The sequence below is a fragment of the Erithacus rubecula genome (assembly GCF_903797595.1).
Source record: "Erithacus rubecula genome assembly, chromosome: 5".
Classification (NCBI taxonomy): Eukaryota; Metazoa; Chordata; class Aves; order Passeriformes; family Muscicapidae; genus Erithacus; species Erithacus rubecula.
In genome coordinates, this window is record NC_136687.1 from 40,836,180 (window position 1) to 40,906,862 (window position 70,683).

At 41.1% G+C, this 70,683-nt stretch overlaps 2 protein-coding genes across 3 annotated transcripts; one reads left to right on the forward strand and one right to left on the reverse strand.

Moving 5' to 3' along the window:
* Positions 1–14,141: 14,141 nt before the first annotated feature.
* Positions 14,142–47,474, reverse strand: LOC306801917 (uncharacterized protein). 2 transcript variants are annotated; one of them, XR_013774219.1, is made up of 2 exons: positions 47,332–47,474; positions 14,142–14,203 (listed from the first exon to the last, which is right to left on the reverse strand). XR_013774219.1 is itself a non-coding variant. In XM_079305481.1 (2 exons), exons 1-2 carry the CDS (start codon positions 47,410–47,412, stop codon positions 45,084–45,086), a joined length of 423 nt encoding a protein of 140 aa, XP_079161607.1. In that variant the 5' UTR covers positions 47,413–47,474; the 3' UTR covers positions 42,251–45,083. The 2 variants fall into 2 exon arrangements, 1 of the variants encoding a protein (XP_079161607.1); XM_079305481.1 differs by lacking the exon at positions 14,142–14,203 and adding an exon at positions 42,251–45,425.
* Positions 47,475–47,570: 96 nt separating this feature from the next.
* SFRP2 (secreted frizzled related protein 2) lies at positions 47,571–51,238 on the forward strand. The gene is made up of 3 exons (XM_079305475.1): positions 47,571–48,245; positions 48,889–48,969; positions 50,361–51,238. The coding sequence occupies exons 1-3, from the start codon at positions 47,753–47,755 to the stop codon at positions 50,663–50,665; spliced, it is 879 nt and encodes a 292-aa protein (XP_079161601.1). The 5' UTR covers positions 47,571–47,752; the 3' UTR covers positions 50,666–51,238.
* The last annotated feature ends 19,445 nt before the right edge of the window (positions 51,239–70,683 follow it).

Genomic DNA, 70,683 nt, shown 5'->3' on the forward strand with positions numbered 1-70,683 from the left:
TCACAAGGTGCAGTACGGCAAAGGGTTACCACTAATTCATGGTGTATTAGTGTTCTAGCTCAGAAGAAAACAAAATCAACATTTGGTTTCAAAAACACCACAATTATTTTGAGTTGCTCATAGATTTCTAATATCAGCATGTTCAGAAAAGAGCTAGAGCCAATCATTACTTCAACCATGTTGTCATTATGTCCATAGTAGGACCAAATAAATTAATATTTTGAAATCTCTTCCAGCATGATATTTCTGTAATTTAATACCATAAAATATGTGCTGCCATTTTTTTAATCAAGCTCCAATGTGCCCAGACTGTCCCTTCCAGATTCTGTCTTATCTCGTGTTGAAAGACCTCAGTGTCAGCAATTCTGCTACTTCCTAACAAGTCTGTTCCAAAATCTAAGCCTTTTGGATATGTCTACAGAGCATCTCTGTTTTTCCATATACATGCTTTGTATCTTTGTTATTTCTTTATAGTTCTTAGCAATTTTCATTACTGACATTTATGGACAACATTTTACAAAAACCTTTCTCATTCATATGCTAATTTCTGTTTATTCATGGAATATGAAACCTTAGTCTCGAAACTGGATTTATTTTTTCTTTTTCCTCTGCTAGGAGCTTACAAGACAGGTGTAGAGATGCTGAGCACTAAAGTACAGATGGATCTGGACGTAAGTGCCCCTAGCTGAAGTGGTTCATCTACATGTAAGTCTGTTTCAGAAGAGAATACTGCTTGAAATGAAAGAAGATAATTCTAAGACAAGTCATGCTCAGAGAAGCTTTTCGTGGCTAAAATAGCACATCAATTTGCAGTTAGCTATTAGAGAAGTAAAATTAGATGCACCCTCCTCACTATCAACAATGTAATTTAATGTCGGGCTGCTTGCTGCCATTCATTTTTCTACCAGGTTATGATCTTACATAACTCAGTAACATTTGCCCACTTAGCAGAGACTTCATTTCCACTGTACAGCAGAGTCTTCAAACAGATGAATATTGCTATACAACATTGATAATGACCAAAGTCAAAGCATTTTTTGTTTCTTTTTTTTTTTTTTCTCCACATCCAAAGCACCATTCGTTTCTTTTCCATGGTCTAATACTGACATCAAAAAATTATCATGTACTCTTATGTTGAACATTGGTAATTTATCAATTGGGGGGCAGGGGAGGGACAGAGATTTATCAAGCAGATAGTGACTCCAAAGTACTGTGACAATTAAAAAGGAGCATTCTGAATTTTCAAGAACTTTTTTGATTAATCCATGGAGAAATCAGTAGCATGCACACGTTATACTAGAACCTTTCACAACACAACAGCCTAAAGGCAATAAGAAGATTTTCATACTGCTGAGGGTAAGGGCTCTATGAATCCTACAATAAAATATTCAGTGTCAGGAAAATTTCCTTGATCTTTGCCCTCTGCATGATTAATATTCTTTCAAGTTAACACTGAAAACAAAACATATGAAAATGCAAGTACGATGAGTGACTAGCTGTAAACACAGAACCGTCTGGTCTACAACAGAGGTAATTTTTATTCCCTTCATTTACTTTTTACTCCCTTCATTTACTTTATACATGACTCCTGTATGCAATGTTACCATGGAGAATTAAATACCCATCACATTTCTGGATAAGTTTTCAAGCTAAATTCAGTTTATTAAGTATTCAAATCAATATGCAATGAACATGGGACCCACCCTAAAACTCTCCTGAAAAACTATCTTTTAATCTTCACAGAATCACAGAGTCAACTAGGCTGGAAAAGACCTTTGAGATTATCGAGTCCAACCTATGACCTAAAACCACCTTGTCTTAATTTTTAACTCTCAGAAATGAAAAGTTAACCAGAAGAAAGATTTCTATTGATTTTACAAACTACAATGCTTTTTTTTAACATATCTTTGCAGATTTCCCATGAAGATTTCCCCCGGCACAATCATGTAGGCAAAATCTTCTCAATCAAGAGCACAGGCACTGTAAATACCTGGTTGCACATTTATAAAGAACATCATAGAAGAAAAGTGCTATGTTGCTTCAACACCCTAAGAAAGTCACTCTCTTTTGGAAACATTAACACTTTCTTCCAAAGACTGATCAGTCCAAACCAAAATATAACTCCATATACAGGTAAAGTTTCAGACTAAGCTGGTGTATGTTGATGTGAAAACACAAGAAAAGGTAAACAATAAGTCTGGCCCTCTCTATACCAAGTCTCTTTTATGTTAGTTTGGCATTTTTAAAAAAGCCTTTTCTGATGTACATTTTATATTTTCAACCATACAAAGATTTTTACCTTGCCAAGAGAGTACAAAGAAGGCCTGGTACATGAAAACCAGCTCAGCATCAATATATGAAGTATTAGTGTCTCCTCCCTTCTCACTCAATGGGATTAGTTTACTATAATGAGCATTTTCACAAGAAGCCCACACACACCCTTGTCATTACAGAATTGTTTACATTTCTCTTACTATGTCATATACAGAGGTAGGACTCAATATGCCACGTACAAACACCAACTTTTCGTCTTCAGTTACTGGAAATGTGTGTTACAAAACAGGCCAAGGTTTGGTATTACCCCTGAATCTCTGTGATCCGTACATTAGATCTGCACTCCTGGTCTTATGTGTCATCACTCTAAAATACTTCACAGCATATAGTCCTGCAGCAACCAAAACTAATTTGCATGCACCAAAGATCCTATCTACAGTGTGTGAAAATGCTCAGTTTTGTTTAAATTTCACAAGCATTTTCTTAGTCTTCTGAAAGACCTGTTAACTCCTTATTGGAGTTCAGAAAATGGAGAGTGCCTTGGGTCAGGATGTATACCCAGCAAAATGCACTGTCCTCCCCAGTGGAGGTTCACTGCACATAGATCTGGACTGCTCCATCCACACCGGGGCTGCTCACAGGGCTGCCTTCTGCTACACAGGCACAGGCACAGTGAGGTGGAAAAGCTTTGCAAATGTCTAGTAAGTCAACATTACAATGGGAAAAATTCACCCAATGCCAAATGCTCCAGCATAACCACATAACACTTCATTTGTGCACTAAAAACTCAACAGGGATTTAAATGAATTAGATCCTTGTGCACAAGAGAAAGTTAACCCTTACTGAATAAACCTTTTTTTATTAGTGCATCAGAATTCAAAAGAATACATTACTTTAAAAATAGTTTAATTTGAATGCAAATTAAACGACTGACATACTATGTCTTCAGATATTCCTGTTTCATAATTGTTTCTTCTTTTTTGTTGTTGTTTTATGAGTGCAATGTTCCACCAGGATCTTCTTTTGCCTGTGTGCAACAAAACAAAAATATCTTCTAAGAACAGATTAAATAAATCAGAACTCTCAAAGTCACGGCTCTCACTCTAGTTTGACTTAAAACAGAAAAGAACACATTACAAAGTACACCAAAAGTTTTCCAAGTCTCTTTAGTGACCCAGAAACTGATCATGATGTTTTGAATTTTGCAAGTTACTGAATCTGCCCACATATACAACACCAAAACAAAATGCTGGGACTCTGTCACCAACAGGATTTTCTGTTCAAAATTAGATAGATGTAGTAATGTAGTGACTTCCAAGGAAATCCCTTGAGATTAACCCTTCCCACCAGTTAACCTTGGTGGCTATTTGGATTAAACCAGCATAGAATTCTCTGAAGATATCAGCAGATGCACTTTCAGTGGAAAATTTCTATCATTTGTGCCACAGAGTCGTCCATGGTAACCTCTGACCCTCAAAAAGCCTTGGCTGAGACTGGAAGGCTAAAGTCAAATCTTCATCCCACTGGCTGTGCCTGCCTCCTCTTACCTGTGCACTCCTGCCAGTGTGTGAAAACAACCGTCCTGTTCCCAGCTCCTTTAGGGAGCAATGTAGGACAAAGACTAAACTTTGCATTCAGAAGTATCATTCCTTTTTTCATTAGCACAAGGTCCTGACCCAAAGCCATCTTGAGCTGGTTGCTGTCTGTTCATTTGCTCCCCTGCAATTTTGACCAGCACAGGTTGCAGGGTGGTACAATGCTGGGCACAACCTTTTTCACACACAAATACAATGACAAGCGGTCACTGTGGCTGTGCCTATCAAAGCCAAGGGGTCCTAAATGTAAGAAGTGACTGAATTTAATGTCCAGAAGGACAAGACTGGAAAATTAAATCAAATGTGCTACAGAAAAATCTGTCTTTGTTTCCCAAGCTGTTCTTGCTTTCATATTCAAGTTTTTTGTATTTCCCTCACCAGTAAGCACCACCACTTGGGAATGGTTTTGTCCTTGGGTGGACACAAGATTCATGGCATTGTTGCTGCAAGTTCTGTGTGTCTTCCTGGAAAAATTTTGTCTTAATGGTAATTTTTTTCTTAGAGAAATGTAATTTAAGTCAAACCTGGTTTGCAAATATCTCACCAAGTCAAATGAAGTCAAGTGGGCAAAAGGAAGTTTTATTTTCTTGCTACAAATTTTTCAATCACACCTATTTTTATGTTACCACGGGAAACCTCCATGATTTACTAACTTCAAGTCCTTTAACAAACATGAATTCAAACAAGCACTTGTAGAGAACAAAAACAAATGCTTCATTCTGAAAGGTGTTTTCCTTTTAAACACTTCTTCCATTAGAATAGAAACATAAATTCAACTGATTTTCACTTCTATTTTTTGACAAAAACCTACTCGCCCCCACCTCCCATCCCAGATGGCTAGATGTTGACTCAGTGCAAAGAACTTGGGAGGCTAAGCAAACATGAGCCTAGTTTGACAATCCATTATAACTTGGCTAATGCTCCTCTGTCACCAATAATCAAGGCTCCACTAACACTTTCATTTCTTTCACTTTTTTACTGAGTACACTGCACTCTGCTCAGCTGAATCACCAGGATTTCTTTTCTGTCAAGAGGGCCCTTTCTTTTAAAGCTTCTTAAGGGAAAAATACTTCTTTCTTCAATGAAACCCTTGAAGTGGTTTGCTTCTTACAGGTGAATTAGCAGAAATGTTGGTTTGCAGAATAGTTTCAGGCATGGTCTCTCTGCTCCCACCCCTTTTCCAATGCAGCACGGTGCAGAGCAACACTTAACCCTCGATTGTCTGCCCTGCCCCAGCACTATTTGATAGAAAATCCAAATCTGAGGCTTGATTTCATAGAAATCCTGACTCTGCTCCTTACAAAGTTCCTCAATCCAAACAAAATTGTCCCACTACTTCAGACTTCTTTATCAACTTCTTCATGTGGGCCTGAAACACTAGTTTTAAAGGCATATTGGGCTACAGTGCTAGCTTGTGGGTATAGCCAAAATCAGATTCTCCCAGGAGAAGTCTGGGTGCATTGAACCAACAGTTCAGCCATGGGCACGCAAACTTGTGTGGATCCTGATCTCTGTGGAGAAAATATGACTGCACCTTGGCTTGTTGGTACAGGCGTTTCTAAAGAGGCTTTGGCATGGCCACAGGCTCTGCTCTTGCCCAGTTCCCATGAAGGAAGGAGCAGTGGCTGTACCAGCACCTGTCTCAGCAAAGGAGCCTGAGGGAGCCCTGGCCTGGCACACAAATAATAAAAGTAGTGCAGGAGTGTGTCCTGCTTCTGCCAGGCAATACATCTCTCCTGGCCAATCTCCAAAGTGTGTCAGACTTGTGCATCTCTTAGTGAGGTGAACCACATGCTGGGCTGAGGTAAGCAAAGCTTGGCAAGTTTGCATTTCCCTGCAGAGCATCATTGCTGCAGGCAGGGGCACCTCTGGACTGGACAAAACATAACAAATGGGGATCTCCAAATTCTCTCAGTTAGGGTCTCTTGGATGAAGCAAAGCAGGAGCAAAAAATAAACTAATTTTACCGGTCTCTGTAGGAATATAAGTATTTAAGATGATTTTGTAATCTGAAGTTTAATATAGAAACAAGAGTATCATGTTGAAAACATCGTAAGGCAATAAAACTTAATTTAAAATAGCAGTAACTTATGAGCTCTGAAAATTACTCCTGCCAATGCCCTCAGACCTGAGGTTTTAAATCACTTTGGTGCTCTCAAATATTGGGAATTTCAGCATTTAGAAGTGATGTCTATGACCTTCATCCAGACAGCAAGCTTTAAAACTGTCATATTTGCAAAGGCTTTGAAATCTCATTCCTGCCTCCTTTATGGGAAAAACACCCCCTTCCCCTCCCCCACCAAAGGAGTAAGTTTAAGGAAGAAATGTCTCTAAAGCACAATCACTTAAGTGAAGCCTTTTCCCATGTCTTTTCTCATTGCCACCAAGAGAAGGCACAGCCCTGTAGGGGACAGAACAACATGAGGTTGTTCTGAGCAGGGAGCGATAGCACTGGAGTGGAGTCCCTGGGATGGGTGGTCCCCTCCTGGAGAGCAGTGGCACTGGCACGCACATGGCAGGCAGAAGGCTGGGGGCCATGCTCTATGGGACTGTCAGCAGTACAGGATGATCCACTGTGGCCCCACATTCCGCAGCATGCCCCTACCTACTGGGATGAGCATGGGGCCAGAGAGCACATCTCCCACCACAAACTGACAGAGAAAAGACATACCTGCCGAGGCAAGGCTAGCATGCCTGCCCCACTTCTAATGTTGGTGAGAAGAGGGGAGAAGAATCCAGCTTTCAATGCCAGGAGCATCCTAAAGCACTTGCAGAGCCAAACAGTTGGTGAGCCAGAAGATGTGGAGAGAGCCATGGGAGAGTGCAGCACCCAATCAGCATCCCCTCTCCCTCCACCATGTTCAGACAGCAATCACTTGTTTTCTGTGCCATGGGAGGGATTACAGCCCTGTGGCATCTTTCTGCAGTCTTTAAAATCTTCTCTCCTCTCTGGGGAAGAATCTGTTTCTGAAGTTAATGTGGTGCTACATATTTTTAAAGTGTTCTGATCCTGCCTGCTGTCACCACAATGTGGTGATAAATTAAGAGTTTAATTTCAGTTTAATTTGCACATGCAGATTAAGAAACACAGGGGACAGGGCATGGAAGGCCAAGAACAATGCCAATATCTCTGCCTCACTTGTGCATTTCTGGTGACTGTAATCTGCTTCATCTTAGTGTTGATGAAGAAAAAGCAAAAAACTTGAAGATTTAAAATATTCAATATTATTTTTACTCAGATATTATGGAAGGTGAGAATTTAAGAAAAACTCCTTGGCAACAGAGTTAACACAAATCCTTCTCACTTGCCTTAAGTTTATCTTCCTCTTTCTTAGTACTGCAAGAAGGCAGTAGCATGCTATAACATGCTGAAGAATGCCCTTAACCCCTTAACTGAGCTGAAGAGGTTTGGATAAATGATTATTCCAGCGTAGGGATTACTCAATCCAGAGAGATGGATGGAAGCAGAAATGCGGGCTCTCCATCAAAGGCACAAATCCATCAAAGGCACCTGGAAGGAGACTCGTCCCTACTGAAGGCGTGATGGTCTTCAGCCCAACCAGCCATGATGGAGTCATTCAGGATGAAGGACATCCAGCCAGGCCATGCTCACCCTTGCTATATGGACAGCTGGCCTTACCAACCCTTGCAAAGGCACTGAGTCACTAAGGGGACTCTGCACCTCTCAGGCATCTGATTTCTCTGACCCTTTGAGGAAAGAGACAAGGTCAGAAAATGTTATAAAGAAAAATGTTGGAGCAGAGACTGCTCAGATCTTGGCAAGACTGTTTAAATTTATTAAAGTGATAAAAATGGAATGCCCGCATTTTGACTGTAACATATAGAAATTGTTCTAGGCATCAGGAACTTCTCAAAGAGTGCTAATTTATAGATGCTTTTCTAAGGAGAACAAATGAGTATATTGCTTTTCCTTTAACGTGCAGCTGCAACAGCAAACCACACATACTGTAGATTTTATAACCTTGCTAATTTTCCTTAAGTCTTGGGACGTATTGGTGGTAAGTATAAAGGTATTTTGTTTCAACCTGAGAAGAAAAAGAAAACTGAAAACAAAAGTATTGGTTACATGCTGTAGAGTTAACAGCTAAACTGAAGAAATATCAACTCTTGTCCTTACAGAACAGCCAGTGATGTTAGGGAGAATGGTTTGTACCTCTTACTCTCAATTCAAATAAAAAAAAATGGGGGGGCGTTATTGTTATTCCTGTGGATGTTAATGAGAAAAATTGACATCCTAAGCATGAAGGAACAAAATGGCAACCTAAAGAAAATGCTGTATGAACCAGTAACCCTATTGGCTGTGTGCAGAAGAGTTGGAGCTATGAGAAGAGAGACCCTGGGAGCATTGCACTGGATGAGGTTCGTGCATGAAGAGGAATCCAGCTCTGCAACATATTTTCCCACATTCCCATTCCCATTTCTAAAATAGATAGCTATAAAACCAGTTCTTTAGGGTGTGCAAGAGGTTCAGATACTGAAGAAAGGAGGAGTATGTAAGAGCTGAGACTGAAAGCCTCATCCTCTGCATCACCAGATGAAGCACAGACCAGCCATTTTATTTTATGCCAGCTCTTAAAGCTTTGATTGTTGCTTTTGTCTCATAGGAGAAGAAAACGATTTTCACAGCGTCATGTCAGAATCACTCAGTAGTGGGGTACCAGCCTACACTGAGTTAACCCTTCCATTTCAAAAATTTTAGGGGAAAGCTTTTGATCCAAGTCCAAGAGTCCAAGACCCAAGAAAGAAGAGAGCTTTCACTGCAGGTTTGCCTGACTGCCTATGCTGATGGTGTGGAAGTAACATTCTCTATGACTAAAACATTTTCTGGGGACACAAAATTAAGATCTTCTGCCCAAATTCTAATCACAGTCCAAATTTGTAAATAAAACATTTCAGTCATGCCTCAATGTGGGGGAAATAGTCTGCACAAAAAGTTTATTTGCCTACAACAGACCAAAATGGAACTGGAGAACTGTCTCCCCATTCTATGGACTTCTGTCTTGCTCGTAGCTCCATGAGAAAAGTTCACATTTGAATCCTCAGAGATGTCCACAATGCTTCTCACTTACCAAAATCACTGGGACAGTTCACATAATAGAATATTTGCTGAAAAGTCACTAAGGCATATTAAGTACAGAGAGGCAACCTTAAGTCTCACTTTCCACAATTTCATGAACCTGAGTCAAAATTGCAATGGTTTTGGAACTATTTATGGACTTAACTTATGGCATTTCTTCACCCATCCAACACCTTTTTATTTACTCCCATATTTTATCTCATATTATCTCATTAGTTAGGTTATTTTAGCTGCACTTAGCATGAAGGTGATATTCCAGTTTGCTACCTAGTCATAAAACTATGTATCCTTTTATTGTCATTGTGGTTTTCCATAATATGCACTAATTCTACCATCACAAGATATATTACACCAGCTGAAGACTACATTATTAAGCATTTTACTACTGTAATAGAAATGAAAATGTACAAACAGAAGAATCACAGATTTTTTTGCACTCCATTCTCATTATTCTAATTTTCATTTGCTTCTGATCCTATATATACCCTGTTTAACAAATCTACATGAGAAACTTAAAACTAAATGGTCTGGAAATAGGACAGAAGTTAAGTAATTCACAATGGCACTCAGAGATCAGCCAAAATAATTTTAAACTTTTCCCCACCAAGCTATTAAAGTACAAGGGTAGTGACACTCACCAGCACAAAAGCAATTATATCATCAGCTTGCTAATCTATCTTCCATTTTAAGACCACCATCAGTCAAGCAGAAGACCCAGCCTGTTGGGTTCATTCCGTAAATAGTTATTACCCAGACCACCAAGCAGAGTCAAGAATGTTAATTTCCAGGAATGAGTTTGTGTTGCAAGGAAGGAGCACCAATAGAAATTAAACCTGCTTTGTCCTTGAACTGAGAGATCATCCTCTGGCTCACAGGGAAAACCCAACTGACTCTCTCTCTCTCTCTTTCCCTTTTGCCTTAGTGGTCTGAGGCCAAGACTTTTCGGTGACTTTGGTATAAAATACAGCATTCTAAATTTATATACTCATTTACTAAATTCAAGGGAAAACAGTTTATCCCTTAAACTTTTACATTTGAAAATTGTATATTTTGAAGTTAGCACTGCCCACATTGATGGGGTCTACTTCCTTTCTTAGATCAAACATGAAAACTTCCTGAACTATATATTTCCCTCCTTCTGAATTAATTGCTGCTGCTGTATCACTTATGAAATAGGTTTCCTTTGATGCTAGTTGATGAAGTGCCATGAATTTTCTCAATTATTTCAGAGAGAACAAGAATTTCTGGGTGTCTCTGCTGTACTTTCAATCACATTTAATTATTTAATTAAACAGGTGAAATAATAGGCAAAAGTAAACCACATCAGTTCTTTTGATTCATTATAGGCTGTACTAAAAAAATCACATTTTGACACAGATCTGTGAAAAGTGACACTGAGACTAAGTTGTAATGTCTGAACACACCAAAGATCAAAGTAAGAAACAAGTAGCTTGCAGTGTTAGAGTTTGAAGTGTGGGGTTTTTAAAAATAATCTGCAAAGATAGGTAAAATGCTACTGGTTTTAACTCAGCAGCAGATAGGACAGGATCTTCAACCTCACAACAGTCAACTTGAGCTTATTTCAGCTCTAATGAACCTTTCCAAGTACATGCTATGCACTGGAGCATGTATCAGCAAAATCATCCACAGCTCTACATGGCACTCCTACTTACAAAAAAGGAAATAAAAAGAACAACCAGCAGGACTTATCTTCTCCTTTAACCAGAGATACATACCTTACAATTAGCATGCCATGGTTCACTGATGGGAAAAAGCGACAAAACACAACAAACATAATTTTTCTCCTAAAAGAGTGCTGCTCCAACAGCAGCACCAGGCTGCAGTAGATCAAAACTTCATTCCTCTCATTGAGGCACAGTTTTGTGAAACCATGCATGCCAAAGATGAAGAAATATTGTGCAAAAGTCAAACTGCATGTTTTCTGAGGAAGAGTTACTGGCACACAGTGTATTAACACATAGCAGTAACACAGAAACCTATGCATACGCCCTTTATAGGGAAACAAAATCAGTACAGATGTTTGCCATCAGTGCAAACCTGTACCCTTTTATGTACATCTTCTTCAGCCATGCACAAAAAGTTCAACAACTATCCTTGAGTGAGGAAAAACATACGGTTCACATGTATCCCTTAAATCAATGAGAAACAATGCTCTGCAGGAGTTAATGCTCTAAGGACTCAGCTGCATCAAAATCTGTATTTGACTTTCCTATAGAATCACAGTCTTGACTACCCAATTTCTCAAAAGAGAGGCTACGCATGCAACTATACCTAGAAATCCTTACAGAGCTCAAGAGTTCAAGCTATCTGTGTGGAAATAAAATCATAAATACTATTAATTCCATAACTTTAACCACACAAATACATTAACACTGACTTTCATTAACTCAGCATGGAATTATATTTAGTGTGAGAGTGTCATAGTCTCACAAGAACCCTAAACTACTCATAACTTGTAAGTCAAGCCAAATGAGAAGAATGTGTTGGTGATGCCCTCTAAATGATAAATCTTCAATACTTTTTACTAGGACTAATATTTGACATCACCTCCCAGTTGTTTCAGAGTGGTATTTCTCAAAATGAAACCTAGACAGTACAAGTCTGGTCAGGTCAAAGTTGTTGGTGCAAATTATATTGTCTGTCAGAGAATTATCTATTGCATCTTGCAAGTTTTCAATCACATATTTAACTCTCTACTACTCATTCAATGATTCAGCAAAAATTAAGATATTGAACAGTATTTTAGTGTCAGCTGCCACATTAATTATGACTGCTCTCCTTCACAGACACAAACAATGCAAATCGGAATGTTTCTTCAAGACAAGATCAGCTAAACAAGCAACTCCTCTAGCAGGAAAGTGGATAGTGTTCTCTTTCATCTGCTTCTGAAACTCCCATCCACCTTCTAGTTTGCCTAGTATGAGAAAATACATCTGAGAAAGGTTGCTGCAATATAAGAAATGAACACCAGGAGTCTTGGAATTGTTTAACAGTGAAATAAAATGTAGATATCAACTCCTCAAAGCCACAGGCTTCCACTTAGGGCTGGTCAAAATCCCACTAAAATTAATAGGAATTTAGTTATTCGCTTTAATATCTGCCTTTCATAACCATTCTTCATGTAATAAGAGCAAAACTACATTTTGAATTATGTGGGATATACCCCATTTCTCTTACCAGTTCCAGGAAAGTATAAGAGATATTAATAATGGATATGATGCATTTAGCTGTGTGATTTTATTGTGCCTCCATTTCTGCTGCCCAGTGGAATGTGCACAGAAGCTGGTTCCAGTGATAAGGAAAACAATCCAAAATGAGTAGGGACAAGAAGATAAAAAACTATTATTAAATCCAGTGTATATTCATAGAGTTATGGTTTCTATCTAGTTGCTTGAAAATTCTGGTTCAACAGACACGTGGTCATCAGTCTGCTTTTTCAGCAATCCAAATAGAGAACATAACCACTGATGTAACTGAGTATAAGTCATATAATTGATCTGGGACAGCATACTCTATAGACTTAGTACACAACTCTGCACGTGGTACTGAGTTATTAACAAAAAAGACATTAATCAATGTGATAGACAGAAAACAGCACTATTCTCACTCTCTGAAGTGAGATATCAAAGAGACCCATTGTGAATTAGGATGATGACAGCCAGAAATTAAATTTCAAAGACTCTGTTTATTCCTCACTTCTAAAAATTATTCCATATTGTCCTACACTATTCCTTCTCACATCTCTCCTTCTCAAATCTGATAGTAAAACTTTAGGCAGCTCTTCTGTGATTCTGCTGAACAGTTTCCTGTTAACAGACACATAATAATGACAAATGAGAGAGAAGAAAGTGGTTATTAAGCTATTAGAAGCTAAATGCACACTGTTTGAGCACATCCAGCATATCTAGCTTTAACTTGTTTTTCTAAGCCAGGAATAGAAAACAATATAGAGCAGAAAAATGTAAATCATCAATGATGTAATAGTGACCTGTGTGATACCTTGGAAGGGTTTAAGCATGCATTTAGATTTTCTTAATGAAAAACCCAGTTGTTCTATCCTGACATATGAGTTCCTGCTACTTTCTTTATGGCTTTCCAACCTACATTAACTCTCTCTGTTATGCAACACTGCATAGGCACTAATGTCTGAAAGGATGCAGCAATATTTACCTGCAGTCAGCAGGAGGATGGGACTGGATACTAAGTTCTATTTTCTTAGCTTGTAAGAAATACTCAGCTACATTACCACGGAATTCTTCCTGGTGTTTGTCGAGAGGGCAATGTAAAAAAAGGTGAAAGGCAAGCATGCTGTGCTTCCAGAGTGATTTGTCATAGGAACTTGACAGAGTCTTGTGCAAAGGCACCCAGCAGTGGATGAAATTTGGATTATTCCCTTTTGGCTTGCCAAAAGAGGAATGAATATGAGGAACCTGACACACACATGCCTGGAAGGAACAGATACAGAGACAGAGCAGGATGGAAGAGCTTGCTGGGAGATTTGCAAATCCAAAATGAGAAGATGTGAGCAAGCTGCCCTGAAAACCAGAAGGTAACAAGAAACAGCAAGTGAATCCAGAGAAACAGCTGAGGTGAACTTGTTTCCAGAGATAACCCTTTGCTAGTCTCATTGAGTGGATTATTCAGCTGAGAGGTGGAAAGTATTATTTTTTAAAAAATCTTTATTGGGGGAAACCTGGAATGTTAAATTTTTTGCTGTTTTCTGAAGTTTGAGTTTGGCGTGTTTGTCGAGTCATGATTTGAAGTAGGCTTTTATCAAAAGTAGTTGTGGTTGGGGGCTTTTAGGTAAAATATTTTGGCCATGTGCTTTGAATATGTTCCAATAACCATTTCAAAACAAATTACTGGTGACATTCTCAAAGGTGAAGTTTGGAAAAGCCCAGGTTTTCCCACAAGTCTTGCTCTGCTCTGGAAGAAACTCATGCTGGAATGAAAATATATTTATCATCAAACTTCAAAAATTTTGAACGTTTTTGAAACTTCATCTGGTAATTTGGAGAGCTGACTATTATTGGAGAAGGTGATTAATTCATTTTAAAAACCCCACTCAATCAAAAAGAGTATCCTACAGGAAAAAGTACCACATGGGTGTCAGAGCTAATCTCCAGCAGTGACTTTCTTACCTTGGTTAAATATTTATAGAAGGAAGTCTGACCAGAAAAGTGACCTCTTCAGTCTTTTTGACCAAAGAAAGCACCTGTTTAGAAATAAATGGCATGTTAGCACACACAGTGTATCTTTTTCTGAGGATAGGTATATTTTTTCATTTTTGCATGCTGAAATTGGCCTTTTCAATCTGCCTACATTTTGCAACTTAGTTTTACTTTCTTTCTGTGACTGTGTAAAAAAAGGAGTTAAAATGTAGTTGAAACTTTAATTGATGTTGTTGCTATAAGTCAATGTTGAAATAACTTCAGACTGACAAAAAAGACACAGCAAAAGAAAAAAGAATTTCTGCTTTCAGCTAACTTAATATATAATTACAACAGTATAGTGAGAAAGAAACACTACAATGTAAGTGTTCAAATAGACAAAACAATTCACAAATTTCTGTATGAAGACACCAAAATCCTTCACAGGTAATCTTGGACTCAAGTTATGAGTACAGGTCAAGTAAGTGCAAATATCTTCCACCAGAACATTAATAACAAGGTATATTCAGTTTTAGAACACCCACAAGAAGAAAAACATGAGAAAATTCTTAATGTTTCTCATAGAAATGGAACAGCTACTTAAATGGAAAAACAAAAACTTAAAAAGCAAATGGAGTTTAACTTTGATAAAGGATTTGTTTTTCAAAGGCATTCACCTATGTTATATGACTGGTGGACTTCAGTTCCTGAAGTGTAGCATATTCAGATTCAAGATCAAATTTTAGGGAGCACATGATGTTTTGACTGGAAAGTGGAGAAGCAAGGAGATTCCTTAAAACAATAACCATAAAAAAAAGACTGACATGAGGGATTTGGTTGTGGTTTCACAGGCAGCCCAGACAGCCTAGAAGCTTGCTGATCAAGCCAGGGCTGCTGCTCTTCCCCCTACCAAATTTTGCTCCTGCTGCCCCAGATTCAGCTTTGCCCAATCCCAGGCTTCCCCACTGCTCCTTCCCTCCATTGTCCATTCCTTCCACTGCCATGACTCATCAGAAGGCAGAAAACAACACAAGAGTTCAAATTGTTTTGTTCTTTGGGTTTTTTTTTTTACTTTTTGCTGCTTTGGGGGCAGTCTAGTAAGCTAAATCAGCTAGCAGTGACCTACCTAGCAGGTGCTAGAGGCAGCACAAGGAGAGCACTGGGAGTACATGACATGGAGGAGGTGCTGTGGAAGGTGCTCCTGCTCCCTAGGTTGAAACCAAGCTCCATCCACTGGAGTCAACAGTGAGGGTCCCATTGACTCCACCAAGTTCTTGACTGATCCCACAATTGGTGGTACTGGTGTGAAGCCCACATTCACTGCATGTGTGCCAATGTGCAGTTCATAGATAACTGCACACAGCACCCAGGCTCCTCTCTGACACTACACTGGATGCTTCCATCAGGGATCAGTGGAGCTTGTATCAAATTTTTCATAAGGGATAACCTATGGAAACTCACAGGCCTAATATTCTCCTCTTTCCTCACTATTTACCTAGAAGACTGATCCTATGGGTCTTTTAGCTCATTCCCTGGTTGCCCACACAGCCAGGTAAGGACTTTAAGATGCAGTAGGAGTTTGGTTGCTTTACTTTATGCCAGAGAAATCTCTCTGAAACAGAAACCATCCTTCATTTAATGTAGAATTTCAAGCTGCAGAAAGTTAATTACAGACAAGTAAAAATGAGCACTGGTGGCACCAGTCATACCCTGAGCTGCACTCAGGATTTATAAACAGGTCCTGCACTCAATTAATGCTTTACCATACAGAAGTTTGCTCAAGTGAAGAAAAATACTGAGTAGTACAATGCTACACAATGCAGCATTTTATTAGTTTTTTCACACTAAACTGAGGACCTCATTAATTATGTTAATTCAGAACTAATAGAACATTTATCATAATGGCTGTTTCTCTCCTGAATGTTTTACATAAAATTCACAAGTCTGATATTGCAGCATGCCAAAAAAAAAGTGAGAAATGCCTTCTCTGCTCTTGAGAAATCTTTCTGTAATTAGGTTGGCCATTTTTCTGCCTAGATGCTGAACTGGAAAGATTATTTTTTTCCTGGGTTTGAAAGTGCTTATTAGCACATACGTTCTAACCACTGATAAGATGCCCCATAATTATTCATAAAGCTGAGGATACTAAACAATATACAAATGTGCCCATTAGTTTAAATAATCTAGAGGCTGGTGAAGGGGAAACTGCCAAAACAGCTATGTGTATCAATTACATCAGTAATTACACAGTATAAACCTCAAAGTCAAGGCCTCTTTTCCTCATTTTGATTTTTGCAGTATTTACACCACCAAGATAGTAACCATCAAACCCATCTTCCATTCCTGCTTGCTTTTTTAAAGATTTATCAAGGATTTTGTGCTTCTAAGAAAATGTCACCTGTGGCAGCCCTTTCACCGGAGCCTTTCACGGCTCCCTGCTTTCAGAAAGGGCAAAGATATAATGACAAATGCACAGCACATGCCTAGCCCAAAGTTTCTGGGCAACCTCAGGTTCTAATCACAGTAGTCAATTATAGTAACACATTTGTCCAAAGACTTCCAGTAAAGTGCTGCTGTTATTATGGGAAGAAGACACACTGCTGTAGATCACACAACATTTGACAAATATTAACATAAACTGCACATACACACCCCCACTAGCCCCATTTTGCATAGGACTGTGAAAAGTTTAGAGGGGATAAAGTGCCTCAGATGCAGAAATAGACTGGCTGAGCCAAGAAGAGTCCACATGCTAATTGCTATTTAATTGCTTCATGTTCCAAGCCTCTTTTCTAAAATTCCACTGACCAGTGTTATCTGAGTAAATCTAGGGTGAAAGCAGCAGGCATGCTCCCACACTGACACCAATGTATAGCTGAATAGGTGAAAGAACCCAGCAAAATAAAAAATAATGCTTGCAAACTTTTAAAAAGTGAGTTAAAGGCTCTTTGAGAAGGAGAAAGGAGGCACAAACCATGTGGTCAGAAAAAGAAAGAAGCCTGGAGACAAGACTCTGTGTTCTTCCTAGGTATCCTAACAAATGGCTGGCTTAACACAAATTGCAAAAGCTGTTCTTCATGCATGAACTGCAACCCAGAACTCTCTCCCTATGTGTATCCATGTTTTCCCAGCTGAATGTCCTAGACACTCAATACTGAGTCACACACACTTGTAACTCTATCCACCTGCAATGGGAGTTTTTTCATGTGATGTGACAGAGCCTCAGAAGAAGGGTGCCACAAGTCACGCTACCCACGCTGTGCCCCAGTACACCCTTTCCCCCGTGGCTACAGCTTAGTTCAGTTTTGAGGCACACTAGTTTCCTTTCTGAAAGCAAAATGCTCCTGTGAGCACACAGTATGATGGGCATGTTTAAAAATACCAACTAGACTGAGGTTCCTGGAGAAAAACGTCTGGATACCATGTAGGACAAGGCAAGAGAGAAGTTAACTGTTCCCTCTACAGTTCATGGCAGAAGAGCCTCATGACCTGAGCTGCAATCTAGCTCCAAGAGCCACGGAGGTATAGAAACCTGAGGAGGCATCTTGAGTCCCCAACTCTGGCCTCAAGCAATGATATTAGGTTTTGGATCTTTAAAAACTGTGTTTTGGAACATAAATATAGAGACAGGGGTTTTTTTTATCAAGATATAAATTTTTCTTAGAATGGTTACTTTGTTCTTTTATTATCTGTACATGAACTATGTAGGGTATTTGTTTAGGATCTGTAAAAATCTGTTTCCCATAAGCAACTTGGCATTCTGTCTTTATCAACTGCAGCATTCATTGAGAATGAAAACATTGTACTATCAAACTTTGAGAGAAAATATTGTACAATCAAAAAAAAATCATTGTTACTTTAACTTTATCACACTGGGTGATTACAACTGAGATAATTAGAAGCTAATTTGAGAGGAACCGAATGGGACGTGTAAGCAGATCTAGAAGTTAATGAGAACGTGCCTGTATTTAAATCAGGAGTGCACAGAGTTTGATTTCTAGCAGATTTTTGCAACTCTAACACAGGCATAAGAAGGAAAAACAACATAGAAAAATAAAGGGAAAGAGGAGCAGTGAACGTAGCTTGGAGAAGAGCATGTTTGACCTGCAGGGCATGAGCCTCCTGGCTCAAGTGTGCTGCCCTCTCCCTCCAAGCACCAAGTGTGAGCTCAGTCCCAGGACAAGCAGGAAGTCCACAGAGGGTGCCTTGAAACAGGTTTAGCCCACCACTGCTTCAAGGTGGTAGCCTGTGGCAGAAATCTTTAGGAGAAGCAGGAGGAGAGACCTTGCCCTTGGCTGTGAGGATGAGTTGGAGTGAAGCAATAGGACAGGTAGATCATAATCTTGCTAGTGGGAAAAGCTCCTTCAAAAAATAATAATTTTTAAAAATCTATAAGAAATTAAAAGAAAAGATGAAGAAAAAAGAAAAATACAGCTCTGACCTTGACATTAGGGAAAGATGGTAACTCCAGGGCATAGATGAGGTCATCCAAAAGAGAACAATGGCTGTTGGAGGGTAGGCTATATATGCAAGATCTTTCCAGAGGACATCACAGGAGTGGGAGCAACCCTTTTCCAAGCTCCCTCACCAAGTATTTGCGAAGAGCATGCTGCCTTGTGTCGATTCTGAAGCAAATCCTCACCATCACCTCTCCAGGGAGAAAGGGAGACATCAGCCCATGTCATACACATAAAGCTGTGCTGTTTCCAGCATTCTTGGCAGCTCAAGTATCTTCTCTTAGTTCTGTATTAAGGCAGACAGGTGTATCTCTTGGCATAACCCACCACAGATATCCAGCTATGGCATCTCTGTGCCACCACAAATAATTGTCTCCCCATTCATGAGATACAGGAGGGACAAAACCCCCGAAATTCTTGCTTGATATTGAAAAGTCCCCTTATAAACTCTTATTGCTGATCTTTGCAGAGGAATCCCTCTGTTCCTGCAGGGACTCTCTGAACCTGTGGAGGAGAGGAGGGCTCTGCAGGCAGAGACAGCACAACAGAAAACACAAATTGAGTTGGGTTTCATAGGGAAAGAGGGATGCTGGGACATTTTTTCTGCCTCACTGCACATGAGGAAATGTTTAGTAGCATACTTTTTTCCACCATAGCCCTCTCAGAAAATCTTAATGGATTGTTTGCTTTACCAGAATACCATAAAACAGGTCACTGTGTGAAATAAGCCACCACTAATAAAAACAGTCTTATGAGAGGATAATGGAAATTTATGGTAGGGCTTTGGTTTGTATGGCAGTGCAGCTAAGAGAAGAACTAAAATGGAAAAACCAGTGCATGGTATTCTGGACAAGTGATTAAGGCACTTCTCGACTTCTGTTTGCTTCCTCAGTATTTCAAAAGAGGTAGAGTCTGTAGAAGAATTTGTGCCTGAGTTATGGGTGGTGAACTTTGCCTGCTGTCAATCATCCCAGACTCCACCCCAGGAACAGCACTCCCGTCCTGTATTGTAATCTTGTATACCATCGGGTATTCTCCCAATTAATGAGCAAAGTTAATTGAAAGTTAATTGTTTCCATTGCAAGGAGATTCAGAATTAGACTTGAACAGGGAAGGAATCAGGGACTCATTACTTTTGTCTATACACAAGCCCCAGTAGTCTCCTTTCTCCAGAAAAAAGCCTTCTCCTGCATATCTGCTGTGACAGACCTGTGACATGGGATTTTGCCAACTGCTTGACATTGCCTGAAAGACAAAAGGAGCAACAGCATGAACTGGCACACAAGTACTACACACAATTATGTCTGGCAACTACCCCATCTCTGTTTCCCTGCTTCCTGTTTAATAGGCCCTTTAGGGAAGTTTATTGCTGATCTGTGCTAGATATAATTGAAACATCAGTGTAATATTGTTTCCCCAGTATAACTTTTTCTTTGGGAATTCTGGATGCAATTATCCCTTGTGACTAATAAAAACAATGGCTTAATCACAAATATATGGCTACAAATGTCATTTTATGATTAAACATAAGATCCTTTTGTCTCAGTATTTAACATCAAATGGACTGTCCTTCCTGGGAGCATCCCAAGGAATATGAGGAGCAGAAATAGAGTAGGAATGACAGGAGCTAATTATCCTTTCCTCAGGAATTTTGGTGAATAAGCATTTCAGACCTGACCTTCAGGACAGTCCTCAGATGCTTTTAAGAGTTTCAGAATCTTCTGAAATGCAGGGCACCTTCCAACCCACCAGAAATTCAGGCCATGAGAATCTGCCTGATTCAAGTCTACTGGCACCTCAGTCCCACTGCCATCCCCATTCCCCATCCCCTTTCCATATGAACAGGAGTGGGCTACAGCACGACCAAGAGAGCTGTTTGGCATTTGTCTCCTGGTTTCCAGTGGGGAATGGCAATTCACAGAAAAATTATTCTGGAAAGGTTTGATTGGGCCACTTCTATTTTGCAATTTTTTATGAAATCCACTTGATTTTATATATTTCTATGTACATGTACCAAAAATTCTACATACACAGAAATGTAAAGGCAATGAGGAAGAGGAGAGTGAATACAGAGTTTTGAATTCCTGTAAAATCCCCAAATTGCTCATTTTTAAACCCTTGTATTATACTGAAATGAATAAAACTGCTTTACAGTCCCACTAGCTGAGAAATAAGAGTTACTGGCAAAACATGATCAAACTCAATACTTTCCAAACCTCTGCCCATGTTCACCAAAAAACAATCATAAGGTACTAAGAATTTATTTTCCAGCTAATGTTGAACAATTGAACAATCCCAGGAAGTAGCCTAGAAATTGAAAGATCTGGTACTCAGCTCTCGGCACATCAGAATCCTGAGCTCATAAAGTGAACAAATCCTGCTGTCCCTGTCTACGTGAAAGAGGATTCAACAGAAATAACATAATATTGTCCACATTCCGTGAAATGGAAGATAATTCCCACATTACGTTATCAAAATGTTTATTTTTATTAATTTCAAGAGCTTAAATATAATTCACTAATATTAAGATATTAAAAAATTTAAAATCCCTAGACGTCTAAATAAAAATAGCTGTTTTGGATCCCCTGTGAGATCACCAGAATCTACACATCAGAATTGATGCTCTTTCCTTGCAATAAGCCAAGGCAGAACCGGACTACATGGGAACAACCAGAAAACTTAGATCCCAGTTATCATGTCCACTCAGAAAATGGCTCCTGTGTTTAGAAGAGGGTAAAGCCGTGTCCTAACTCTGAGCAGCACAAATACAGAGGAAACCCAGACACACCCTGAAACTTTGCAGCAGATGCTTTCCTTTAAAGTACCATGCAGCACATTCGCTTTGGGTTTTGAATTATTTACTACCAATACAGCTTAATTGTACTCAAGTTGAAATCAACATACTACAAGTAATGAAGCAATTTCTTAGTCTTTCGTTAGTTTTCAGACAACATCACTGTAAGCACTGGCACCAGTTTCAGTTTAAGCAGAATGCACATTTCTATATGTTCTCTAAATTAAATATGTATGAAAGCCTGAGAACTGCAATGACAATTACTGCACCTTGGAACGAGACTTGGAATATTTCGTCTGGCAGAGTTCAAAAGACTTTTCAGCTGGGACCAGCTGTAGCTTGGTTAGCACAAGAATGTATTGATTGCAGTTCATAACTGGGAATATGAATTAATGCAATATTCATGGACAACTGCATGTGCAGAGCTCCATATGGCTGGTGAAGCTCTGAAAGCATTTTGCTTCAGGGAAAAATCATGTCACCAGAATGCATTTGCCTTTACTGTGTCCAAGTTAGGAAGGAAGGAAGCTATTTTCCTTGCTTAGCTGGTATGCAGATTGTGGAGTCTAAAAATCACTTCGCCCCAACCCAAAGAGGCTGGAAGAGACCTCTGTTCCTAAAGCAGAAGGCTGGGGTTTGACTGCCTCCTTATTTGTACCCTGCAGATCACAAGATGCATTATCTCTGTCTAGAACATCCTAATAAATACTCCAAGATAACTCTCAAGATTAGACTCTCAGTATAAACAACAATCAGGACCTACTCACAGTCCAGGTGGACTCTTGACAGTAAAAAGGCCACCACAGACCATTCACACTCGTCTACTTCGTACAGTATGAATTAAAAATCTGACTTCTAAAACACCAGGCAAGCTCAGATTCAGGCATATGAGATCAATGCAAAGAGAACAGACAGGCTGCAGCACACAATTTTCTATCAAAGACTGAAGAGATCATTACAGCCTCCCTTATGCTGAGTACCCGGGAAAAGCCGGCCAAACTCCACAATTATTTATTTGGCATCTGCTTTCCTGTTCTGGTGCTACTGAAAATCATAAAGTCAAGACTGAACAGCATATCTGGCAGATCTCAGTGGGGAAGTCAAAACAGGGACAAAAAAAGATGTGATTTCAAACTGCTCTCCTAGCTGGGGCCCCACTCTTCACATGGCTTTGTTTCAAAGCACTTCAGGAAAATATTTTTTAAAGTAGGAATTGTCCGAGGTCACAGAATGGTTGCTGTTGGAAGAGACATCTGCCTGGTGAGGCAGCAGCATGAGGCAGTTGAGGATAGGCAAGAAATGGCTCCATAAAACAGCTTGGGCTTTCCTGAGATCAAATCATCTACTACACAAGGAATCACCAGAGGACTGGCAGCAGCAGGAGTAGCTTCTGGGACATATCTGGACACTGCCCTTTGGAGGTCACCTTGTTCAACCCCACTGCTCAAACAGGGCTGCCTAGAACTGGTTGCTTATGACCATGTCCAGAATGTTTTGAATACACCTCCGAGGATGGAGACTTCACAGCCCCTTTGGGAAAACTCTTCCAATGCTTATTCACTCTCACAATAGAAGAGTTTCTTTTCATGTTCACATGGCATCTCCAGTGTTTCAGTTTGTGACCATTGTCTCTGGTCCTGTCACTGGGCACCACTGGAAAAAGTCCATCTCTGTTCTATGGACTTTCCCTTCAAGTCTTGATGAGATCTTCTCCAAAACTTCTCCAGGCTTCTTCTGCAGCTCTTTATGCCATTTCTCACAGCGGGAGAGTTCCAATCTTTCATCATCTTCATGATCCTTTGCTGGACTCTCTTTAGCGTGTCCATGACTTTTTTGTCATGGGGAGCCCAGAGCTGAATACAGCACTCATGGTGAGGTCTAAGGAGTATTGAGTAGAAGAGACAGATCACCCCCTTGATCTGCTGGCAATACCTCTCCTAAAAGCAGTCCATAGTACATTTTGTTGTCTTTGCCACGAGCACACTCTGAACAATCCCCAGGTCTTTCTCTGCTGAGCTGCTTTCCACCTGGGTGGCCCACAATGTGTACAGGTTCCCAGGGGGTTTCCTGCCCAGGTGCAGGTAATTGAACTTCACCTGGCTGAACTTTTTGAGGTTGCTGGATAAAAGATTCTGTGCAAAGATGCTGCTGTTGGAAGGAGTAACCCTCACTTACTTCACAGATTAGGGTCACTCGACATGGCTTCATGCACAGAAATTGTTCTTCTTCCAACAGCCTGAAACATTGTATCTGCACTAACACAAGGCATGAATTTTACATTCGAAGTAAATAATATTATTCTGTAAAGGAATATACCTCCGCAGGATGGCCTTGCATAAAAAGTCAGAATGGAATTCCTTAAACTTGAATTGATCCAGGATACTGAAGCATGATGACGGTTATCCCCCTCACCCTGTAGAATCGCAATTAGAAATGTCTTTGGGAGATAAGGCTTGAGCAGACAGACCACCTTCCACTGCTCAGCAGGGGGGATGCTGTTCTGCAGCACCTGTAGCTCACTCCATGCTTGCATGTGCATTAACCAGGAATCACAGCCCTCTCAAGAGACATTGACCTGCAAAATACTGTGGTAAGAGAAAAGGCAGGGAGACACCAAGTGCACTTTCCAGGCATGTATTTGTGGGGAGAGAGTTAAGAAAACTTCAGCTTATTTGGAAACATGGCCTGGCTCCCACATATGCATTTCTGTGAGAAGTATTGTGCTAAACATACTTTCAAAAACTTATAGACATCGTACTTCCCAGTGGGCAATCTTTTTTAAAGACTTGACTTCCCTTTCCACTACTGAGACTTGCTTTTTCCCTAGACTCATTTCACAGGATGCATATTTTACATCTTTTCCTGATGTAATTTAATCTCTTCCTACTTTTCTGTCTTTTCTGTACCATATGATGAATTGGTAGTACACTGGGAGCACCCACTGGTTCAGCAGAGGCTGTGATCTAACTTACAAATTTCTGGCAAAACCATTGTGTGGCTCAGGGAAGCAAGGGTGTGCTTAAAGCAACTTCCGCAACCTGTTAGAAATCACACTAGCACAAGAAGGCATACTTACAAGAAGGAAGGCATAATTGATGCATGCAGTTACCTGATTTCTGATAATTTGGAGGAGCACTGCCCCTAGTGAAAGAAAATCAGTGAAAAAATACTCCAGTTTGTGTCTTCAGAGAGTCAGCAATGCAGTTTTAGGTGTTCAGTGCTCAAGGCTGATGCTTTCTTGGGGTTCTTTTCCAGAGTCTAAAAGTGGTTTGTGGGAAAACAAATTCCAGTACTCCTGTTTCATATCAGTGTTTACAAGCTGTACATTTGCAGACTTCTCAGAATAGGAAACCTTCAGCCTATCACATGATGCTCCTGAAAACACACTTTTTGAGAATTTTTTTCAGGCGCATCCCTGGCTGGTAGGGACTGTGCAACATCACCTTATTATGCTTTTCAATCTGATTGTTTTCCCTGCCACTAGCACATACTGCAATGATCTAGGATCTGGCAGATTGGATTTGGGGAGACAAAATGATAAGACTTGCTGCTAAATTGTGTTTCAGTTTGTTTGCCTTTTCATTCAATGTATGGCATGGTTTCAAAGCATTTTTAAAGACTAGAGTCTCTCCAGAATCCATGGATTAACAAAATGTTGTGTCTTATCTCCTCAGAACAAGTCTACAATTACAAGCACTGCCTCATGTGATTATATTTTACAAATAAATAATCACTCTTCCTAGAAGGCAAAATCAAAGCTTTCCTCCCAACCACTTTTAAAAAATACATTACAGACTGTGTGTTGTCTTCTTATAGTGATTTTTCCGTGTAATCAGGTAATTCTTCCTCATGAGCTATGGTTTTGTGCACACCACACCTTCTGGTGAATTCCCTTTCTTAACTGCTTGAGAGCTCTTCAGGTGGGTCAGGGCCATGTGAGGTTCTGACAGAAGATTCAGAGGTGGAAGAAAAAGGGCTGGAGGCTGCTGGCATCTATCTGATCTCCACCTGCAGCTAAAAAATAAGAGAAACCTTCTTCACACACTTTAACCTCTATTTCATTGTCAAAGATACATGAAGAGCCTGCCTCTTTGGTACTTGCATCTGATTCAGAAAGCTAAAGGTCACTAAAAAACACCAGTATCACCCTCACACAAGACACAGATCAATATAGCCTGAAGCACACATGCACTCTCTCTCTCTCTCTCTACCACCCAGAAATTCAGCCAAATGAAAAGCAAAGCCTTCCCTCCAGGAAAACCAAACAAAAGCCATGTGTCTTGAACTCACTTTGTGTCCAGACAGGCATAGGGAGTTTGCCAGAGCAAACAAGTTCCAGAGTCAAAAGATTTCCGCTGAGAGCTCTCTACAAGCAGTGCTCCTCAGACCGGCCCCGCACTTCCCAGCCAGCTCTTGCTGCTCCAACCGCGGCAAAGAGGCCTCCTATTACAATGACACATTTGACAGCTTTGCCAAGAACACTTGGGGAGGTGCCAAAGAAAGAAGCAGAGCGCTTTCCTGAAAAAAACAGACACTCTGGGGAGGAATGCTTTAAATACTCCATCTAGTAAACCTGAATGGTTGAGTGCCCACACAGAGAAGCACTTGGGCTGCTATCCCAAGGGAAAGCAGAGAACAGGCTCCACTAGGCTCCTCCCTCTCAAGAACTTGTCCCACCCCATTCTCAGTGGTATCTGCATTGAAGAGTGGCCATCTCTTTCTGTGCTGGAGCTCACTTTGAATACATCCGTGGCTAATGAATTTCAATCTGATACCCTGCATTTGCCTTTGCCTCAATCAGTTGTGCTTTAGAGCCCTGCTGTTCAACACTGGGCTTTCGTTAGGCCTCCTCATTACCTAAATGCAAGTTCTAAGCCTGGTTCCAGCTGCTCCTGTGGGGAGAAGTTCCTCAGCCACCAAGACCACACAGTCCACATGAAAAAGCATTGTGAGAAAAATTGATATGTTCTTGAGAGGACACATAGAATTTGGGCAGGATGATCAGGGAGATTTGCACTGTGCTGAATGACAAAGATAGCCATTTGACTCCAAAGCCAACATCACCCTGAATCACCAGCCTTGAGTAAGGGGACAAAGATGCAAAATAAATATATTTTTATGTCTTTAGACAGGGACAGAATCCATAGCCTTGTTCAAGTTTTCCTGCTGCAAGCACTACAGCTTTTTTTCCCACTGCCCACAGTGACAGGATGCTTCCCAGAGGCAGAGCTTTAAGGGACTTATTAAGCAAAGTAGACCACCTGCACACATATATATGGATGTGTGGAATGAGTGTGTCAAATGAATGCATTATAAGGTCACCAGAATATTTATCTGAGTCATCATTCAACTTCTAAACTTGTATCATGCACAAAGGTTTTAATAGAATGATATAATCTAAGTCATGTATGAGCTCTGTTTTTAAGATGTTTGACTTCTGTCTGGTTTACACAACAGCCTCTGATTTTACACAAAGGCAAACATAATGGAAGGCTCTTCTTCCATTGCTTTTATGTGCCATATCCTTTCTTTCTCTTTCTTCCTTAAAACATGTAGGGTTTTTTTTTATTTAATGCAGGACTGTGCATCTAGTGCCTTGCAGATGGAATGCATAATTGAACATCATACTCCACTCCTGAGAGACACACCATAAAATTATTATTTGAACCATACTCTTGCTGATCCAGCGCAGAGAGCAAAATAACCCAAAGAAAATATTCTAAAGCAATTTGTGGCCTATCTGTGGAATACTTTCCAGACATTAGCATAGTATGAGAAATACTTAGCATTAATAAAAGGTGAGGTTTCATTCTCAGGCACCATTTTACTGTGCTGGGTTGCTTTGGGTAATTTTGCAATTAAGAAGTCAGAGGGGGGTGATGAGGACAAAACTAGGAGTGCAAAAAGACAAGATTTCAAGTAATGGTCCCTGTCCCCTCTCTTACCTCCTAACAGACGCACCCAACTTCACAGTGGGGAAACACAGAGGAAGAAGCTGTTAAAAATGAAACCACATTGCAAATGGAATTACAGTGGGGTCAGTGTTTCACAGCATGAAGACCTTAGCTTCATGAAAGGCATTTGAAATGCTTAGGACAAAACATTACAGGTAATGTTTGATGCAGTACTACTGTAAAGCCAAGGGAAAACAAAAAAGAAAGAAAAATTTGTAAACTCTGTTTAAGAGAGAAACAAGGCTAGAAGAATTAGAAAGGGGATGGCCATTCCTAATTGACTATTTCTGTCATTACCACAGCTGAGAAATAAGATATTAATTTGGAGTAAAAAGTGCCTCATATGGGGACGTTTTGCCCTGGGATACTGGTATGAACAGAGAGATGTGTCTTGGTTTGAAAGACAGGTGTTTGTTAATAAAGGCAGGAGCTTCTCTTGAAATGGACAACGTAAAGCTCCTCCCTCCAAATTACTATAATTTTGAAATTAAGAAGCTCTCAGCCAAAGATATGGGAATAGGAATAACAGTTCTTTACTAGGAAAAAATTAAAATAAAAATACAGTAATATAAAAAAGAAAAAAAATAAACCAAAATACTGACAAAGTCAGAATACAACCTGACACCCTGCCAGTCAGGGTGTTGGTAGCAGTCTGATTAAATTGTGGCTGCAGTCCTCCTGCGGTGACAGATGTGGTTCAGTTGAAGCAAACATCCTGTAGTAAATGCTTTTTTCCTCCAAAGGTCCAGTGATGATGTAGAAGGGTCTGGTTTTCCTCTGGAATCCAGTGGAAAAAGGCCGCGCTGAAGCTCCAAATACCAAATTCTATTTAGGTGGGAATGCTTGGCTCCTCCCCTGGGGTGGAGCATCTCCCAATGGGATGATGTAATTTTATCAGTCATGGAGTGAGACTCAATGGCCCATTAACAGAAGATACCTCCCTGGAGGAAGGACGGGTTGTAGAGAAGAAAGAACACTGCTCCACCTGGTTTTAACAGACAGCCCATTAACAGAAGATATCCCCATGGAGATAAAGATCACTGCCACACCTGGTTTCAACAAATGGTGATAGAATGCATATTTTTGGTCACATCTTGTATTGCAATCTGAGACAAAATGTCAAGTAATTAAAATCTGTGCTGATGCCAGACAGTCTCAGATTCCAGAGTTAGGATCCAGAGTTTCCAATTATGTTCAAAGCTGTTTCTAGACATAGGAAAAATGGGTTTTAACTTTATCATAGGAGCCTACTGATGCCTACTAACATCCAAACTCACTTGAGTTCTGTATAACCTGCAGTTTTGTGCATTACTGGGACTCTATTTTTCATTTGTACCAGATGGTAATGTTTTCCGTAATTAAGATGTTGAATTCTGATGATGGTGGCTGCAGAAATACACCTTTAAAAGCATACAGTATGCAGTTTTGCAGTTGTAAACACAGCTTAAAATTGCAGCTGAAATGGAAATTCGCCTTTTTAACTGGGCTGGCATCTCTGCATTGCACAAATCAGCAAGGCACAAATAAAAAATGCATTATTTCATCCTCAGAAATAGCTAAGGTGCATAACCATGACCTGCCATCACCAGAGTAATTAATGCTAGAAAAGTTTGAGGCAACAGGTAAACCTGCAGTACCACATCTGCAGCTCAGATATTTATTAGTCCCAACTTAACATTAAAAGACCTTCTAATTGGCAAGAATTTAATCCCTCTGATCTCAGGAAGTTTATAATTGTGAGGGCCATAGACACAACAAGAATAGTATCTAAGTCTTCCACCCTTCCTAATGGGTTACAGAAAGCATGCACTTTGGTGCAGAGAGTAGGGTGGCAGTGAAGAAAAAGGAGGTGAGCTCCCCTCTCTGGTTGACAGAGAAAAAAAGGACATCCCCACTCCTCAATGCCCAGGGTAGGCATAAGACCTAATTTTTACATATAGCCTTTGTTAATACTCTAATTTTTTATTCTCTCCAGTGACCAGCAGTCAAGTGTGCCTGACACGCTCCTGGTTCCTTCACTCCATGCAGGAGGCAGCCAGCACCCCAGTGGCGCTGCTGCTGCTGGGCTGCAGGGCCTGCCCTCCAGCCAGCAGGGCTGGGCTGCAGCAGTTTAGGGCACAGGTGTCCCAGGAACATGGCACTGGGTCACACCACAGATACGTGCAGCCCTGAGCACACACACAGTGCTCGCCACACACAGAGCATGATGAAGATGGTGCAGCAGCACCCATTTGTCATTTCCCTCACTTATCCTAGCTCAGCCACCACTGCTCAGGGAGGATGTACCGCCTCTGTTGCAATGCCAGGGATGTTCTGGCAAGAAGTATTTCCAGAAAGCTGCACATTTGGGAAGGCACTTAAAAAGCCCAGACCTCTTTGTTTAAACTCCAACTGAAGACAGACCCATAAGTTCTCTACATTATTTATTAGTTATTGTCTTATTTAATCCCCCTTGGAAGGGCAACAATAGAGGAGTTAACAGTTCTCCACTTTTTTTTCCAAGCTAGTGATTTTATTCCTTAACTTAGAAGCTGAAAGCAGACCACACCATACACTTAACTACTAGCACAGATGGGTTACTATTATCCACCTCATTTGCCCCATTCCTGACTCACTAGTGATGCATTGGTCCCCACCTCATCACTGGGGAACACAGGTCTTTGCCCAACTACCTGTGCTCAGCAGATGCATCCCTGCCCTCATGTAGAAGTGCACTTTTCCTGATCACTCTTGAAGAATACAAGCATTTGGGAGCTGGGAAAAAGCCCCTAGTAGACTGCAGGAAACTCAACCCACATGCACAGCACACCAGTTTCAAATTCTAACCTCCAGGCCAGCCTATGAAGGAAAACCCAGAGTAGAAAGGGGCACTTGCAAAAAGAAAGGAGAAGACTGTCACCAACCTAAGAGTGATCCACTTATGGTTGAGGAGCACAGACACTCCCAACAACTTCAGAAAGACTGGGTGACAAACAGGAGCAGGCTTCTGTTTTTTGTATCCGATTTCCTAGTAAAAGTGTACCAAAAAAACCACAATAAAAACCTATACTCTCTCCTGCTAGGTAAAATCCTATTAAACAAGTAAAAAGATAACAGACTTCACTCTCCCTCACTGAAGCAAACTACTCTTAGACAAAGGGTTATTTTAGGTACCTCTGCTGAGGTTTTTGTTTTGAACAGACATTTGTTTTCAGGGAAGTCATACGTGAGTCAGAGTGCACCCTGAAATCTGATTTTACTCTTTAATGGTGGGCTTGGGCATCTGGAGTGTGTACGAGCAGCACCTAGCCTCCAGTTCAGCTTGTAAAGCTTTTTGTGGGGGTTAGTGACTTTCCCAGTATTTTTCATGTTAGAATAAATTAGGTGTACATGGAAGGTAGAAATACATATGAATGAAATGAAAAGTTGGGCTAAAAATAGTACTACAATTGCATTGTTCATAGTGAAGGAAAGGAAACCTGGGGGAGGGAAATAAATATATTTAACAGCTGTCTCAATATAATGTCAGATTTATTCAAGATTTCTAAAACAGTCTTTGACAAGCCTTGACTCATTGGGTAAGACTGGAAAGGGTATTGAGGGTGGACTATTTCTTGGGATTTATAAAAGACCGCTGTGACTAGTTTGAAAAATCTGCTTACAAGTGCAGTAAATTAAAACAGAAGCCTACATAAGACTTGTACCTTAGAGACAAAAGGCTTAAAGCCTCTTCAGTCTGAATCACCCAAGTGTGGTTTGCAAAGGGAAATTGGTTTCAAGAACTTCTGCTAGCCAGAGATGTATTCTCCAGTATTTAGAAGAATTTTCTATTAGCACACTTTGGAAACTAAACCCTAGACTCATGCAGCTATATCATGCTTCCAAAGGCATGGCACTTAGTCTCTGTATCAAAAATTGCAGAAATTATCAGTGGTTCACAGCTCACACTGGATCATATAGTAGTCTCATGTATCAAAAAGCTTGCATGGTGTATACAGCAACCTCTACGCAATTGCAACTTAAAAAACATTCAATTTTGCATGTGCAGAAGAGTAGAAAATGAAACCATGTGCATGTGATAAAAGATGGGCATGTTATCCTTCCCATTAGCTCTGAGAGATAATTGCACAAATTTTCACATAAAATTTGAACATTACTTAATTCATCAACAGAGCCTTGCACAGGCTGTACCACAAAGAAAGCACTCCAAACATCTTCACAGGAAGTGAAAACCCACAGCTAGAGGTGCTCTGCATAAGAAGTGTGTTAGTTTCAAAATCGAAGAGAAATCAGATTCTGATCTTCCTTAAAACCCTGGTTTTCTCTCTTCCTTCAGGCAGATACATGCCTCTACAGAGTCCAAGAAATTACTGAGCAAAGGTTCACTTCTACTCTCACAGCTGTCTCCAAGCCCCATGAGTAAATCAATATAGGCAGCTCCTTTGGCTTCTACCAAAAGGTCTGCAGAGGCACGTGATCTACACCAAATAGTTTTGGAAAGGCATTACACGTTTAATGTGAAGCTCTAGCATCAGTTTGGATGTCCAGCACAAGTGGACACACAGAAGGGACACTTTTTGAAATGAGACATAAAATTTGAGATTAGGTCTAAAATCCTTTACTTTTGATCCACTAGGGCATGGAAGAGTAATAGCTAGTGGCATCTTACTAAAGACAGTTTGGGGGAAATGGCATCTCATGGAATATGTTTTGCTTGCCATTACCACTTCGTGATGCTAGCTGGTGATTTGTAGAAAACCCACCTCAAATGATATATGGGAATTCAGGAGCCAAAACTCTCCCAGGAGAGTGACCTCCCAGACTATATGATGTCCATATAGCCTTTGTGTCACCATGCAAATTTAAGGGATTGAAATCCAGCCTCCCAGAGACTTCTGTGCAGCATTGTAACACCCCTTTTCAGCGATGGGGATTTATTAGGTGTTGTTTGTGGAGGAATGACCGGGAATAGAGCAGCTGATATTCTTGATGAAGGCTTGACAACTCTTCTTTGTATAAAAGAATAGTTAATACACTCTGCATATAACAGCCAAGAAGGCTAAGGCAAAGCACCGAAGAAAAAGGAAGTAACTGCCCACAAAAAAATAAAAACTTAACAAGCAAGAGAGGGATCTGAGACTTTCAGCCTCTTCATCATCTCCTGTTACACAGGTCAAAACAGAACACCATGTTTGGCCATTTCTTGTCTGACGCGACTATTGCTATTGAAATTAAATATTTTCTTGGGTACTTCTGCTCCCATTTGCCTTGTACAACTACAGTCAAAAATATTTCTGTATTAAACCTTGGAATAAAAGGTCCCTGTTCAGTAGAGACTCCTCCCTTACTCCACAGAAACTACCCAAGATATCACTTCCAAACTTGAGGGGCTATGATTGCCTATAGCAATTTCTCCCCTTCTTCTGTGTCAGTTAAAATAAAGCAGCCTGATTTTGAATTCCCGCCCACGTCCATATAAACCTAACTTCAAATCAGCACAGCTCCCACCAGATAAGAACTGATGGAAAATGCAAAGTGCCTTTTATCTGCTAGACTTCCTACCCACTGAGCTGAGACAACGGCTCAATTATTCCAGTGCTGTGTTCTTCCTGGGCCGAAAAAGAATAGTAAGCTGAGATCTCATCAATTACTCCAGCTCCTGTTGCTCCTGCACAAAAAATTGTTATGACAACAGGACGCTGAAACTCAGGTTTATTGTAACCAAACAGAGGGATTCCAAAAGTCTGGAATATTCTTGCAACGAAAAAGCTGATGAATTACAGAAGGAAAAAAAAATATGTCACTTATTTAGCTTTTTGATTTTCTTTGGTTCATTGCTAGGACAAGCAAACAAATCTTAAAAGAAAAGAAATAAATAAAAAAAGCAAACGGTAATGTAATTATTGTTTCTATATTTCATACAGTAGTGATGTCTTTTATGCCAGCACACTGTCTCTCCCTTGACCTTCCTACCTCAAATCCCTAGATGTAACCCTGATTTTTGAAAGAAGTGGGGCTTAGGCAGTGCTAGAGAAAGTGTCCCATGTTCCTCTCTTTTTCCCTACTGGCTAATGGCATTAACATTTGACAGAAGGGTAGCCGCCAAGGGACTATATTTCTGAATGAAGATTGCCAGCTAAGCAGTGGACAGAAAGACAAAGCATTGCTCCCACAGCTAACAGCAGTTGCCAGAACATCCACACTCTCTAGGAAGAGAGAGAGCAGAGGAGACTAGTGATGGTGTGCAATCCACAACCTGGGATTACAGCTGTGGATGTAGGACACTTGGTAGAAAGACAGGTTACACTGCTCAGGAACAGGATCACTGTACATGATTGCAATAAAATTTTCCCTTTCCCCCCTGGCAAAAGAGAAAAGAAACACTTCTGAAGATGCGCTGTAATGGAAGAATACATGCCTTATGGCTGTGCAAAATGGCAAGAAAACAGTTTCTGAATCCAACCTTTTTTCTATGTGTGTGTGTGCGCTTGCTCATGCCTGCACACACAGCCAGAACACTCACCCAGAACCCAAACGTGTGCAAGCACGCAGAATGTTCACTCACACAGGGGAACAGTTAAACACAGCAACCATTGCAAGTATATCTACAGACAAAACCTGGGATTTCCAGCAAAGCTTGAGAAATTCACTGTAATAAAAAAGGGCTCCTCACAGTAAAGCACTTAAAGAATGGCAGATTTTATCCAAGGAATGCCATTACCCAGGGGAGCTGGGGGATTTGGCCAGAGCATACAGAATAAACAAATGGCCTGAAGATTTGTCAGGGTAAGGACTGCATTCGGCACAATAAGGTTGCATCTCCTCTGAAATCTTATATATTTAATTCCCAAAGTAGATGAATCTGCAATATTTTTCGATACTTTAAAAGCAATAATTTTGTAAGATTAACCTAATTTCTGAAAACTATTGTACCCTCCCAGTATTTTTACAGCCATGTTCTCCTCTCAGGTCCAATAGCAAAAAATGAACACCTTTCATTTTAATGTAATTTCATTATTCATTACCTTCTTACATACAAACCAGGGAACATTGCAAAACCTAACAAGATACAACAATAATTTTCTGTTTCAATGGCTATGACATTGGCTACCTTCTAGAAATCACCTTTTCATTTTCCCTTATAACCCATAATTTGAAGTATTTGCAACTCCTCTTTGTCTTGAATAAAATATATTATTTACACCATGTTTTCTATTCTGAGATCTTAGAATTCCTCCTGGATTACATTGCTTGTGTCAGACTCTGCTGGAGCATCTATTTCTGATTACAGTCTGGCAAAATAAGTCATAGAAAATTGGAATTCCAAGGAAAAGAACATTTCATGTTTCGTCATGTTGTTATTATGAGAAAGGCAGGCTTTTAGCTTGATTGTTTTATTTTTATCAAGGGATGCTTAGCACAATGTTTTATGTGCTCCTGCAATATGAGCCTGTGTACTCATGGTGTTCCAAAACCTCAAAACCCACAGTCAATTATACTGCTTCAGAATGGTGACTCTAGAATCCTTACCACCAGCTTCTCCAGCAGAGGTACTGCTGGCTCCATCTGTCCCACACAGCCATATTCCTTGTGGCTTTGAAAACTCACTGACTCTCAGAATGCCTGAGGTTGGAAGAGACCTCTGGGCATCACCTGGTCCAACTCCGCTGATCAGTGACAAAGTCAGTTCCCCAGGACCATGACCAGTTAGGAGTTTAATATCTCTAAAGATGGAGAATCCACAACAACCTCTCTGAGCAAACTGTCAGTGCTTGATCACCCTCACACTGGAAAAGGTTTATATTTTATTCAGACAGCACCTCCTATGCTTCAGTTTTTGTCCATTGTTTTTGGTTCTGTCAGTGAGCACCACTGGTAAAAACCTGACTTCATCCTCTTTTCACCTTCCGTTCATTCCGTTCAACATTTATAAATGTTGCTAAGACCCTCCCAAAACCTCTCTTCTCCAGGCTGAACAGTCCCAGTTCCCTCAACCCTTTCTCATAGGAGGAATGCTCTGATCTTTTTATCATCTTTGTGGCCTTCTCAGGGGGGCTCTCTGGTAAATTCGTATCTTGCTTTTATTGGGGAGCCCAAAACTCAACACAGCACTTCAGGCCTCACTGGTACTGAGTAGAGGGGCAGGATCATCTCCCTCCACCTGCTGGCTACCTCTCTCCTAAAGCCCAGGGTACTTGTTTGCCTTCCTTACCACAGCTGTGTACTGCTGGTCCTGGATTTGCCAGGATGCCCAGGTCCCAGGATACCTCCAGATGGTCAATCCCCATCATGCACTGGTGCCCAAAGTTGTTTGTCCTCAAGTGCAGGCCTTTGCATTTCGCTTTCATGAACATCATGTGATTGTTATGGCCCATTTCTCCAGCTTATTGAGGTCTCTTTGAATGACAGCATAACCATCTGGTCTCTCTCACTCCAGAGTTTTGTGTCACCTAAGATGATGACACATTTTATTTCAAACTTGATGAGGGTGCACTCTGTATCAGTGATCAGGTCATTAATGAAGAGGTTAAACAGAATTGGCCCCAGAGAAGACCTGTATGAGGAAGACATTGAGAACCTCAGGTATTTGTGTCCTTTGTCAGCAAGTCCTTTGCCCCATTCAGAAGCAGAACCACATTTTTCCTTGTCTCCCGTTTACTGCCGATGTACCTGTAATAGCCCTTCCTTTCATGTCCTTTGTCAGGTTCAACTCCAAGTAGGTTTTGGAATTCCTAATCCCATCCCTGCATGCTTGGACATCATCTTTGTGTGCCTCCTGAGTTACCTGTCCCTGATTTTACCTTATGCATGCTACCTATTGTGTTTGAATTTAGCTAAAAGCAACTTGTTCTTCAGTGCAGGCCTCTTAGCAGGAAACCAAGCTGCTTTTGTGTCCTCCCAAACCAGGACACTTTGCTTAGTTTTCCTGCTCAGGATGAACTTGTAACATTCCTGGAAGCATTTCTGTGCAATGGTTTTTCAGTGGAATGTTTTTTCCATGAAATACAAGGAAAATAAAACCCGAATCAGGAAAAAGCTTCTCTCTATACGGTCAAGCCCATCCCCCCTTTTCCCAGTAATTTCATCTGTAGGCTAAAGAGCACCTATCAGGGATAGGGAGAGGAGGACATCCAAATTTGGATCAGAAGCCAATTTTATTGAGTATGCAAAGAATTTATATTGGGGTTTTTCTTGTATGGCATTTACATAGAGTTCTATTTTTGTAACCAATTTCCCTTGGTTACACATTCTTCATGACATGTCACCTGGTAACATTATCTTATCACAAAGGTTCACAAAATGTTTCTTGGTCACTTCTTGCACAGGGAGCACTTATCTTGTGTTTGTCTGTCCCATGGTTTTTGCTCGATTAGCCTAAAATATCAGGCCCATTTATTAGCTCCATTGTACTTACTCTCTGTTTTATTCCCTATAGGCATTATATTCCCAATAATTATGACTACATTTAAACTGAAATCAATATATGGTAAGTCACAATCTGGGATATCGAAATTTATACCTTCAAAAACACAGCTTCATTTATAAATGCCTGGCTGGAAGATATTTTGTGCTTAAGTTCCCAGTCATCGCAAAAATACTGCAGTGCATACAACACCCTCCTCCAAAGGAATATATGTTTGCAAATACTGAACAGCATCCCTCATAATGAACTGCCAATTTAGAGAAGGGAATAACTTTTAAAAAACAGTCCTGATTTGGTAGCCACAAATGGGGATAGAGCTGTACTTGTTAATGCCATCACAGTAAATCAAGCCCTTTTTTTAATTTATGCAAATCTAACCAAAAAACTAATACATAGCTATGCATTTCTATCACCTCCAATTTCAGCATGAACAAAAGAGTAAAGTAACTGATGAGTGTCAAGGAAATAACAGGTATACCACCTCTTCTCACCACATGCAAAATCAACTGCATGATATTACCAGTGAGTGACCCCAGTTCAAATATTCATTATGGTGTGTAAATCCTCTTAAAACAGTTCCAAAAATAGAGCCAAAGTAGTCAGAATTTGTCCCCTCCTTATGAAATTAAAAAAAAAAAAGGAAAAAAAAAAAGAAAGAAAAAAAACCACTAAAAAAGTCCTAAGTGTATTTTAAAATAATATATATTTTAAATAATATATTTCAAAATACTTAACTGCAAGGAGCAAGATGCCAACCTCCTTCATAGGCAGAAGATGTATTGTTCTACAAGGTCACTACTGAAAAGTTTTACTTTATCTGTGAACATTTGTACAGCCAAACCTTAGCCTTGCTTAGACTGGTGACAGAGCTGAGCATCCCTGTGTGCTGGGCTAAATAATGAGCTACGTTTCAGAGCTCATTGCTGGGCCTTGGAGTATTAGTGGACAGACTCTGAAAATGTGAAAACCCCCTTTGCTAGAAAACAAAACTTACACAGATAGTTGCAACAATTTGTTTGAAATCTCACTGAATTAAGCAAAGCTGAAAATGGAAGAATTTTTTTCCCAGCCCTGTACCTCTTTCATAGAGCCACCCTTCTGCTTTCCCAGAACAGGACAAGGTAAAGAGGGAGCATATACACACACTGCTGTAAAGCAGAGAAAAGTAACTAGGAACCAGCATTGCTAAATAAGTGCAATTTCATTCATCTGCTTAATATATGAGGCAAATCTGAAGGGAAACCTCAAGAAACTGCTCAACAATTATCATTCTCTACAAGCAAATAGCCAAAGGAAAATCTACTCAAGCATAAGATGAATATTCACAGATATGTTGCAGATACAGGTAATAATGCTAATAGGTCTTCTACTACTATAAATAGGTGAGAGATGCCATATGCTTCTGTCCCTTCTTCAAAAAATTAAGAAACAAAAAACATCCAAAATTCAGAGACATATCCCGAAAATAACAGCAGGCGTCTCAAATATGTGACTAGCCCCTATGGCTATAGCACAGCTATGTGTTTCATAGCTTTAGAGAACTAAAGCTGTTACCTGCACACATTCTAAATGCACAGCCAGCATTAATGACACAGGCCATCTAGGAAGGATTAAGGATTAGTTATCATTTCAACCCAATGAAAGAAGATCTATATTTCTCTTTTAGACATGTAATTCACAGGAGAATCATGCTTGCCAACACTCTGAGAAAATAATCTTTCAGAATTCTTGCAAACCCACTGTGTTATGATTTCATCTCATGAAATACAACACCTTTGCATTAAACCTCATAAAACTAAATCCTGCTGGATCTCTTCCAGGCTCAGAGAATAAACAGTTATATCAGTGATGCCTATATCAGTAAAATCTGGCCCACTGTCATATGGCATATTCCATTTACAGAGGGGAGCAGGTCTGCAAAGAGCTAATTCACTTTGCTATTACAAAATCCTCACATATAATGAACTTCTCACATAATTGTTCTAAAAAATAATTCAACAAGAAGAAGAAGAAAAAATGTTTTGAAAGTCATAATACATATTTATTTATACTAGGTTTCAGGGGGGGGTTGTTAACCTTTCCCTTCCTTCCCCTTAATGAAATGCATCGCAGAACTGCTCTGGTTTTCAGTGAGCAGGAGCAGGTTTAGTAGTCTAGGGCCAAAGCAAAGGGGGGAAATTTGTTGTCAAAAGAGTTCAAAAGCACAGAAGAATATATCTAATAAGTTTAAATCATGAGCAAAGCATTATTATTCTCCCTTTGTTGTCAGAAGTGCCACTCAAATTCCTTTCAGTCCTGCCAGTCTGGCCCAGAGCATGAGTAAGGAAGACATCCAAATAATCAGTACAATTACACCAGGCAACACAGATCTGATGCTCAAACCCTCCTCAGAATCTAAATGCAAATGTCTTCCATAGAGATGGCTACTGGTGTATGGCCTCAGAACAAAGGCAGTTTTCTATGTGATTAAGAATCTTCTCCATTTCCCACGTAGAACTGTGCTTCAATACCCTGGTCTGGGCAGAGGTCTGCACATCTTTATGTGGAAACTGAAGTTGCAGACCAATATATGCAGATGTCACACATTCCTTCCATCTTGCCTATCAGTTATCTGGCTAATTACATCTCAGGCTAACCACAACCAGGTCCACAGCACAAGAAGAGGAGCCAAGGGGTATGAATGCTAGCCCTTCTTAGCAGGGCCTGAATTCTCCTAAGGTTCTCCTTTTCATTTTCTCCATTCTGACCACAGCATTCTGGATTTTAGTAGCTACAGCTGGAGGATGATACTTCTACAGTAAAAGGGAGAGGTTAACAGTGCTATAACTTGCCCATGTCCAATGACAATAAGCAGAGGGAGAAATCCCAAAACGTGGTCAGGCAGGAGCCAACACAGAATCAACCAAGGTTCCTTGGGAATTGTTAGGAGATCACTTTTGAAGTGGCAGAAGAGAAACATCCCTGTTAAGATGGTTGACTAGATGTCAAAACATTAGAACAAGGTCACCAATCCCATCACCAGAATTAATGAGGAGGGGATGTGTGTGGAGGGCAGTAGATTTTACCTCCAAACTCCCTGTCAAGCAGAAGACTATGCAGGACATCTTCAGTAGCCAGACATCACAATCCCAGTCTTTCCCTGGGTGGGGAAGGCTGATGCCCTAGGAATGCTCTCCACAGATTCATGGTTCTCTTGACCAGTGACTTCTGTCAGAGAACAGCTTGAATACATAGGTGTCAGAATTACAAACACAGGAGGGTGGGAGGAGAGAATGGCAGGTCTTTACAGGCTTGACTGTGATTACATGGTCTAACTTTGCTCTAACTTTGAAGTGCCTAATGACCCCAGCCCACAGCTAGCTGCTCTTACAAGCAGCACACCCAGGCAGACTGTGCAACGCCGTGCAGGTGAAGCCAGAGTCCACAGGGGCAAATCATCATGAGGGAAAGAGAAACAAAACACATGTGACAGCACACCAGGGTAATGGAAACTGGTATTAACATTCTTAAGGGCTTACCCTGATATTTCAACATAACTTCATCATTTTCAACCAAACCAAGTGAAGATAAAGTAACATGGTTTCAGCTTTTTCATCTTTTTCAGCATAAACTCTTTCAACTGCCAGATGTGTAACTCTGTACACTAAGTAGCAAAGGATACATGTCTGTAAACCATAGCAACTTTTATTTTTAATACTTATAAAACTACTCAAAACAACATGATTTCACTAATTATTCACAGATATAAATATTAATTCTAAACTGACCCTGACACACTTTCTGCTACAACTTTACTTACAGGATCTAAACAAACCTTTTTTGCTGTGAAGTCTTCTAAGGAAAGAAGTACTGCCCAAGCAAACCAGAGAAGTACATTCTCATGTTTATTCCAAAAAATGAAGTTTTCCCTGCAGAAAGTAAGTCAACCCAAACCAACCACTACATATTAATTGGGAACATGGGATGCAGCACACTCTCTTCCCTCAAACTAGCAGCTCCAACCAGAACAAAAGACAACCAACTATTTGGGTAGAAGGCAGCTAAGATTAATTAGTCCCACAGTCAACAGAGAGCTGGAAATACTGAAAATATAGAAACTTACAGAAACAAATTAATAATTTGAAGTATGAAAATCCACCAAAAAAATAAATAAATGGGCTAGATAGTTCTAAAACTTACCTCAGCTTATATTACAAGTATGAATTTGCATGTACTGAGAAAGGAAAAATACATGTGGAGAAGAGCATATTTATAATATATTTCAAACAGGAGTTTATTTACAAGACTCTTCAGCTTTACTTTTCTGTGCCAGGGTCAGGAAGGTAAAACTGTACAATTTTAGCCTGGAACCAGAATAGTAGATGAAAGAAGAAATTGAAGATCTTAAGCAAAAGTTTAAAATGTATTCCTTGAATCCAAGTTAAATGTAAGTAGCTTGCTTTTTCTCAATTACTTGTGAACTTGTGAAAACTGCAAATATAATTCCAATACATCACAAGCCATGTCATGCAGACTGCCTCTGGATCACCTACTTCAAATTTCTGGATTTTTTAAAATTATTTGGAAATACCAACTCTAGAGTCTGCAGATATCTTTAAATTACTGATTATGTGTCTTCTAGTTTGATTATTTGAATCACTGTGCAATGTAACTCCAATGCAATACAGAGGCTTACTGACATCACTGTTTCATTGCTTTATTTTAAATAGCATATCTTTGGATAACAGGTTCTCTTGATTTTGCTTTTAAAATGCTTTACTACAAATTATTATTTTAAAATAATTTGCCTTTAGGGTGTCCAAACCTTGAGGCCATTAGATTAACTATCACAAATCTGACCATTTCCCTGCAAGAAGCAATTAGTTCTGAAAGTGAGTTTCTATATCTGCCTCGCTCACACACTCATTTACAGCTGTTTTCTCTGTTAAGCACTGCAGAAACAGAGCAGTCAGTGGCTATTTTTTCCCATGATTCTGCAGATTTACATGACCCCTGCATACAGATCCACACCAAAGCTCACCAATGTCCACAGCTTCAGACAGTACTCAGGAAAGTACTAATGACAACTTCGGACACAAATGGCCAAAACTTGCTGAAGTCCTAACAGGAATTAAAATTTGGAGCTAGACCCCTCATGACAGTAACAAAGCAACTTACACAGTGACCAATGATGGCAGTATTTCTGTCCCCTGTCACCCAGCCCAAATGGAGGCAGCAATTCTCCTTTCTCCCCACCTGAGGCATCCATGCCCCACACAGAACCCAGGCATTTCAGTATAAACACCCTGCCCATTTGTATGGCTCACAGCGTGGGGCCCCACTCTCTGCTCAAGGTGCTAGCTACTACCAGGCTGCAAATAGCAGCTAGGGAGAAAGAAAGGAAAGATTTATTACAATGCAGCTTTTCAAATAAAATACACTACGAAGGCCAGGTACCATGCAATTATAGTCCTCCAGGGCATGGTTCTGGTACCTTTGCTCTCCAGCACTTAGATTAGATAAACAGTAAAGGGAATGCTGATTTCAAACAGAAATTCTGCATGAGCAAAAATGTTCACAACAAAAACTGTAGCCAGATATAGATACATATCTGATGAATTTGAAGAATCGTAACTTACTGAAGTACTAACATACAAATAAATCTGGATTTTTATGTACACGTGTGTGTGTGTGTGCATAATACAACATCTAAGCACCTATATTAACAATTCATATAAATGGAGAGCACAAAGCAACATTAAAAAGCAGAGGCTTGGAATAATATTTGATAATGTTCCTACATAACCCATTCCAAACCGGGGAGGAAAAGAAAAAAAATTAAAGATACTAAATGCAGGGAGACTATTGAGGGAATGGCCACTAAAATTAAAATAGAAGTGAAAACCTAGAAAACTCTCTGCGACTTGGTTTCATTTCCATTTGAAAGTAATCAGCCTCAATTTGATCTTTCCTTTCCATGATACCAAACCTTGACTAAAGATGGCCTGGAGCTCCAGTCCCCAGACAGAGTTTCTAGAGAAGAAAGGCAGCGAGCAGAAACACAGAGCATTGTATTTCTAGGAGGAAGATCTACTGGGCAAAGGAAAACAGGACATAGTGTGCACAAGTGCCACCAAGAGGTCCTTCTGCCATTGCCCAAGGAAGACTTTTCCTCTGTGCTGCTCAGGCAAATCCTCAACACTTTTCAAGCATTCTCACTGCTGCATTTTCAGTGAGCATTCCAAATGGAAAGCAAAGAAAACTATAACTTATTTTTAAAGGTTCCTTCCAGAAAAGAGGGAGGAAGATAGGAAGATATATATATACAGCAAGTGCATTTTTTGACAATGGAACTTTAAAATTTTGTAGCAACAGAAAACAACATTGCTGCCCAGACCAGAAAATGTTAAATTCCACATTATCTTCCACTGAAACAGCATCAGGAGGGATCTTCTGCTAATCTGCCTCACATCAAAATCTATGCAATTATGTATTTTTTCCTGTCAAATTCAACTATGAGATTCAAATAGTAATAATATTTTTATAGTGTGATAGAAATGGTTGGAGACCATTTCTAAAGGTAAGCAAAAATTTGCTTCAGATGTTTTCATCGTGGTCAGAAATCCAATTTTGTCCTCATCACTGCCATTTCATGAGCTGAAGAGAATGAGCTAAAAAGTCACAGATTTTTTTTCCGCTACAATGTTAAGGGCAAGTCCTCAAGCTCCAGTTTTTTGCTTAGAAATCCCCTGATGTCAGTATTCCCCTAATCTGCTCGGACTGGCTCCTCTCACAGTCAGTGGGCTGGACTCAGTTCGGGTGTGAAAGCATCACCTAGACATTTGGGGAAGGTGGGTGCTTTGTGCCAGGTAAGGCTTGGTTGCCCTCCATGCATCCATGCCTCCCTTTGCAAATTATTGCTCTCAAAGTGGCAAATCATCCATCCTAGGTCTCACCATCTCCCATGAAGGGAAACCAATCTGTGGGCTGCCCAGGAGCTGAAAGCTCGATGTTTACTCCAGGAAGGGGAGCGAGGTTGAGACACAGCCTTGAATTAAGCCTTCCAGGTGAGGGTGCAGGCATCCCAGAGAGGTCTCAGGAGTGTCAGACTGAAAGTCACCTGGATAAACCCAGAATCTGGAGATAGATTTGGGCTAAATGGTCTCTAGAGGTTCCCTCCAGCCATAGTTATCTCATGATTCTACAACCCAAAAGGACAATGGCACCTTCAGGTCAGCGACAAAGGAATGTAAGGCCCAGGCTGGAGAAGCCATCAGTGATGGAGGCTTTTGCCTCAGAGCTCATCACATCACCAAAGCCTCATAGGGTCAGGGGAAGGGAGAAGCAAAGAGGGTCCCACATACAGTACATAGCCAGTAAGGGACGGAGCAATGTCAAAGCAGAAGATATGGAAAAATATGACACAGATTAACAAATTCATACTCTTTATTGCTGCCTGTATTAAAGAAAAATGTCTTGCCTATTCTTTAGCAGACAAGCAAGTACCAATAAATTTTCCCTTTTCCACATCTCGGCTTTCAGGACTGGTCAGAAAAATGTACAAAAGTTCGTAGTTCTTATCAAGGCTTGAAAACAAGGGGAAGCAGCACCGTGACTTTGACTTAGAGGGTACAGAACAGGTGTACTCCTTAGAACACACTGCTACACTGAACTCCATGCAAGTTCCAAGGACTCCAGTTGTTTTCCCCATAATTCATTCATTTTCACTACCATCCATCAGGTGACTGTGGGTTGGGGATAACTGGAGCAGAGGCCTTTCTTACAAGGCAGCTCATTCTCTCACCTAACTCCCAAGATTTAAGGTGATTTAAGCACTTGAGGATTAAAGGCATTTTAACAGCTTATACAGATTTAAACATCTAAAGTTTAAAGGCTTATGCTTATAGGTTTATGCTACTTTAAAGTAGCTTAGCTATCCATAGCACTTGATGAAAAAAGGCTCAAAAAGCCTGTGCTGCCTTTAAAGCAATTTTAAAAACACCTTAACACATTAAAAAAAACCAAAAACAACTAACAACAAAAAAAAAGCTCAAACAAAAACAACAATAAAAACAAACAAAAAAACCCACAAAACCACCAAAAAATCCCCGACAGGTGTACCTTAAAACCAACCTCATTGTATTTTAGGGGTGCAGTCCTGCTTGCCCCCTATAAGGTCGGACCAGGTCGCCCAAAAGCCTCTAACCCGATGGCCTTCGATGGCGGTGGATCCCAGCACCTCACCAGGCAGCCGCGGGCCCCGCACCTACGCTGGAGAGCCGGGACGGGGCAGGGGCCCGCAGAGTTGGACTCCCTGGGGGGCAAAGGGGCGGCTGCACTCCTTAGTTCCGTTCCCAATCAAGAGTGAGACTGGGGATGTTTATTGGCCCAAGCGCGTGCCGCGGGACACCCCTCAGCTATCCCCGGGCTGTGCCGGGCACGTACCCGCGGCTGGCCCCGATGTGTGCCCCCGGCAGCGGGGGCAGTGGCACCGGGCAGCCAGAACAGCCCCGCTCCGCTGCTGCGCCGGGGCGGCGGGGCGAGCACCATCTGCTCCCTGGGAAGGTCATGGGTCACGGTAAAAGGGCACTGCTGCCCCGCAGCCGCGGAGAACAGCACTGGGGTCCGCAGGCTAGGAACGCCGTGCCCGAGCTGGCAGCCAGGAGCGCTGAAGGCAGCCTCGCCCTCTGGCGCTTTTACCTGCGAGGGATCGCAAGGTATCAGAGCGAGAACATCAATGATTGCTCGGGTCTACAGGCGTGGGCTGGTTTTGTTTACGTGCTCTCAGGTCATTCAAACTTTAGGAACAAATGAGTTCATCGGGATCATTAAAAACGGAAATAATAAGGTCTCAATAAAACCTTGTTTCAAATCAAATTTAGTCTAGGAAAACATGTGGGTTTTCTGCTTATTTCCTGTGGGCTGGGAACAAACAAGCAAACAATTCTGGTGAAATAATGAGCACATTTCTGTCAGAAGTGTCTCATCCTCCACCACAGAGGATGGTTGTCATCTCTAGTCTAGACAGTCTGCTCACATATGGGTCTTTGATTCCACATAGCCTAGCTAGCTGCATCCATGGAAAGTAGTGTACAGGAAATTTATGGAGCAGGCAAATTTTCTTTCGATTGTGCTGAAATCCACCTAAGGGGATAACAATGACTCCAAAAAATGAGAAGCAGTGAAAAAAAAATAAAAAAAAAAATTAAAAAAGGGAAAGAAGAACAAACAACAGACTTGTCCATTTTACAAAGACCTGGTGAAATGCCTGACCATTCAGGGTAAGAACAGACCTGTTGGTAGATTTCCTTCCACTGAAGAGGAGCTTGGGGACAGAGGCTTGTAGAACCAGCACTAGGAGCTGGAAGGGACATTCTTGGCAAGTGACAAAGGCTACAGCCTCTGGTACCTGGCAAAATATGCTTAAAATGGGCACCATAAGCCATCAGTGGGGCTCAGTCCTATGAAAGCAACTGAGGCCAGCATCTTACATGTGCTCTGTTTAAATGGCAAGAATATGGGGAGCTGTAAGAAACAAACTTTTTTTAAGCCTTACCACAAGTGATACTAGACATTCAGGATATTTAGGTATCAAACAACTTCAAGAGAGAAGCTGGCCTATAGGGAGATTACATTAATCAGCTTGGCCCACTGGAAGGGATCTTGAAATCTCTGAAAGAGCAAGCACTAACTTCACCATGTGACAGCAGCCTGCCTGGGGCAGCACTGCAGCGATTCCAGCATGGCAGACCTGTGCCTTCCTGGTGGGAATGCTGCAGGTCCCATCTCTTTCCTATGCCACAAGCAATGAGTCACATCTCTGGGAAGCCCAGTGGGGAAACTGGATGTACACAGATCCTGGAATTTACAGAAGTCATCATGGCTGAGGCCAGGTCCCCATAAAACATCTCCATAAGGAGAAATATTCAGTAGCTGATTAATGAATGTGGTTTACCACAAAATGATACTACACAGGCCTACTCTTTTCAATAATAACCCCATAAATAATATTACTAAAAATCAAAAAATTATCCAAAGCACACTGAAGCTGAGTTGTGATCCTGGTGCCTTGCCTGTTGTCTTCCCCTTGGTGTTAAATCAACACAAACACAATTCTTTAAGGGAGTTTCTAGGTGAAGACAGGAGTGAAGTGAAAGGGATGTGCCCATGCTGTGTGGAGCCAGGGCCGCGCTTTTGGCCTCAGAAAAACGTGCTAGTATGCCGAAAGCACTTGGATTCTTCCACTCGGGGAAATCCCCACCGGCAGTCGGAGGCAATCCAGGGGCTGTAGGGCCCGGGTCCGCCGCAGGGCCCAATCCCAGCAGGGGAGAGCCTGCAGGACGGGCTGGGGGGCAGCGGGAGTGGGGCCGGGAGTGCCGGCAGTCCCCAGTTGCTGCCTGCGGCTCCCGCCCCGACTGAATCCTGCCAGCAGGAGGGGCGGAGGCGCCAGACACCCTCCGAGAGATGAGGGCCGCATCATCCTTTGCCTGGGAACCGGCCGGGCCCCATCTCCAGTTCGCTGGCAGAGAAAACCTCAAACGTGAGCAGGGGGTGCCGAGGGGAGCGGGGGCAGCTCCCCAGCAGCTGAGCCACAGGCAAAGCTCACCTCCAGCTCCGCGCGGGCCGGGGCGGCTCCGCGCCCCCTGCCCAGCGCAGGAGCTCCTCGGGGTTCTTTGTTCGCCGGCATCTTTCCCTCCTTCTCCGTGCTTGCACGGTAATGTTCCTTGCATGGATTTCCTGCCAAAAGGCAATCCCTCTGAGCAAAAGCAGACCGAGAAAGTAGTGACCAATCCTTTCTGGATGGCTGTCACCAGGCTCCTCCCAGTCCCCGCTCCCCCTGCTATTTGCATACAAAAAATCCAGAAAACTCCCGTTTGCCCCAGCATCTCGCTCAGACTCTCCGTCTCCTCCTGGCAGCTAGAGCCCGGGCTAGGAGACACTGCCTGCGGCTGAGGTAGAGTCGCGCCGCCCGCCCCGTCACCCCGGCCCCCCGAGCTTTTCACCAGACCCCCCCTCCGCGCCCCAAAATGCAGCGCCGCCTCTGCGCCCTGATCCTGCTGGCGTCCCAGTGCATGGGCTCGGCCGCCGGGCTCTTCCCCTTCGGGGAGCCCGACTTCTCTTACAAGCGCTCCAACTGCAAGCCCATCCCCGCCCCGATGCTTCTGTGCCGGGGCATCGAGTACCAGAGCATGCGGCTGCCCAACCTGTTGGGGCATGAGACGGTGCAGGAGGTGCTGGAGCAAGCGTCTACCTGGATCCCGCTGGTGCAGAAGCAGTGCCACCCCGACACCAGGAAGTTCCTCTGCTCCCTCTTTGCCCCCGTCTGCATCGACGACCTGGACGAGATCATCCAGCCCTGCCACTCGCTCTGCGAGGAAGTGAAGGAGAGCTGCGCCCCGGTGATGTCCGCTTTCGGTTTCCCCTGGCCCGACATGCTAGACTGCAGCCGCTTCCCCAAGGACAACGACCTCTGCATCCCGCTGGCCAGCAGCGACCACATCCTCCCCGTCACCAGGGAAGGTAAGAGGGAGTGGCTGGGTCGTCGCGGACCGGCAGCATCTGCCCCCGATGAGGCACCCCGACGGGGGTCCATCCGCGGCTTTCTACGGGGGAGCGAAGGCGTCTGCCTTGAGTTACAGCACACCCGGTGCTCCGGGACGGGGGGGACCGGGGAGGTGATCGCAGACCAGGCTCAGTGAGGCTTTTCCCAGGGGCCCGGGGAAACCGCAGGTACCGTCGGGGAGCTGTCACTGGAACGCACCCATCTCCATCCTCAAAGTCTGGGATTCGGTACTGGACCCGCGCGGCAATCCAGAGGGTTTGCTCGCCCTGTACAAGAGCCGTCGCTGTAGCGCGGAGCTAGGGTGCTCTGTGTCGTGTTTCAACCTCCCTCCCCACTCCCCTTGTACTTTTTTAGCCTTTTTTACCCATCAAAACAAAAACTTTTGGTTGAGGCGTGACCTTACAAGCCCATCGTATCCCCTGTAGCGTATCTGCTGCAGGGTAAGGCACCACAAAGTGCTCGGGCAGCTCTGGGGCTGGGGGGAGAAGGAACAAGCTCTGGGGTGAAGGGGTGGAAAGCTGACATTTCCCAAAGGGTTCCCACTCCACCTGCTGTTTCTTTCTCCCCGAGTCTAATGGGGACTGCTGCTTGCATTTCCAGCACCCAAGGTCTGTGATGCCTGCAAAAATAAAAATGAAGATGATAATGACATTGTGGAAAACCTCTGCAAAAACGACTTTGGTAAGTGGAAGCAGAGTTTCTTGCTTGAAACTTGAGAGTCGAGGATCAGGTACAGCTCCCAGTGGAATCAGTAAGAGATGTGCCTGAATAAAGGCAGGGCTTGGACCATTGGGTAGTGAAACATAAAATTCCACCTCAGAGTAAAAAGTACCCCTTTTTATCATTCTTTTCTGTTTACTGTTCTGAAGTGGTGCTCTTTTATGTTTGTTGCCGGCAAACCCAACAGAAAGTAAAATGGAAAGGAAAAAAAAAAGAGAGAATCTTTCAAGCAGACTATTGCCTGGGGAGAAGTAGAGCAAAGCTTCATTTAGATGTTTGAGACAGAGCTGCATGACCAATCTCAGCATATCATAAGAAAGACTCTCTCTGCAGATTAAGAATGAAACTCTATATATCATTTGACAGAGAAGGTAATGCACAGACAATTGGGGATAAAAACTTAATGGGAAGATCTGGGGTTAGAAGAGGACAAGAAAGCCCCTTCAACACAGACAACTGAAGGACACATTATCCATGCATTAGCATTTCAAGAGCTAAAGGGAATAAGGAGGAGAATCCTTTAACAATAGGTCAGTGTTTAATACCTGGAAACAGATTTGTAGTATAAGTATCTACAACCATTCAAAAGTCTTTCTTTAAAAAAGAAAACAAAACACCACCCAAAATCTGAAACCGTGATTGTGGTACATAATTGCTAAAACAATCAATAGTTTTGGCCTGGCAAATTGCACTCAGATAAATCCTCCCAAAGCAAAATATGCCCCACAGCTTCTTACAGAGCCCTGTATCCCCCTCCTAGCTATTTTACCAAATCGAATGCAGCTGTTGGACCAATTTGCCCTCCATGGGATCTTTTCTTTCAAAAAAACAATACATGTGAAATATCATTTCCTTATAGGTTTGCCTAAAATCCTCTCCAGCCTAATAAATTAAGTGTAGAAGTTTTGAGCTGCAACAGGGATCAGGTTTCAGATTAGGTCTAGGTACTTTCCTTCCCACCTCCCCTTTAAACACTACTTCCAGGAAGGCTGTCCTCTCCCAGTAAAAGAAAAAAAAATTGTGCTCTGCTTAGTGTAGCAAACGGTCCCTCTCTGCTGCAAAAAGGAGAAACGCTGGAAAAAAATAATTTAGAGAGGAAGGGAAAAGAGGGGGAGGGGAAGGAGGAGAAAAATCCAAAAAGCCTCAAGCCTAAGGTTGATTCAAACTGAAATGACTTGCATGCCCTTTGTGGCTTTAGAAATGGAGCCACCTGCTGCCTCTTCTGTCAGCCCTGACAGTTTAATTAGCAATAGAGCACCTCCCTCCCCAGGTCCTCTTTATGTGCACTAATGGGAAAGAAACCTCTCAATCTCTCCCCCTGTCCCCACTTCCCCCTCCCTTCACTCTATTAGCCTTGAAGATAAAAGTGAAGGAGATTGCCTACATCAATGGGGATACCAAGATCACCCCTGAAACAAAGAGCAAAACTATCTACAAGCTGAATGGGATAACAGAAAGAGATCTGAGGAAGATAGTGCTCTGGCTCAAAGGTGGCCTCCAGTGTACCTGCGATGAGATGAACGACATCAATGTCCCCTACTTGGTGATGGGGCAGAAGCAAGCTGGGGAACTCGTGATCACTTCGCTGAAGCGGTGGCAGAAAGGCCAGCGGGCTTTCAAGCGTTTCTCCCGCAGTATCCGCAAACTGCAGTGTTAGTGGCTTTGTCTCTGGCTGTCCTCCAGCAGCCGCCCCTGTCCCAAGCTCTCTGAGCCTCCAGCGCCTTCCTGCTTTGGCCCCTGTGAGCCTCGAGATGCCGTGGGCATAAGACACAGTGACCCCTGTCCCAGAGGGGAAGAACTCCTCCGTGTTTGTACATAGGGTAAAATGTAATAAAAAAAAAAAAAAAGACTATTTTTGGGAAGTATTAAAGTATCTTGCTTAAAACTCGGGGGTTTTTTATGATTGCAAATGTGATTTTGGTCAGAGGTTTTTCTCTCTGTTTCAGTAATGCTGGTTCATTTATATTGCTGCTTCTCTGTATGCGTGCATGTTTGTTGTGCCACAGCAGGAGTCACCGAGAAAACCAAGCCTATGGCTGGCCTGTCACTGCAAGCATGGCACTTCCGCTGAGGTGACACAGCTTCCCACCTGTCTTAACACTATAAAAGTCACGTTACAACTCTTGCATGTGATACATAGGCACCAGTAAGAGTATATTAATTATTCTCACATTTTATTTACCTAAAGTCTGAGCACTTCTCTCTCAGAAAAAAAAACCAAAAAAACAAACCACAAAAAAAACCCCAAACAAACAAACAAACAAAAAAGAACAAGTTTTGGAGCTGGTTGATCTGAATGCAACTTCCTTTTTTTTCTTTATTATTTTAAAAATTAAACCATCTGTAGCCTAACTGTAATATACGTAGTGGTTAATCTGAAAGAGTTGTAAAATATTGCTTTAATTAACCTTGTAAATACTCCAGATAAATGTTATATTCTTGTATATAAACTTTACATCATAGTTTACTCATTGTCTCTGTCTGTATTCACTTTAATCCATTTTGGGAGAACTGGGAGAAAGATGTCCAACTGGACTTTGTCATGGCAAAGCAGAATTTGCCATTCTACCCTAAGTAGCTGGTAGAAAAGCACAAGGAAGCCTCTAGTGCTGCAATCAGAAAATCTGTAGTGGATCTCATTTTCCCAAAGATGAGTCCACAAGACACAGGACTTAGGTTCAGTCAGCTCATTTTAATATGTGTCTGTTGAGCTCTAGGAGATGAGACTTCTTTTCTGTGGCTCCTTTGTTCAACTGCTTGCATCTTCTCATCTTCTCAAAGGATTTTCCTGGCATGGAATTGCAATGAGACCACTGTCTTAAAAATTAGAACCATCTTTCCATTTCTTGAAAAAGACATATTTAGGAGAAAAATGTCATTTGCAACTTGCAATTCAGAATAATGATAAAGCAAGGCGCTTTAATGTGTGTATGTACACTCACTATTCTTACTGAGAAAGAAAATAAAATCTACCTAATAGTGTAACTAAATGAATTATTTTCACAATTTTCTTGCAAATGTTTTCTCATGAGGAGTATTACCTGAATTTTATTGTACTTACCCTGAAAATAAGTCTTGATTCCTGGTGCTGTTACACATAGAAAATTCTTCTTAGCTTCACTGACAGGATGAGCAGTCCCATATTCCCAAGAACCATTTTATGTTAACTCTTCACTGACAGAATACAAATCCAACACTGGACTTTTCTGTAAAGTAAAAAATAAAAACAAAAATTAAAAAAAAAAAGAACCCAAAAAACCCCACATTATTTTCATTAATTTAGTATTATTTTTCATCATCAGGATCAAAATACAAAAGATAAAGATCCAGCATGTATGTTGTTTTAGAAAAGTTAGTTATTGGCCCTCTCCCACAGTCTTAATGCCTTCACTACACCTGGTAAACAGTGGTAGAATGCCATGCAAGAAAAGAGAAATCCTCACAAATATCCTCAAAAATACAAGAATAAAAGAAAAATTAAGGGGAAAAAAGGTAACAATCACTAAATAAAATACCCATTTCAAACTGGCTCTTAATTGATTTGTGAAATTGTATCTGTATTTAAAGGCCAATACCTTGATGAAATGTCATTAAAACCATTATTCTGAATGTACCTGACTTGCCAGGAAACAAATTTGGCTCTTTTCATAACACCAGCATTCTGTCCATCATCTTACAGACCCATTTGCTTTCAGGTGTTTTATCACTCTACCCATTCTGCTCAGCATATGATGTAATGCCAGAATTTGATGTAAAGCCTTGGGTTTAGAGAGAACAAGCTCACAGATACAGAGAAGCTGCTTGAAGAATCTGCAGAAAACGTGTGTGTGCCCCTTGGAAGAAAGTGTTTTGAAGAGGCAGTTGTTGCAATGCAGTCACTGGGAACTGAGAATGGAAGGCCAAGACTGTTGCATAGAGCCTGCATTACAGATATGTAGTTGTCCTACAGCAGCCATAAAATGATCTTAATAAGCTGTCCTAGAAGGAAGCAGTACTGATGCTGATGAGGACAGACAGGTCAAAAGTTATTCACTCTGGAATCATGTTAAGGACAAGACCATATAACAGATTTTAGCCAAATTACTTAAATGTATGAAGACATATTGCCTATAATGTGCCCTGTCTTAAAGAAAAACCGCATACCACATTCCCCTTCCTCTATCACAACATAAACACAGTTACACCAGAAAAATCCTGTTCAGATCAGGACAAATTCAGGAGAAGATGAACAAACTAAACTGGCAAACATTAGATTTTGCTAGTATAATCAGCATCCTGGATTAAGAGCACCCTGCCATACAGATGTCCTACTGATAAAGTCTTCTGCATGTGGCCCTCGGCTGAATCATTGGGACTACCCACTCTCAAAGTGGATTGACAGGGGTAGGATTACCCTTCAGATAACCAGGATTTAGTCAAATATGAAGAGCAATGGGATTTACCTTTTCCCAAAGTTCCATTACCTTGTTCTAACAGAATTGTATTCAAAGATGTGTCATATCCACCTCAACAAGAAGTGTCAATGTTTCTAGTGGTGTAAAAATTTTCTAGTGGTGTCAAAACATTGCAAATCATTCAGTTGAAAATTAGGATTTTAATGTCACAGCCTGACAAAACTTCACCTCTCTGATACTGGCATAGAAGTAAACACATACATTTTTACTCTTACTTGCTCAAAAATAACTGAAAATCTTTGACTGTGCCAGGAAAAAAGTGAGCCAAACATATACCAAAAATTATCAGAGCCTGTTGCTTCTCATAATTGTGTTACATATACTTCAGAGTAACTTTATTACCTGCTATGGTTCACTCCTAACAAAGTTTTTTTTTGCAACTGATGAAAAAAGGCAACCCACTGCTGCATTTTTTCCTACATTTTTTTGTCTTTTTCTAAATAAAACAATGCTTTTATGCAGTTCAGTTATGTAGCTTCCATTGTATTTGCTTTTATGAAAAACTATAAAGGCAGCTGACTACAATGGATTAGTTTAAGAACAATAATAATGACACTTGACATTTATACAGAAGTTTCCATTTAGTTTCTCAGACTGCCCTCACAAAAATAGGCATTAATATCCTTCTTTCGCAGATCAGGAAAATGAGGCACAGTGAAGTGAAATAACTCATTCAAAACCACCCAGCAAGTCTTTTACAATCAAGAAAAACAGAGTATTTTTTTCTCCAAGTTTTATACTCTAATCACTGGCCTACAGCAATCAGAATGATGTATAATCAACGCAGCATTTGGATTATAATTTGAAAGCATAACAGCAACCAAGGCTCCCTCCAACTTCTTCCCATCAACTGTGCACAAAAGTGTCTGCCTAAGTTCAAATTTAAAACTCATCAGCAATATTCCTCACAGTCTTTTTCTTTCTTTCTTCTCAATTGTTATTTTTCCTTTAATTATTTCTTAATCCTTTGTTTTCTCCCCCAATTCTCATTTACTTGACACCCACAGAGAAGCCATGAAGCCCCTCTCTCACCCCTTTTATAGAGACATTTTTGCCCTCAGAATGGTTTCTTGAAGAACTTATGCAATATAACTACACAGAAACCACAAACATCCTAATGACCAGCTGAAGACTTAAAAGGACCCATGCAGAAAATCCAGCAAGAGACATGTAAATTTAATTAACTATTTTCTCTGATGACAGGAGGGCAGTTAGATGCCACAAGGAGCATCACAGACACATGCTGGTTGGCTCAGGCCACAGTACCTATCCTGTGGCAGGAGAATATAAAGATATTTAAGGAATATGTGAGCAAGAATGAACAATAAACAGAACACACCTTCTCTTGCCGACCAGGTCTCCTGCATATTTCCCTCTTGTTATAACCCTTTGTTCTCCAATCTTGGGCCATAAAGCACCTCTCTCCACCCTCTTTCAGATGTCTCACTACCTCTCTTCAGACATCAAGGGTCTAAACCAAGAGCAGAGTCACTAAGCCTCAGGAAAGGACCACCATGTTATCCCTTGGGTGCCTGCTGGGACATGAACAACCTCCCTGCAGCCAGCAGAGCAGTTTGGCTTTGTCTGCTTCTGCAGCCCACTGCCACCCTCACCAAACCTGCCAGCTCTGACAGCCTTTGTGATGCGGCCACAGCTGGCAGTGCCAGAGGAAGGGCAGTGGATTGATTGCTACCAGAGCAGTAGGCAGCCTTTCTTAGGGCAGCCAGGCTCTTGTTATTGGAGCCAGAAGTTCTTATTTCTAGGCTTCAGAGACCTGCCTATATGATTTATCTAGAAGTTGCTTTCTTATCAGCAGATGTAGTTTTAGTACAGCCTGACTGTCTGGTGAGACAACCACAGGAATGGATTTTGTTTGCCTCTGTATGAAGAGGAGAGTGCAAGATACTCACATCACAGGAATCCAAGACCCCAAGCTCTCTTACAAACATAAATTTGCCCACACTATATCCCTTTGGGGTGAGTTTAATAGAGTAACATTTTCCAAATGCATCAGCTGCTTTCAGGGTGAGCCATGGGCTCCTAAATCACCTAGATGCCTTGGAAAATGTTAGCCACTATCCCCTACTGGAGTTAAAGCCAGTTGGCCAGGCTCAGCCAGAATGCCTGTCACCTAGCCAGGGGGAACACCTCAGCAATCAGCCAGCCAGCCCATTGCTCTCACAATTGATCAAAATAACCAAACAATACAGAAAGCTGCACTGCACCACAGCTGATGGAACAAACCTCAAAACCAATCACCACACACAGAGAGCAGCTGTCTGGCCAGAAGGACCAGCACAAGTTAGAGATATGCTCAGTGTCTTACAGGACAGACACAAGAAAGAACTTAGATAGCTTCTAAGAGTTACAATAAGGCAATACTATTAATGCAGCTCTTTCAAAACCCAGATGCTACAGATCATCCTTTTGGAGTCATTTTCAGACCACAAAAGTAATGCTAGAATTGTGAGAATTTTCTATTTGGACACAACAGATTGACGTTGAGACATGGTCAAAACCAGCAACAACTGGCAGATTTAGGACTGATCTAAGAAGGTAGCACAAATTCTAGTTTAAGAGCACTTTCAACTTTTCAGATCTTTGTTTTCAGAGCTTAACCCTGACAGTCTTCATTAAACATAAATCTTTCCATATGGAGCCGCTATGGAAGTACAATTAAAGAATTTTCCAGTGATACCTGTTTTTTGCAGGCAGGAGATAACTAATCCCTCTCTGGCAATATCCCTGCATTGTTAGTTAATTCAAATCTCTAACTTTTTTGTTATGTGAATCTCCAGCCATGCACCATAGGAAACTGGCTGGTTACACACTGAGACAGGTGCTTTAGTGACTGCAGGGCTCACATCATTAGGCTACACAGAGAGCTATTAATCATTTCAGTTTACTTAGAGGCACAAACCTGAATTAAGTCAGGCCACTTTCCTAAGCAAAACAACAGCTAATTGCTACAGGTAAGGCAAAAGTGTTTTGAGAGGTAACGTTTCAAGAACTAGGGCAATTTTCCCAAAAAAAACCCATCAGGAAAGACAAGAAAATACACTGTAATTTAAGAATTAGAGGATTTAATAATTTGTTTTCAACAAGGGAAGAAAAAGAATTTGAAGATCATCTGTTCACCTCACACAGCCTGTTACTTTCTGGTGCTGAATTCCTTGATATGGGAAAAGTTGTCCCATTTACATTCTGTGATCTGTACCACTGCAATCATCCCAGTGATATGAATGGCATGCTGTTTGGGGGTTTTTTCACACACTGGGGAGTTTAAATAGAGATGGATTTTCAAAAGCATCTACTAAAGCACAAGTTCAAAGATTCCAAAAGTATTCTTAAATTTTGATTTTTAAAGTAGCTTACACAACAGAAGGAGCAAAAAAACCTTTGTTAGAAACAAAATAAGAAGTCATTTAAAATACTGTTAGATGCCTACAGCCTGCAGGTGCTTATCTGTTTCTTGAGGTACCTACATATATTTTAAAATCTGTCTCCAAGACATCCTCAGAGCATTAAATGTACCTAGCACCCAGGGATTTTGGAAATGGGACCTAAACTGCTGAAAATATTAGCAAGTAGTGGTATTATAATCTATCCCACACGTGTGAAATGATAAATTTGTCTTTACCCTTTTTTTTTTTTTACTCTTTTGTTTCAACATTTGACTAGAATATGATCCTTTTTCAAAGAGCTGAAATACGACGTCTTTGCTTCCCCACAGAAACATACTTTGTAAATTCATAAAGTACTTCTGTAATTCTAAAGCTAACTCTACCTTCACAAGAAAACACTGCATGGAAATCAGTCCCTCAATTCAGCTTTAGAAACCTTGCTAGAAAGATTAGCATCCTTCTCAACTTTGTACATTAAGTAGATGAACAAGGAAAGATTTGTATTAAATACTTCTGTTTAGAACACAATACAGCTGGAAACTACATTAACTGTTAAGACTTGCCGTGCAACTGCTGCAGCTCACTAGTACATAGGAAGGAGTAGCGTAAAAGTCAGAAGTGTAGAGTACATAGAATCACAGAATATTTTGAGTTGGAAGGAATAAACAGAATCATCAAGTCTGACTCTTAAGTGAATGGCTCATACAGAAATGAGACCAGTGAACTTGGCATTATTAGCACCATGTTCTAACCAGCTGAACTGATCTCAAAATGGATGAAAAAGATGCATTTCCTCACATGCAAAACTCAAAATGATCACCAGAGACATCTAGAATGTGGATTACAATACAGCACATCTATGCTGGTAACATGTCACAACCTACTTTCAGGTGAAGTTCACCCAGCAATAAGTACATTATTGTTTGTATCTTGTATGCAGCATGTGAGCTGCTGCATAGAGCAACCACTTTCTGCACCGACTGCCAATTGTGTTGCTTCCATCATCTTCCTGGATTACAGAAGGCAGACAGTGTGTGGGCTCAAATCTTTTACCCATCCCAAAATGAATCCTGAATGACAACAGCTATATACCATGAGTGGCTTGTGGTGAGTTTGGTAGCTGAGCAGGGGACCTGCCTAGTTCCACGGCTGCACCATCTCCATGTCTGCAATGGGACCAAGCAATGCAGGGAGGTCAGTCACATAAAGTGCACCTCAAAAACATTCAGCCCAAACATTTGCAAAGAAACAAGTATATTACAGCAGCCTCGGTCTTGATTTGCTGCTGTGGCTTGCCCATCACCAAGGTAAATTGGTGAGGTCAGCTAAAGCATTTGCTGTGTCTACATCATCTTGGTATAGTCTTTCTCTGGAGCACACAAGAGCATCACCCAGGAGCCTGTGCTTCACAAGGAGCCAGGGGTGGGGGCTGTTCCAGCCCTTGAGCTCCCACAGGCCAGGAGAGCAGCAGGCAGGAGATGCCAGTCTAATGATCATCAGGGCAGGGGTCACCACACCTTTTCAGTCTTATGGTAGTCTTGATAAAGCCGCTCACCTTGAGGCCCAGGCTTGCAGCATTTGCCAGCTGAACTCTCCTCCTGCTTTTCTGTCACTCACACTCATTCTATCTTTGATCCTCTCAAAGAGAAAAAGGATCTAGAACTTGTGGAAAACTTCACACACAGCAGTACTCAAAAAAAAGATAAGAAGGAGGTGCTGGTGAATGCTGTAATGCCATAATCATCTTCAGTGGGAGGTTATCATCTGGCTGATGCATTTAATTTCTGACACACTATTGAAGGAATAGTGCAGAGACAGAGGTTAAAGAAAAAAAAAAAAGAGGAGAAATTTGCCAGGGAATTTGGCGCCAACACATATTCTAGGTGAATTTAATGAAGTGTGAAATCATGGCCTAGAGCTGGTCCTAGAGAAATAAGCAGTAAAATTTCATATACAATAATAGAAACAGAGGTACCAACATTGACTGTTTTGAAGAGCCTGACTGTTCAACAGCAAGAGACTCTAATCTCTAATTTTCCTGCTGTGGATAAGTCCACAATATCAGAGATTCAGAAGAACCACTTCTGCTCGAACTCCAAGTAGAAGAGAAGCATTGTGAGAAGATTTAACAGTGCCCTACTGAATCCACTGCTCTAATATAGTGGATAGCTGAAATGCAATAGCTCAAAATCCAAATAAAACATCTATTTATATACAAATGTAATGGCAAAAGCTATTTGGAATAAAAAACATCAACCCTGATTGTCATTGTGTGGGCCATATAAAAAGGTGGAGAAGTAACTATGGTCAGGATAAAGTCATTCTCATAGTATAGTGTCAGGCAACTGGCCAAGTGCAAAGCTGCCTGAAGTTAAGTGAAGTCACCCTAATGACATGTGGAACAGAGGCTGAAAGCCTGACAGCTGGAAATGTTGGAAGCACTTGTCATAAAAAGGTGGCAGGAAGCTTATGTCAGCTGAAAAAGAGCCTGGATGCTTGTTGCTAGGGCAGCAGAGAGGGTTTTGACAGATAAAACTGTTGGTGAGCAATGACCAGAGATAAGAACATAGAAGGCAGAGGAGGACTGGTTCTTCACGTTTATCTTTATTGATAGGGATGCAAAAGGTCACGGCAAACCTTCAATTTGGGGCAAGGCCTTGCATGGTCCTCAAGTCATCTGCCACTAGCTTAACTCCAGAAGGGAATTGTTAGTGTGGTATTTCATGTTCATTCTTACTGTTATGGTATAAATGCCACAGCTAGCAGGAAGGCTGCAGATAGGGAAGAAAGCAAGGAGTGTGAGGAAGAAAATTCATCTTTGAGAAGAGTTAGACTTGTTAGACTTGACCTTGAGAACCTGAATGACAAAAGTTATGTTCGTGCCTGGCAAAGTGCCTTCTTTTTGTATTTTACTTTCCTCTAGACACATTCAGAACAAAGCTTCAAAGACATAGCAGACCTGTCCTCAAGTAAATCTTATTTGGTCCTGTAAAAATATAGAGGAATAAAAGACCCAAAATCTCTTTATTGGGATAGCTAAATCCTAAGTGTGTTAAAAACAGAAAGAAAACCCAAGGTCTATAAAAAAATGCACAATCTTCAGCAAGACTGAAAAATAAAACCTTGTTAGTTGCTGGTTTCAGTCCAGACCCAGTAAAACAAAAAACAGAAGACAACAAAAAAATAGAAATCCTTTTGCAAGTTGTTTTTAACCAAGTTTCCCCAAATGCAAAATATTGGTCAGATATTTTCCAGGGCAAAATCCTCTTCAAAAACATTATAAAATTTACAGTATTGATAGCAATTTCAGATAAATTGAACACCCAAGGTCTTTGTCAATTTTCACACTATGAGAGGTTTCATTAATCAAGTACAGCTGGCTGAATATTTTTTTCATTGTATGGTTTATTGGTTTGGATGACTCAAATAACTTGGGGAAATTCGCCTAGTTCTGTTTCTCTTTCATTTCCAAGGTTGGCAGTGGACATTATTGAAACGATATATTCCAGTTTTGGTAACAGATTTGCACAGTCGCTGTCATTAGCTGTACTCACTCATGCATGCTCAAAGAGGTAAGTGAGACAAGATGGCAAATGTTTGTCCAGGCTGTGGGAGACCCATGTTCAAATCTGTTCTCTCTGCCCCTCCCCATGTCTCGGTTCACACTGAGACCTTAACCAGTAACTAGAGAATTTGGTAACTATACACTTGAATGGGGAATATGGTCCAAATTATAGAAAATTATAGAAATTGAAAAGAGAAAGAATAAGCCTATGGCTCGATGACTCTGTTACTCACTTTTCCAGCAGTGAGAGGACATGAAGTAGAAGTGTCAGAGCCCTTCTCTGATCCTTAGTCTCTCTCTTGCCTCTATAGATACGTGCTACACATGTCCCACATCAGACTCACAAACCAAGAAGATTCAGTGCAAGAAACCTGACCCACAAATTCTGATTTACTTGCTTGATCCATTTGGATTATTTTTTAAAATTTAGATATCCTAGGAAATAAATAGAACTCCACCTCAGAATTCTTTATTTCCAGCATTAAGACTTTCATCCAAGTGTTAGGCAAACATTTTAGTAAAAGTTTTGAAGTGGCTTGGAGTCTTGAATTTAAGTTGCTAAGGTCCCAGGTAAATTGCCCTACTCACCCAAACAGCAGATAAAATGGGAGAGCTGGGGCTACTTGCCTCTCATGTTTATGATCCAATCATTTTCTTTTATTAAATGCACATGAAAACCAAATGAAACAGTTTGCCAGGTGTTAAAAAATGTTTCTATAACTCAAATCAATCCTTGTCCTGTGCTAACAATTCTAAAGAAATTAAGTTTCCAATGAGTCTGTAACATTTTCTTTGCAGCTCAGCTGCCAAAATACTTTAAACCCAGCAGTTATTTGCACAGCTCTATAAATTAGGTTTACTAAATGAAATAATTAGCAAGCCTGTTGCTTACGGGAGTTTCAGTTGGTACTGCTGTAGTGCATTGTTAAGTAATTAGACAATTATTCCAAATATTGTAAGTATTTGCAACACAAATCTGATACATATAGATGCTGTCCTATTAATAATGGAAGCTATAAAAAGCTCAGAAAGCTAGTCTGCAGAGGAGGTCACATGCTTATTACTAGTCTAACCAGTATATGCTTCTCATTGTTTCTGAATAACAATATTAAAATAGAATAGGAGCATACAGGGAAATGTGATCCTGTGCTGCTAAATTTGTGATAAATCTAAAGATATATATGTGTCACTCACAACATTCAAGTTTAAACAAATGAAGATCTGGATAAAGATATGAACATAATAAATATTGAAGCTAAAGTATACCTCTGAAATAGAGTTCTGTATGAAATACTTAGCAGAGCTATAAAATCAATAGCAAGATACCATGAAACCAAAATTATTTTCCAAATGAAAATAGAATAAATCATAAATTAGATGCTTTAACCACAATTAAATACTCTCTTGAAATGCAATTAACCTGCTAAAAGACAGCAATACTTCCAATAACGATTAGCAGCCTTAAGAAATTCTGCACCTCTGATTTAGCTATTAAGCTCTAAAGAGGAGCTACCAGCCAGATGTTTATAAACTCTTTTCAGGTTACAATTTAGTTACGGTTACAGAGTTAGACAATGTACTCTCATTTAGCTTTCCAACTGACTAGCTTAACCATTATCTGTCACTACATTGGGCATATGCACCCTGCTGGCTGCCACTGTCCAATGCCAAGTCATCTATTTCCCCGCTACTGCTCTGCTGAGGCTGCTGCATTCATCCCCTAGACAGCCTCCTTTCAGGGGAGCATTACAGGCTCAACAGACCTCTTTGTTGGAGTTCTATTTACACCACCATTTTTTGTTACTCAGGTTGTGAAAGGAAACAACAGGAGATGGAGAGGAGATGGACTGCTAACACAGTAGACCAGAAGTCATCAACCTCAGCTCTTTGAAGTGATATGCATAGTAAACACAGAAACTATACCAATATGTGAAATAACCTGCAGTTCCCACTAGACATGCGGATCTATATCTACAAGAAGTCAGCATCATAATCAGCAATAACTGGCAACCTTCCCCATTATTTATGAAGAACTGCACTGCAATTATTCACCCAGCTCCCATTGATTATAATGGGATTTGGCTGGATAAATCCCCATGTAACTCTGAAAATTTGGGATATTTAGGGCAGTTGCTGCTCTAGGGCAGTTGCTTCTACACATTCAGAAGGAATGTACGCCCTTCTGAACATAGCTAAAATGCAGCAGTAAGCACTATGAGCCCCTGACTTGATTACTGCTGTCTGCAAGCTGTTGTGAAATAGAAATACACCTCCCTGCAGCAGGACAACCCAATGACCATGTGCCTCTGGGGAGAAGGAGCGCTGAAGCACATGCTAAACTTGGAAGATGTGTTAAAATCCCTTTGACTCCCACAAGACTAAAGCACTGCATGTGACTGCATGGATTTCAGCATGTGACCCAGGATGTAAGGTATACAGCAGTGCTACAGAGGCCTCACAGCAGCTCCAGTTGTCAGGTTTTATTTGGGGAAGCTGCTTTGCACACACACCAGGCTGCTCAGCAGCTGCCTCCACCGCTGTGCCATGGGCTGGCTGCTCCTTGCCTGCAGCCACATTGCTTCACTCTGTTGACTCAGCAGGAGCAACTCTGCATTTCAGCAAGTGGTGGCAGCACCAGGGCTTTTTATACTGAGGTGACAGACACAGTATGTTGAACCACCAGCTGAGCAGGCAGAAGGGGCTCAGAGAACTAGCTCTGTGCCTTTCAGGCAGACCTCCTACACCAGATAGGAGGTCCATAAAGGGTACATGTGTATCATCCATTTCTTTGACAAACTGTGGCTGAAATACACCTGTTATCCCTCAGCCCTATTATCTTCATTATTTAGTGCAGCACCCTATCATCCAGCTTCAGCTTCCTCCCTCCTACTCCTTCCTGAATGGCAGCTCTGTGCCTCTTCAGTTACGAGATTTTAAGTTTGCAAGGCTATGGCACCCTGGAACCACTGGCCATGCTGTCCATTGGCCCTTCCAGCATCCTCCACTACCATCTTCCAATCCAGTGGTGCCTTGGATAAAATAAACACCACCAGAAGCAAAGTTGATGTTACTTCTCTGTGACAATCATCTCCTATTTCTATAGTGGGAGAGATGCCAAATGGTGGTGGTGGTGTGGAAGATAAGTCTGTATGTGCTGCATTTACCATGGTCCAAAACCAGGCTTTCAGAACATTTTACTGGTGCATAGATTGTGGGGTTCTGGGATGATAAATATCTCACCTACTATCATTTTATAAAATGCAGATTTTTTTTATTGCCTTTTTAAACAAAAAAAAAAAAAAAAAAAAAAAAAAAAAAAAAAAAAAAAAAGCAAAATATATATATATAAGCCTTGTGTCTAAGAAATTAAAAATTACTAAGATAAATTATGTTGTTGTTACAGAAATCTTTCTCTTCCTAAACCAGTCACATCACTGGGGAAACAAGGGGATTTGTTCTTGAATTTTCCTTATTTGAAGTAAAGTGGCTTGCTTCGTCAACTCTTGCAGATATGAGGAGAAAACACACTCTAATTTGCTGCTTTTTGGCAGATTAATTTACTATTTATTGTCTGGTGTGTTTTGCTGCTTTTTAAGAACACCTTCAGAAGCTAAAAGTGTTCTTTTATCTGAGAGTATCCAGAAACTGGACATGAAGTAGACAATGTACAGAGCAGTGTGTTTATGTACATGTTTCAGTGCATAGAAATTTGCACTTTTAATTTTAAGCAGTGCAAATGACAACTAAAAGCAATAGCTTTTCAACTTTTGCAAAAAGAGGTCCAGTTTTTGCATTTTATGGGTAGTTAGAAACACAACATTTTATTGCCTGTAGATGGGAACAATTTTCAGTAATTTGAGCTTATAGTGAAAACAGCTGATCTCCATCTTGCTTTATCTGTATTGCTTTATTCTTTGATCATAAATGTATCCAATGATTTTTTTTTGTGAATTGTATGCATCATGAGATAAAAAAATACCAAAACAACTAGTTACTATTGTTTTTCTAATGCCTTTTCCTTTCCAGTACAGTATTGTTTTGTAGTAATCACATTGAGAATTTGCCAAAGTTATCTGAAAGACCCAGCCTAGTGCTTCAGCAATTCTGACATTCCCATGAAAGTTCCAAGAAAAAAAACCAATCTATTATTTTTTACTTCCTAGGAGCCCCAGAATCCAGCCTAGTCAGTCAGGAAAAGTTGTTGTCTTGCAAGGCTAAAGCAAGCCTTTGAAGCATATCAAGCTTATGAAAACACAGACAAATCCAGAAAAGCAATCTTCAGGAAAAAGCTCAAAGGATAAAATTTAAAGTGTTTGCTGTGTTTTGTTGATTGGTGGGTTAAAGATAACAACTTACTTGGGCTTACTTGGGCTGCCTGGTCATCAAGAGGTTGGGATGGAAAAACAGAGCCCCTGATGTCAATTGCACACCATTTAAATTTGGCTTAGGCTATCTTACACAGCTCTTTGCTTTTGATTAGATTTCTGCCAAGTGCTCAGACTCTCTGGTTGGTAAGAGCTACAAAGGTGCACAGACTTAACTTGAGTGCTGTTGGTTTATGCAGACACATTTTTCTATCGCCCAGTCCCATTTTGGCTGCCTACTCCTGTTTCTTAAAAGGCTATGGAAAGAAAGGGGAAAAGTAGAACAACAACATATAAATTTTCCCTTGAAAATTTCAGTTGTGTCAGAAGTAAATTCTCTTTAGACTTCCTTTTTTTTAGAGATTCTACCATTGCATTTTAAAGAGTGCTTAGAAATATAAACCAGATACTATCATAACAGAAAAACATCTAATGATTTAAGATTATTGAAAAGATTTTGATTCATATTCTGAGTTAAATACCCAGTATGGAAGCTATACAATGGAACTGCATTATGTTATGATATGCAACCTACTGGATTGAAATATATACATATATTCAAAATACATACTTGTAGGGAAATCTCTAGGAAAAGTTCACCATTCCACAGTGACTAGGCACTTGTAAAGGGTGGCCATCACTCCATGATCCTCAATAACAGACTCAGAAGGGGTCAGAAGACAACAGGCCACCACCATTTTGGTGTTCTATGCATCAGATAAAAAGAGCTAAGTCATTGCACGGCCAGAACAAATAACAATGAAGTTAATTTTGCTGCTGCCTTGGAAGGCTTTGAGGAGACTGCTAAAGAGATCGCTCAGGTTGCTTCCCCACAGCTGCTCCTCAGGCACTTGAAGCAAACTCAGCAGGGAGAGTAATAAAGATACATGTCCTCCCTGATGTTTAGAACAGAGAGTGGAAAGGCCAAGAGAGGTGGTCTGGGCTGCACTGGGTCAGATGGAACAGCGGGCAATCTTGTCCACTCTTGATGCCAGGCTGCTAGCACTGCCACCAAGATACCATGGGCTTGGGTGGACACCTGGCAGTGACACCTTCCTTCCTACCTGCTGCAGGGGGTGTGACAACCCCATGGCTGTGACATGGTCCTGGAGGGACAGCAGCAGGACCAGAGGGGAAAGGAGGGTAGAGGGTGGCTGAAGAGAGGCTGGCGGTGCCAGGAGGTGTGGGGCAGCTGTGGTGGAGTGCAGCTGTGTGTGTGCAGGCTGTGTGCATATGTAGGGTGCATGGCTAAAAGGTGGTGTTGACTGTGTGATGACAAGCCACATTTTCAGCTCTAGTGTCCCACTGGCTGGGGGAGAGAACATGTCTTGGGGGAGACCAGATGCATCCCAGGCATCTGCAAGAAGAGGCAGAGATGAGCCTGCACCTCTAAACAAAAACCCAGTGCTCCTGCTCCTAAAGAGGAATTTGTGCTTCTCAGCTCACTGCCTTGGCATCACCCATTATTCCTAGCCAGCCTGGCCAGACTGGGCACTCTCTTACCAGCTCACTCCTGAGGACCAAGACTGTCAGGACCTCCTCTGCCTCTGTGCATTTTTCTTGGAGAATGGAGCCATCAAGAGACTTTCAAGTATTTCCTAACATAATACAGCTTTCACAGAATTTTACAGCAGCTGGCAAAGGTTAGCTCTCTGTGCAGCTCTGTGCATTAATCATTATAATTCTTCATTACAACTGTAGTAGTATCAAAAAGCTCAAGTACAATTTTTGGGTAACATTAGTTTACACCTCATTAGCGAGTACTTTTTACCCAGCCACCAGAAGAGAGGCCCTGACTGCACAAATGGTATCTAGTCTTTATCTGAGTCTGTTTCTGACAGACACTAAGTTTACAGAAGAGTTTAGTATTTACAGAAAATACTTTTTTGCCAGGTCAGTTTGCCACTACTGAGTGGACACTGGTAAGGGCAAGTCATGCACATGGCCATACATTCACTGACCATCCATTGCATGCTGATGTTACAGATCCCTGCTGGATCCAGGGATCCATTCTTCTCTTGGAGGCCAAATAAAGTTTTCACGGTCATGTCTAAATTCTGGCACATACAGGCTGATATATGAAGAAAACATGCCATTACCTGAATGTGTACGGTTAAAAAACCCCCAAGAAACAAAACAACAAGCTAGATAAACAACAAAAAAGTCAGTAATTTCTATAACTTCCTCTCTTCAATAAGCTAGAAAGGCCTATACAACACCATTAAATACTAGCAAATGGTCTGCTGTGTTTGAAATACAAATAATTTTATTAAGACCCAGTACACTAGGTTAACTCTCAACTGGTGACAGAGTCAAATTATGATGTGCAGTGTTGAGTAAAGTGGGATCTAAAGTATCCCAAGCAATTTTCAGTTTTATTGCACAGTGACAAGAGACATCAGATTCAATTAGCAAGACATGAATGCATTTTCAGAATCTGCAAGATTTTTATCATTTGCTAGCTGGTAAACAAATAAATTATGCAGTGTGAATTGAGAAACATCTCTACTTGGAACTATGTAATGTAATTGTAATTTAATTCAGCTCTAATGATATTAGAGTTTGTGAATGTGCAATCCAATATTTTTGTAAAGATTCATTACCATATATTTGAAATACAAAAAGCAAGTCTGTTTTATCATGTTTGCTGACTTGTTAACACCTTTATTTGACTGCAAAAGACCAGTGAGTGTTTTCTTTACCCTTGTTCCCTCAATTTGATCCTTGTGACCTTCAAAAGACATGAGACCGGGAGTTTCTTCCCTACAGTGTTTCTGAAAAAAAACAGCAAAAAGAGCAGAGAAAGCAGAATGGTAGTTGGACATCTGGATGGCTATGAAGTTCCTGCTAGGTAAAGTTGTATCTTTTGGTACTTAAATCCTTTTAAGAGTGCACATCTCTCTACAAGTGAGTAGTGACTTGGATTCCCTGTTTATCCCTTAAAAAAGTATAAAGTGCCATGCAGTCCTTTAAGGTAGATGGTAAAATTGTAGCATATCCCTGAGTACTCAGGAGCAAACTCAAGGGCACATCACCCAGAAACTAAAGGTGTGTATGGCAAAAAACAACATAGAGGGGCACACTTCAATTCTTGTTAACCATAACAGCTACCACCACATATGGACATTTCAACCAAAAAAAAAAAAAAAAAACAAGCACCAAAAGAACCCAATAAATATTTTTTTAAAAAAATATCCCCTTTAGTTTTATAATTTCTATAGAAAATTTAAAGCCATTTACAGAATTGGAAGATTTGTGAGGAAAAACAAGAACTGAATACCATTTTGATAATGATCTTCTCAGAGAACTCAGTTTGGAATCAGACTATCTTTAAACTTTGTTGAGTACTCAAAGTCAGCTTTTCAGCCTCCTTATGCTTGAGCTGTACTACAGGCCTTATAGTGTACCTATACAGTTGTTGGATTAAATCACCTGAATCATCACACCCAGACCTTTTTTATAAAGCCTAGAAGACACTTCATTTAAACCTCATCCTGCTAATTTTATTGCAGTGATTTTGCCCCCATGTATTGACAATGTAAAAGAGAATTTGCTGCCACAGGAAGCCTGGAGAGGCACTGAAATACCCATCCATGAAGATTTCAATAACTCAGATAGACTCAGTCCTGAGCAACCTAATGTCCTTACTCTGTTTTGTGCTGGTCCAGACAACTGCCAAGGTTCCATTTGGTGGAAGTCACGCTATAATTCTAGTAGATCTCTAGAATATCCCATCATCACAGTTGGTCAGTCATTCTGAAAGAATCGCAGGACCACTATTCCTGATGTACTGCAGGCTCCTAAGCGCTTTCCATGCAAGAGAGGCAGAGGAAACTTAGCAACATATCCAGAAACTCATGGAACAGAGAGGGTGATGAGGGTGGAGAGAAGATCCTGATCTGGCTGTAGTTCAACATGAAGTTATAGTATTTGCTTTGAGTGCATTTCAGGAAAGTGATTTATTAGCAACAGAGGAACAATGGAAGTAAGGTAATTTACATACTGCTTGCAAATATTTTATCATTAAATTGTATGTGCATGGCAATACCAGAAACATTTAACAGGTTAATCATTTCCTCAGAAAAACAAAATAGGGAGCAGCTCTTCAGTGATCATTATGGAGATATATTATTATGCTGTATTACAACACTTTCCTTAAGGTGCAATAAATGTAATGCTTCCTGTCCTCGCAAAAGTAACATAAAGAAATTATCCTTTAGCCATCGTCTTAAGACCTGCTTCTCTGGGAGACAAGTGGGAGAGGGTGGAGAGGAAAAGCTTGTTACCTCCCTGTTTCCTCCTGACTTTTTCCTAGTTCCTCAATTACTTATTCCCTTAAGCACCTCATCTCCAGCACTGGGCTCGCCGGTGTGCTCCCCATAGGGGGCACCCTTGGCTGCGTCCCGAGGGACTGAGGCTGCCCCGAGATGCTGCCGAGCGCCAGCACAATGTTGACAGGGGGATACGGTGTCCCTGCATGAGGCTGGAAAATTATACCCTCCACACTGGTACCGATGCTCACTGCAGCGCTGCGACATCTAAGCTCAGCATTCATCATCTAACCACTTCCTTCCAAATGGAAAAAAGTGCCGCTACTACTGCACTTTTTCTTCGGAAGAAGGAATGGGAAAGAGTCACATGCTTGAAACCAATATCCAGATTTCTGCAAAGTCAAAAGTTTTAATTGGATGCAAACTTTGGCTAACATGAGCTAGTAACTAAATAGCAAAAAAAGAATGGCTCTGGCTTTTGCCTGGCTGCTTGGTTAAATCTGGATCCCAACTGGCTTAACACTGGCTGTCTCTGAATAAAGAAGCTGCTGCCCATCAGCCACCAGGACACAAGGTCTGGATCTGCAACTCATCCAAGGCAAGCGTCACACAAAATGTTGTAGCTCCCTTCCAGGTATGCAGGTAGTGCATGTCAGTCTCTTTAGCTTAATTTCAGGTTGTAGTTGAGGTGCAGTCAATGCATACACAGATCAGTATGCCAGGAGATCGGCTGACTCCTGAAATGTAGGCCCAGGTCAGAGGGAAATGAACAACCAGGTTAATTTGAGTCAAGCTCAGATGAAGAACAAAGTCCTTAACTACAAGAACATGAGACTCTGATCTAACACAGAAGCTTACTCAGGTATGAAAAGAGACTGATTTATAGCTCTAAGACAATCTCCTTCTTCCTCGGGGGCTCAAGGAGACTTTTATTAACTCTAGAAGGAAGATAAATACCCCTTACACTTCTCACTTTCTATAGAAGGAAGCAGAAATAGGGCTTTAAGCCCTCTTTAACTTTCCATTTACTTTGGATATTGCAGCCTTGGCTATTGCCCAGATTGTGCTTGTTCAGTGGAAACAAAGCCACTGTTGATCCTACAATGTGAATGGCTTGACAGAAAGAGCTGGTTTAGAGCTGTCTTAAGAAAACATCCATCTCAGGTTACAGGCAGAAGTCAGGACACAGTCCTCAGGGGTTACATGTAGCAAGACAACCACGCCTCTGTGGAAAACAGCAAACCATGGCTTTTAGTCAATTGGAGAATAGCTTTTATATAGGAAGAAAACATAAATTGTGTTTTGTTTTCTGTGTATATGCACTGATGGTGTTGTCAGTCTTTAGTAGGCTCAACCTTCTAAGGAAAATACCTGGAGTTTCCAAACTGTCTAATAATGGGCAATGCAGCAGAAAAAAGTCACTACCCTTATCTAGATGAAGTATTGCTACAGAGGATTTACTGAAAGAATTGAAGACCCCTATTCATCAAGTTACTTAGGCAAGGCCTAATTAGAGAGAAATCTTGTTTTATGATTAAGGTGCTAAAATTTGGGCACAGGGTGCTTTGGCTCACAGCAAACTAGAGTAATATATTTTCCACACCTGACCTTCCTATT

Coding starts and splice junctions, on each gene's coding strand:
- LOC306801917 (XM_079305481.1), bottom strand. CDS start 47,412: ATGCCGGCGAACAAAGAACCCCGAGGAGCTCCTGCGCTGGGCAGGGGG. Junction 45,426..47,331: donor CGGCCCGCGCGGAGCTGGAG/GTGAGCTTTGCC, acceptor GATCCCTCGCAG/GTAAAAGCGCCAGAGGGCGA.
- SFRP2 (XM_079305475.1), top strand. CDS start 47,753: ATGCAGCGCCGCCTCTGCGCCCTGATCCTGCTGGCGTCCCAGTGCATG. Junction 48,246..48,888: donor CCTCCCCGTCACCAGGGAAG/GTAAGAGGGAGT, acceptor TTGCATTTCCAG/CACCCAAGGTCTGTGATGCC. Junction 48,970..50,360: donor CCTCTGCAAAAACGACTTTG/GTAAGTGGAAGC, acceptor TCACTCTATTAG/CCTTGAAGATAAAAGTGAAG.